The 72,089-nt window shown below is 41.3% G+C and overlaps 1 protein-coding gene across 1 annotated transcript; it reads right to left on the minus strand.

Annotated features, from left to right (window-relative positions):
- Window positions 1–968: 968 nt before the first annotated feature.
- SGMS2 (sphingomyelin synthase 2) lies at window positions 969–40,900 on the minus strand. Its single transcript, XM_060246949.1, has 6 exons — window positions 40,435–40,900; window positions 10,619–11,261; window positions 8,634–8,751; window positions 8,345–8,498; window positions 4,344–4,510; window positions 969–3,064 (listed from the first exon to the last, which is right to left on the minus strand). The coding sequence occupies exons 2-6, from the start codon at window positions 11,071–11,073 to the stop codon at window positions 2,861–2,863; spliced, it is 1,098 nt and encodes a 365-aa protein (XP_060102932.1). The 5' UTR covers window positions 11,074–11,261; window positions 40,435–40,900; the 3' UTR covers window positions 969–2,860.
- Between the last annotated feature and the right edge of the window lie 31,189 nt (window positions 40,901–72,089).

Consider the following 72,089-nt stretch of genomic DNA (forward strand, 5'->3'; position numbering starts at 1 on the left):
TATCAGCTCAACAGAGCTCAAGCCAACACATCCTACTTCAAAGGCAGGGCCAGTAAGACTGGGAAACCAGGGGATAAGCCCCTCCCCACCAGGATCAACTTTGAACTGGCCTTATCCTGGAAGAGGAGGAGCTACATTCCAGTAGTAAGGACTGACCCACTACCAGGACCACCGGAGAGTTCCTGTATGAACAGTCTTCTGTTCATAGTTCTCTGGAATGAAGTCCATGTTCCCTATGAATAAACCCCCCTTTTCTAAACAGGCTTATTTTCTAAATCTGAATTTGTCATTATATTAGACATAACTCATTGTGAACTAAGAAGTCTGGCTACTTATCAGCATACACAAAATTGCCAAAATAATCTTCTGACCTGAAAACTACAATTAACATTGTTTAGATCAAGATGAATAGTTATGTTAGTCTGACTGTTGCAGTAGAAAAGAGCAAGAGTCCAGTTGCACCTTAAAGACTAAACATTTTTGTGGCAGGGTACGAGCTTTCATATTCTGCCACAATTTTTTGCTAGTCATTAAGGTGCAACTGACCTCTTGCTCCTTTTATTGTTATTTAATATAACTTGCCCCTAGACATTTAGACACATTCTGAATTATAAAAGGAAGCAAAATTTTCAAACAGCTCGCTCCGCCCCCCCCCCCACCCCTTGACACAAATAATTATGTATTATTTGACATCCAGTTGGATTGCAGGTGAATTGAATTATTTATTCTGGATATCACTTTCACTGAGGATTTTTTTAAAAAATTAACAATTGGCAACAAGGAAAAATCATAGCATTGTTAACTTCTGGATATTGTCATGCTAGAGGTACTGTTGGATTGCTGTACAAAATAGAAACTAAATGAATTGGGCCATGTTAGCTGTCCTTTGCATTTGCCTAAAAAAGCTAGGATGGTTCTACAAAGACATTACATTATATAGACACATCAAAGAAAGCCTGACAGCAAGAAAGTAGTAGACTGGCCACCTGACCATTTAATGATAGTGAAATAAACAAACCAATTGCAGTGAACAGTCTTGGCATTTGTATCTGAACAACCAGAATTCATGCCAACAGAAAACAAAGTGATGCTCATCTGTAAATATATCACATCCGGTTCTCAAGCTCAACATTACATAGTTTTTGCAAAAATGGCAACAGTCTTACTTAAGCATTCAAAAAATCCTTTTTGAAAGGCTGTCAATACAAAATCAAAGCCAGTGAACAGGAATCAGTGGGAATTTTGCCTCCCACAGCCATTACGTGGTATACAAGCCAAAATAATTGTCTAATGTTTATGTGTGGCAGACTTACACCCGCAGTGTATCAGTGGCAACAAGTGGCCACAAGACCAATATTTAGGGATGGGAAACTCATCCATGGTGGTGAGTTCTGGGCAGGGCTGGTAAGGAACCAGAGTGGCCAAGGCTACCAGCATGGCACAGCTGGAAAAGAAGGAGCCCCAGGATCTCATGAGCAAGATGTTCAAATGCCTGTGGGATCTTGAATATGAGAAGGCTGCTCCAGTGTATTTAAGGCAGACCCCAAGTAACAGCTGGGGAAGAGAGGCCTGGAGGTAAGTCTCTGCATGTGTGGCTTGTTACAAGGAAAGCAAAGGAAGCCAGGGATGAGTAAGAACCTCTTCCACATCTCAGGCCTGGAAGGGCTTCCCTAGACAGGAGAGCAGCTAGAGGTTTTGAAAGGCTGGATGAAGAAAGAATGAGCTAGGTCCTCACAGTGGGTAAATGGATGGTCATGGGCATATGTGTTACAGTGACAATTGCAAAGAGATGTAGGCAATCCCACAGGGATCCGATAAAAATTTCAAAATTGTACAATTACACTTGTAAATGCAGCAAATGTCCAGTAGGCAACTGGCCACACTCAATGGTATATTGGTTGTTTTAGTCACTATACAAGGGATTGCCAGCACTCTTTTGCAACTACAGTCTAATTTTGTGCATTCAGTGTAACATATATGCACACAAACACACTCCAGTACACTTATGCAAGCTAAGTGACAAGCAGAAACTTAAAGGGTTCTCGTCTGACATCTACATATTTTAAAAAATAAATATTTTTTTCCTTGTAGAAGCCAGACGATGTTAGTTGACATTATTTCTAACTTACAGTATCATCAGGTAATATAGCTTTTTATTTTCAATATAAAAATTACTACTTATTTAAAAAAAATGTAAAAGTCAGTAGAGGATAGACAAAATAATTGGAAGTTGTGGTGCTATTAACAGGGTCATAATATATTCATTCCCATAAACAATATAAAAATATCAAGGCTCACTTCTGGTTTCCATCAGTCACATGCACAAAGTCTTGCCTTCACTAGTGAAAACAGTAAAAACTGTTGCCTGCCAGTTTAGGTTTTTCTCCCTATACAGGATAGAGACAGACCAGTATTATGCCTTTAGCATTCACTATGGTTTTGCTTGTCAAGCTTCAGGACCCTGAAGCTGTTATTTTGTTTCAGTGCTTCTGTGGATAAGTGATATTTAACAACAGATGGCGTGATGTGTTCTTTGGCACCTCTTAATCTCATTAAGAAACCAAAGTCCTGGCTCTTTTTCTCCTCAGGAAGTATTCTGTTGGCACCAAAGTGCTACATAGTGCCAATATCTACTAGCACTGAAGAGTGGGATGGAACTGTACAATATGACTAGAAAAAATACCAAGGGGACTTTTTAAAGTCTACAGTTGTCTCTTTCTCCAATCAAATTGCACAACATTTGGTCCACTTCTTCAGTTAACAATATAGTCCCCTTAGAACTTTGGTTATAGCACAAATGTTTTGGTAAGAAGGTAAAAGCAGGTCCTTGTTTTTTTGTTTTTTGCCTTCTTCATTTCATTTAGGTGGATTTTTCATTGTCCTCTCCCGTCTTCTGAACCCGGGAGTATTTCTTGCATGAAGACTTGAAGCAGCTAGGGGGCCAAGATATTGGCCATGAGAAACAACAAGGAACTGAGCCTTGTATATTCTTCTCAAAAAAACTGAATACTGGATACCACCATGCTCGAGACAGAAAGTTTGTTTGTGAAGAGACCTTCAAGTTCTGTAAGAAGGAAGAAACATACATAATATCATGTTTGCATTCTTTAACAAAATTATATCTGGGGCCACTAGAAGTAGTAGAGTATTTTTCACAGAAACTATTTCTACGTAGCCAGAAACGTAAAAATCACAGATACAACCAGTCATCAAACAGATGATCAGTATGCATTAATCTTATGTATTTCTACTCCAAAACTGGCTTCTGCACAACATTTTTATGAAAACTCAGAAGCTGCTCTCATTTGCAACAGAGAGCAATAAAATAAAAGGTAGAATCCCACCCAACCTCCAAAGAACTTCACATGGTGCACCTAGGGTTCCAGGCACTACCTCATCCAGGTAATGGCTAGACTCAGGCCTGTTGAGGCTGTTTTACCCCTTTGGATCCCAGGGAATCGATGGAAGGCATACAACGGAGCCACCTTGCTGCAGTTAAGCACATCCGTGCCAGCATGGGAACCCTCCCAACCCAGTGTAGACTACCATGAGTTCTACAAGAGGGGAAAGGCAGAAAGGATATGAATATAACAAACAAATATATAGTGCCACATGGGACACTTTCAAATTGTTTTCTGCACCACACTGTGCTTATTGCTTTTGTGAAAGATGCTCCACATATTTGAGGACAATGCCTGCCTTTTTGCCTTTGGTAGAGGAGAGTCAGAAGTCAAATTTAACGGAGGAAGATTAGGTAGACTTGGAGGGTATTCATCATGAGCCCAATCTGACATATAAGATAGTATATTGAGAGCTTCTATCACTTCCAGACATACCCTAGCAATGATCTAAGATAAAAACAAAATCTCTTGGAGATGTTTTATAGCATTTTGTCCTTTCAAGCCTGTTTCTTCCAACACAGTCTATAGAGACACTATAGATACAATTCAGCTAATGTTAACTGCTATTTAAGACCTTTTCAAGACAATGCTATTTTTAAAGTACACTTTACATGCATATGGTTGCTCTTTTGTGCACATTTACTTGCAACTATGGTCCACTGAACTCAGCAATACCTACTCCTCAACATACATGCAAGGGATCAGGCTGTTCGTTCCTGAGAGTTTAAATTAATTCGTTGTGATTTATTTTTCAAGATTATGTCCTATAATTTCCCAGATGTGGAACCCTATAACTGTCAAGTAGATTTATGTCTTCCAAAAGGAAAACAAGAGGTGTCCCAAAGCCTCTCTTAACTATGACATCTCTCATTTTAGTATTATACGCTTTGCAGAGATCAAAATTAACACTGGAGACTAGAACCTGATGTGACAACTACTCACCTTTTCGTTAGCCATCGAGTGGTACCACCAGAAAAGCCTTGTGGTGATATAGTAAGCTATGATGACATCCACAGTGTAGTGTTCATGCCCTACTAGAATGCAGATTATCCCTGCAGCACTCATCAACCAGCAGATCAAGTGATACCACCAAAAGTGACGAGGAGAATCTATCAAAAAAATATGTACAAGAAAGAAAATGGTATTTGTAACAGCAAACCCGATGTTTCTTAATGTGAAATCATCAAATTTACAAATACATAAAGTCTCCAAATTCAGTGCTTAGGTCAATACAACACAATGCCTAGAGGCCTAATTATAGGCAAAGCAAGGAGAGATTTTTCCTGGCTCTGTATGGAAGTAAATAGGCTCATACAGCTGAACAGCACATATTTTGCACTATGTTGCCAATTGGCTTCAAAGCAGATACACAGCTGACCTCTGTACCATAGTACATGGTGGCAAAATACATCTTCAGCATGCAGAATGTCACAGGTTCACATCTTTGGCACCGAAATTTAAAATAATTTCCTGTAGGGAAAGATCTTGGAAAACAATGGCCAGTTGAAGCAGATAGCACTGGGCTAGATGGAGCACTGATCTGATAGCATAAAGCAGTTTCCTATGTTCATGTGCAGCTTCAAAATCAGCATTAAATGACCATGCAATCTGATATCTTTCTGATGGAGATTACCATCACTTAGTGACCCAGCCTCCTAACTAGATCAGTCGCCAGTTACCACCATTTCCCCATATTGTTGCTTCTGTTCCACTCAACTCTCCTCGCTCATCTACTGTCATTTCCTTCCTCCTTAGCTTGCCAGATAACAACAGCAATAGGAAAAAGTGAGGAGTGTGCAAGGGTGAGAATATAGGAAGCATATTTTATACTGGCAAAATACCTGTTCCGAGAAAACAGCATTCCCTCATCTGAGGTCATAAGTAACATTTGAATCTCTCAGGAAACAAACAGTTTGCACTGCTAAGTGCAAATTCAAATAATTGTATCCAAGTAGTGAGCATGCTCACCAAAGGCAGTTTATGATAACCAACATTCCATATTACTGGCTTTCCACCACAATCCATGTCTCTGACTTAAAAGTCAGTCCTTCATGCATGGTAGAATACGAATTAGAATCATGTTTGAGGAAGGAGCGGAACAGCAAAATTAGATCAGATAATCATTAATATTCCTCTGCCTTTTTGAAAGATATCAGAACCACCGGCAATTTAAAATTATTTCATCTAGCCTGTATAATTAACTTCAAAATTAAGCAGTGCACTCCTGTCTTCTACTGCTTAATCCAAAAATAAAGGGCAAGGAGGGGAAAAGGAAGCTTGTACAGCATCTCTTGCCAGGGGAATTAAATATATTGATAAACAGGGCTGAGAACACAGGAAGCATTTTTATACTGGCAAAATGCCTGTTTGAAGAGATCACTGGAGCATATTGCACTCAGCTTTGGCATGAAGAAACAGAACTTGATCTTGCTTCAGAAACTGCATTTTCCCCAACCACACAAAAATCAAAAATTGGTAGATGTCCTCCTGATGTACAGCCTACTCTGATGACAAAGGGACATAAGAACCTAAGAGAAACCATGTTGGATCAGGCCAATGGCCCATCCAGTCCGACACTCCATCACACAGCGGCCAGAAAACCAGGTGCCATCAGGAGGTCCACCAGCGGGCCAGGACACTCAAAGCCCTCCCACTGTTGCCCCCCCCCCCAAGCACCAAGAATAAAGAGCATCATTTGCCTCAGACATAGAGTTCCATCTACACCTTGTGGCTAATAGCACTGAAGGACCTCTGCTCTATATGTTTATCCAATCCCCTCTTGAAGCCATCTATGCATGTAGCTGCCACCATCTCCTGCGGCAGTGAATTCCATGTGTTAATCACTCTTTTGGTGAAGTACTTCCATCTGTTCTAACCCAACTGCTCAACAATTTCATTGAATGCCCACAAGTTCTTGTATCGTGAGAAAGGGAGAAAAGTACTTCTTTCTCTACCTTCTCTATCCCATGGATAGTCTTGTAAACCTCTATCATATCGCCCCTCAGTCATTGTTTCTCCAAGCTAGAGAGTCCCAAGTGCTTTAATCATCTAGTTGCCCTTTTCTGCACTTTTTCCAATGCTATATCTTTTTTGAGGTGTGGAGACCAGAAGTGTTCCACCGGGAAACTATTTTTACGTTATTTGACTGATTGCATGGGATAGTCTAAATAAGACTTATAATACTGCTCTTAATATTGAAAGACACAAAAGCTATATATTTCCCTCCTTTAAAAAACAAACAAACATATTTTGCCAGAGATATATATTAAGTAGGTAAATTACTAATCATTAGTGTCATCATAAAAATATCTGATAACATCCCCATAAAATATTGCAGACACAGGAATACCATTTGCCAATGTAGTTATGGAATATAAAGGTTCCAGCATCCATCCTTTTAGCACCTCTGATTTTAGGGATCCATGCTGCAAGTGCTTTTTATATATAAACCTCTTAAAGAATGCAGAGAGTCAAGCAATTAATATAGTTCTGAAAGGCAAGATGAGCTAATTCATAGTCATCAAGTTGGACTTAAAAAAAAGTTTGCAAAAAACAGGGTTAACAGCATTCAAGACTGCGACTGAAAGTAATCTATAACCCCCAAGTGCTGGCTTAAATATTACAGCTGTCTTACAGAGGCCATTCATGAAATCATATATATGAAGTTGCCTTATGTAGACAGAGACTGATTCCTCTTTGGCGTTTACTCTGCCCCTGCGCAAGCGATGCCAGCTCAAGCGATGGATTCCCCACTAGTTGCTCTGTGGGAGCCTTTTATGTCACAGCTACTTCCTATTACCGTCGCAGCAACAGGATTCTGTTTTTCTGGAGTTTCAGTTGCCGCAACGGGAATGGGAAGGAGTCCCAAAGCAAGAGCCAATGCGGAGCAACTGGTCGGGAATCAATGGCTTGTGCTGATGCAAGGAGAAGCACAGGGGCGGAGCAAATGCCGGTGAGGAATCAGTCAGATTATGGGTCTATAGAGGCAAGTCATGTTTCAGTCTTGCAACCCAAGGGTTTATTCTTAGGATAACCCATATATATCATCATCTGCCAGTGTGTGTGCGTGTGTTGGGGGGGAACAGCATAGTATGCATGTGTGCAATTTTGAACAGACAGCATTCGGGAAAGCAGGGGTTAAGCATTCCCCTGTTCTCAACTCCACCTGAAGCCTGCATTACATGGTAAAAGGTATGAGGGTAAGACGTACCTGTCATCTGTGCATCCCATTGACTTGGGAGCCCAGAACAGACATAGCAGGCACTCTCCTTGACAGTGGGCAATTCTACTAGGTCTCTGCTTCAGGAATAATTACATGGCCAATAATTACATGCAGGGCAAGCCTACAGCTGTGAAGACAGAGTGGACAGACTCATCTGTGGATGGATACTGCAAGTCTTAGAGCCCTAGTATGTAGTGCAGGAATTCCTGGTCTAAGTCCATGGGTAACAGCTTACCAAGGCCCCAGGCAAAGGTCTCACCTAATCATGGTTTATGACATCTTCTTAAAGAACATGCCAGAGTAGATGAACCTGAGCTTCTGCCTGCAGAATGTACTTTATCACTGTGCTATGCCCTATATCCATGTTGTAGCTGTTATCGTTTGATAAATTTCTTGAGCAGATCCAAAGAAATTTATCAAATGGGGGATGGATTTTCCCCCATTTGGTTTTCTCCATGTGGTAGGACAACAAACTTCTTTGTGTTGCACACAATGCAATGGAGAAAAATTGCTCAGAGTGGTATGATGCTCCACACAAATGATAAAAAGCTTTCACATGGCATTTCATAATACCTGAATTTGTTCCTGTTACTACAAAAATCAGAAGCATCTGCTTACAGTATTAAAGTATATTCAGGAACGTGTTGGTTAAAAAAATCACTAGACAAGCGCCCATGAAGTACTTTTTTAACTGTTAAATTTGTAGATATTATAGACTTACATTCCTTGATAAATAGGTAAGTGAGTGTGAGCACTACAGTATGACCACTGAACAGGAAGTCTCCGCATAAGATGTGCGAGCCTGTTATGGATAGTCCACCACCGGAAATTAGTCGCAGGATCCGCTGAATTTTAGCTTGAGAATCTCCATTTAGCTACAAGAAAAGCCGGAGGGGGGTGGGGTGGAGGGGAGGGGAGAGAAATACAAGCTGAGGAAGGCAATTGATTGCACAAAGTATTCCAAGCTCCCACACTCAACAATAAAAATCATTTAAGTATTCTCTTTTTACCTTTGGAGCACACTGAAAATGCATTCCAGGCACTGGCAAGGTGGTGACATACATGGTAATACAGCGGTAAAGGTACAAAGTTCCCAATATAAAAAAGAACCTTCGTCCCACTATTGATCTGTGAATAATATTGAGAGATCAGTTTTAACATTTTGCTTACAAGTATGTTAATGAAAAAGGCCATTTCAGAAGTAGCCATAATGTTCTAGTGGCACCTGGGAAAACTTGACATTTACTCTTGCCTAGTCTTAATTTGTACTCCATATGCATGTAATGATGATAAGCTTAAAGTAATTATGATCTTATTAAGGAGCTCAAACAGCAGTTCCTGTTCAAAAAAAGGAAGTATGAATCAAGTGCTTGGTTATTCCTATCAGAAGGGATACAACAAGACAGATTGCTCCTATATTTTATGGAGGAACTCTGAATTCTGCAAAGTTTGAAAATCCATCCCCCATCATAGGTCCAGTCTACATGTGCTAAAACCTCCATACAGAGCAGTTCTAAGATGGCAGTTGCAAGCATGTGTGGAAGGGGATCATGCAGCTTCTCAGCTGCAATTCCTGCAGTGCAGAGAAATCAAACAATGAATGTGCAAATTACTGCTGAGAAGCTTCATGGTCCTCTAAGTCAGTTTCTATGCATCTATGATAGATTTTCTCTATGCATGGCAGTTTCAGCATGTGCAAATCAGGTCATAGATAATAGCCAAAGTTTTGGATAACACCAAAACATGTCATTGCCTGCCTCATTAACATCTTATCTATGCTGACCGGCAACAGTTCTCCAGAGTCTCCACAGGAGAAGGTATTTGCCAACAGAGATGCAAGGGACAATCTCTGTTTACAGCATGTGCTCTACTAATGCTCTACGGCCCCTCAATAGTCTCTTTTTCATATTAAAACAGTTTTCCTTAGTATTTAAAGAAAGAAATTTGATTTTGTTCTGAAGTTACAAACCTTTTAAAATACAACTACCCCAGCTTCTTCTATTAGCAGCTAGAAAGAAGTAGAAATCTAATCATCCAAGATTAACAATAGCTCTTCCTATAACTAATGGGTGAAGAAATTTCCCCAGTAACATCTCTAGTCACTTACTTCAAGGCTGTTTGTTGCAGTTAAAGTACTGGGATATGCTAAGGTTGCCATCCCCTCGCATTCAATTCCCCCCATATTCAGGGTCTCCAATCTGCTGCCACGGAGCTGGCTGGTAGGGGGAGCCCCAAAGAGCTCTGGTGGGTCTGATGTGCCCGGTGCGATGACATCACCTGGAGATGATGACCTGGCAACCCTAGGATATGCATGATCTTGGATGAAATCCCCACTGTACCATGGAAGGTTGAGGGTGGCTTTAGACCAGTCACTGTCTCAGCCTAACCTACCTCAAAAGGTTGTTGTGACGATAAAACATAGAAAGAGAGAACCAAATATACCACCCTGAACTCCTCAGGGGACCGGCATCACAAAAACCTTTATAGTTTATGGCTTGTTCACACATCACTAATTGATGTGCCATACTCAGGGCTTTTTTTCCCTTGGGGAACACAGTGGAATCGAGTTCCAGAACCTCTTTGTGGAAACAAAATTCTCCAAAAAATCTTTAAAAGTTCCTGAGGAGCACCTGTAGGTTTCTGTTTCATTTTGTTCTTGAGAGTTCAGACCTCTCTTTTTCCAGAAAAAAAGCCCTGGCCATAATATTTACCTACTTCATTTATGCCCTGCCTTTCTCCCCAGTGGGGTAGCCCAGAGCAGCATATACTGTTCTCGTCTCCATTTTATCATCATAACAGGATGAGGATGAAAGGTGAGGTAGGTTAGGCTGAGAGTGTGTGACTGTCCCAAGGTCACCCAGCAAGCCTCCATGGCAGAGTTCTGGGATCTGAACCTGGAATCTCTCATATTCTAGTCAAGCACTCCACTACACCATGCTGGCTCTCAATTCTGAGTCTTATTTTAAAAAAGAAGAAAATAGGTAGGAATACTTACTTGTATCTAAGAAACAGCCACTGGATTATCCATAATCCAACTAGTATCATTCCATTTATTTCTGATACAGAAAATGCCCATTCCACGCGATCAATGTAATCAAAAAACTTATCTGGCAATGGAGGACTAAGCTCCTTGGGAGGTACCCTCTCATGTACCACTGTGATCATAACAGTCGTTAGAATTAAATTGAAGACAGCATACACAAAGGCAATGCCAGTTTTCCACCACTCCAAAGGAAATTTGTTTCTAGATTCAGCAGGCATAGAAATCTGAATATAGTCTGGGTACTTCTTGGTGCCTTTCCGCAAGCCATTGGGTAATCCCTTTGGTTTGCTGCTGCCATTTTTGCTCTCCTCACTGACTGTGAGAGCAGGTCGAGCATAACCATTTGAAGTTTCATTGTTCTGGCCTTCCATGTGCTCTTCAAGCTTTGCTGTCTCTATGGTATCCATCAGGCCTAGCAAGTGTGGCAAAACCAACTAATTCCTGCCTTACTTCTGAAAATATTTTCTGGCTCTTCACAGCCAATTTGTTCGTTTGTTTTTAAATAAAACCTACTGAAACTGGTGATTCCAACTTTCTTTTTCAATTTTTTCTAATATGTCTCACATTTTCTTTCCAAGTACCAGCAACATGCTCTCTGTAATCAAAATCAAGAAAGACATAAAATTCACAAACATTCACATAGCTGGTACACCTCCAACTGTCCTGTTTAAAAATCAAGACAGCCCCCTCCCCATTAAGAGTTCTGTCCTAGGGAAAAAACAGTTTTGTCCCAGGGAAAAGCTCCCATCTTCAAACCATCTTAACTTTAAAGCAACAGCTGTTTCTTATCTCTTTTTTCACGCATTATACTTGACAGGGCAACCAAAGCAGAGACCCAAGAGAGGCTTCACAAAACAAAAAGTCTCCTAAAGCTGTACTTAGAGGTACTTTGGCTATGATGACTGGGGGCCCACCTCAGCTCACTCTCCATACCAACCCCATATCTTGCATTGCCTGTTGGTGATTGTTTTTTCCTATATTGGTAAGCATGTTTAAATATTTTGTTTGACCAAAACAATTATATTTTTTAAAAAACCAATTAGAGTACATGGACTTGAAACCTTACATCATTCAAATTTTAATTAGCTTTAGAACATGTTAACTATTATGCATTTTTGGTACATAATATTGTACGTTTATATAACAGCCATTATATATCCAACCATTTTAACCTATGTATATACTGTAAAGAATTATAGCTAATAAAGTAATTAAATTACAAATATTGGAAATTACAAATATGTGGAAAAAAGCAAAAATATGGAAATAAAAGAGCAAAAATAGTTATTTATGGTAGTAAATATATACTTCACTGATATTTGCCTGCAACTGACATACCCTTTTATTATATCAGACAATACCTAAAAGCTATCATTATTGATCTCATAACCTTGAACAGTTCTGAGACAAGAAGAAGACTTGGATACATTTACTGACTTTTTAATGATAATTTTGGTTTTCAGAGTAAAATTGGATTCTTTTCCTCTTGATCAATTCCTTCTCTCAGTCTTCTGAAACACCAGCCTGAGCTACAATGACTACATGATTAGGAGAATGTTCCCATGAGCCTCACCTTTATTGTACTGTTTTACATCAAGACCAATTTCTAAAAAGTGAACAGTGCTTTCTTCCTCTCTGCTGGTAGTTATTTTTAAAAGATATCTTTGGTGTTTGCAGGAAGAGGAAATCAGGAGTAGATTATTTTGGTGGAGGAAAGAAGTTTGTGAAGTTAGCCTTTATGTTTCATGATCCTGCCTAAACGTGTGTTTTTGCTTTTGGCATTTTTCAACCTTGATTAAATTAACTCTGCCACTTGCAGGAGGTAACCAGGTGCTGAATTCTAAGAATTCTGCAGTTATTCACTGTGGAGGCAAAGGCATTCTGCAGGTGCTCTCCTCCTTGTATTATGCGCCTCATCCTTGCTACTAAAAACCATACAAGGCTACATCCTGGTGAAGTCTTAGCACAAAATCCGGATGAGCGGGAGAACGAGGGAAAGCACTATGGAAAAGAAGCTTTTTTTGGTGGAGATAGATGGAAAATGAGGAGAGGATTTTGTTTGAAGGGTACAGAATTGATATTGTCTTTGGTTGTAGCCTCCTGTGGCTATGTCTGGTGTAGTGGTTAAGTGCACGGACTCTAATCTGGGCGAATCAGGTTTGATTTCCCACTCCTCTATATGCAGCTGCTGGGTGACCATGGGTCAGCCACAAGTTAATGCAGAGCTGTTTTCTCAAGAGCAGCTCTCCGGGAGCTCTCTCAGCTGCACCTAGCTCATAGGGTGTCTGCTGTGGGGGAGAGGAAAGGAAAGGAGATTGTAAGCGACTGAGTGAAGGGCAGGGTATAAATCCAATCTCCTCCTCTTCACTCTTCTATGTATCACTTCTTAATTTCTAAACAGAATAATATGAAGCTTTAATCTGTGCAGGAATTATGGTATTCTTAAACCTTATTTAGAAGTATGTAGGATTTGAGAGGTTGTAGTTGTTAAGTTGTGAAGTCAATACTCAGAAGTACTTTAAAGTTTAATAATCCTTACTTAAACATTTGGGGCCTGGAATGCACTGCCCAGTATTGTGCAAGGTATATAGCTTTGGCTCACAAAATATACTACCTATAATGTTATATAGGCTATGGATTTGACTCTCCTTACTTCTGTCATCTGGGACCTTCAGCCTGCATTCTTCTTTAATGGCAGTGGCACATTTCAATCTGGACTGTATTAGCTACTAGTTCATGTTGCCAGAGTCCACCCAAATCCCCCACCCATTTTAATTTGTAAAACATTTGTAGGTATGTGGCTGGTTCCACATGTATTATGCATATCATATTTTATGTTTTTAACTTGTAAATCAACTTGAGCATCTTGAGCATCTTTTATGGAAAGTGCATCCCAAAAGATTTTAAATAAACATACAAGATAAAAATGAATGTTGGACAACAGAGGAAAATGGTATATAGTAAGAGAAGGATCAAGATGCATAGCCATGTTATCTGTCTGTAGCCGCAGAAAACAGCAAGGGTCCAGCAGCATCTTAAAGACTAATAAAATCAGCGGCAGAGTATGGGCTTTTGTGAGTCACTGGTTCACAAAAGATCATGCCCTGACGCTAATTTTGTTAGTTTCTAAGGTGCTACTGGACTCTTGCTCTTTTCTGCCATTACAGACAAATGCAACTATCCATCTTGATCTATCTCCATGGAAGATAGCAAAGAGAGTCCACAATCATATTGGATTGACGTAACTATAATATAGGGAACTTAAGGATATAGGTTTAAGGATATAGATAATATAGGGAACTTAAGTATGAGTCTTGGGGAATGGGGGCAGGAAGTAATTCTTACGGCTAGGCATGGCTTGTTCTGAACTGTGGCATTATCTCTGCAGCTTCCATTTTCTAAAGAAGGCAGATACTCACATTTAGTTATGTAGCAACAGCAATAAGCACAGAAAGTAAACTAATTTGGTGGCAAGCCAGGCTTTTGAGTCAGGAGAACTATTACCATTGTGCTAAGAATAGTTCTTATAAAATTGCAGAATTGTCACAAAACAAACATTTGTAACTATCTAGAAGAGTACTGGATATGTTTTATTGATATCTACTAAATTTTACAGAACAAATTTACTGAAAATTAAATGCTAGGGCCACAATATAAACTATGTTATGCAAAGTAGACTTTCTGGGTCATGATGCATTTGACCAAACTGTACTTGCTGTCCAATAAGTTGTTTGCTATGCCAGGTCTACCTTGAAAGTTACTATCAGAACTTAACCTAGGTTCCTCTGGTTACCTGCTGAGCCTTCAGAAATGCATAAGTTCATATAAGAAACCACATGGTACACTGAGAACACCTCCCAATACCATGTACCAGAAGGTTTCAGGCGTCTCCACAATTAAGTCTTTACAGGTGCTGGCTCAAGGTAACACCAAACAGTATCATCTATGTTGTAGTAAAATAAGCGAAAACAAACTGTCAATTTGCTGCTCTTCTACAGCATTCTAAAACCTGACCAGGGTGGCCCAGGCTAGCCTGATATCATCAGATCTCAGAAACTAATCAGGGCCAGCCTTGGCTAGCATCTGGATGGGAGACTTCCAAGGAATACTAGAGTCCTGACATGGAGGCAGGCAATGGCAAACCACCTATGAAAGTCTCTTGCTTGGAAAATCCCATGAGCCAGTCAGCTGTGACGATAGCACTTCCCACCCTGCTTGATGACAGATCTACCCCAAATCATTATCATGATATACCAATTCTAGAGGAACTTCAAGAAATACAATGCCATAGCACCACAAACTGCAACAGAGTTGTGAAATACTGATATAATCAATGTTTTTTTTTTTTTTTTAAAAAAGTTGACTGGTGATTTTCTTATAAAATAGGGTGGACTAAAAATTCTACCTAATTAAAATAAAAGAGCTGTTTCAACCACAAGAAAGGACATACAGAATATCTCTGTGAACATTTTTAACCTTTGGGGCATATATACATACAGTAGATGAATAAATAACATTGTTCTCAAATAAGGATCATTTGAAAGGGCACCTTTTAAAACATTGCTACAGATACAACACAGAACGTCAACTATTCTGGGAGCAGCACAACAGATTGCCAACAGAAAGCCAACTGTTTAACAAAGCATGTAAATCCTCTTCAGTAAATTAAACAAACTCATGCAAGAGTTAGCTTTCAGTTAAACAAGGCAGTGACAGAAAGCAGATATTGTATTCCTGTATACATGTTAGTCACCATGGTCTGCAATCCTTTTAGAAAAACATTGGAGAAAGGCCCATTAACAATAATGATTATTATACAACAATTGGCACTTTTCCCCTTCCATGTTTTAGTGTTAAAAATGAGAGGTACCATGAAGGGTAGAGCTCAGGAAATATTCTCTTTTGCACACCAATTTATGGTTCTGCAATCTCTCAAAGAAACATATCAAACTAATTCTCTCAGTAGCTACTTTCAACATGTAATTTCTGAAACATGAGATGCTAGATCAAAATCTCCAACTCTGAGAAGCCATTCCTTCTGATCATGATGTAGAATGTTTGATTTCCCATAACACAGTTTGTCAGTCATGTATTGTGACTTGGCAGAGGCATGACCCCTCCCCCTTTAAAATAGGAACTAGGGGAGGGGCTTGTGGCTCACTGGGCAAGCTTCTGCTTAGCATGCAGAAGGTCCCAGGTTCAATCCCTGGCATTTCCAGTAAAACAAGGGATCAGGTAGAAGGTGTGATGTCAAAGACCTTAGTCTGAGTCTCTGGAGAGCTGCTGCCAGTCTGAGTAGTAGACTTTGATGGACCAAGGGTCTGATTCAGTATCAGCTTTGTATATTCCTGCGTACCAGAAATTAGCAAAGAAGCATATAATCTTTACATTTTTTTCTTTCTCAGGATTTGGGGGTTTCATTGCACTTCCTAGACAAAGAGGGGTTTGGTTTTGTTTTTTTTTAGCTAGGCGTGTTGAAGTCTCACTCTATTCTACTCAGTGTTCAAGATTCAGTGTGGCTTGTCAGATCTACAGAACTTGGGGAATGTTAAAAAACAGTGAAGTGGATGTCACCTCATCTGGACAGATCTGACATCAGTTTTATTTTGGCATCCTTCTTTGGAATGAAAAAAATCCAGTTGTTTATTGATTTGTGGTGGATAAAAATAGGCTTATTAAAACCCTTTAACAGTTTGGTTTCTTGGGGACACATGAACAGGAAAAAGTTTGCCCTATTGAAAGGGCTGAACACTCCTTCTGCTTGTTGTCCTCTTGTCTGATGTTGGTAGAATAGTATTTTCTATCAATACTAAAGATATTCCACTGAAAAGAGGGAAAAAACCAAATCAGCCTTCAAATTTGAGCCTACAATCCATGACTTTAACCATAAATTACATCTGGCCACAGTGGCCAGCATCACTGAAGCTACTAACTTTTAAGAACAGCCTGGCATCTGCTGTGAATGCAGCAGTTCTAGTTTGTCTTTGCCACCCATCTCCAAGCCTCCTATTCCCCTCAGTAACAGATTCAAACAGCTTCTGGACCATAAGGAATATATTGCGAAGAGAGAGGCAGATGCTGAGATCCTGATGGTCCAAGTAGAGGTCTCATGTTAATGAAAATTCTCACTGTTCTTCTTTTTGAGCACTCATATGGATAAACAGATAAAAGAATAAAGAGTTCAAAAGAAAGGTTAGGAGTCCTGGTTAAGACAGGACAATGATGCCCAGTAGGGGCACAAACAGAAGAAGCAAACTGACTGAGTGGAGTTTCTCCCACTATGAGATAGGAAGCTGGTCCTGCCTACAAATACAGTGAGAAGAACCAGCCATCAATCAGGGCATATTCTGCCTCCCAGAGAAAATATGGATTTTAGGAAATGGTCCCTATTTTCAATACTAAAATGTTGGAAGGTATGCAAATCCAATAGGTGGATGAAATCAAAACTGTTTGTTATTCTCGCAGGTCACTCAATTCATGGGTAGCTTCAGCTACATTAGTCTCTTTCTTTCAGATGGACGAGATGGGGCTTCAGCCTTCTAAGTAAATCCATTTACAAGGGGGAACAGAATGTCCCCAATAAAAAGGATGGAAATAAAAATGTGTGTCTGTTTCTATGCCCAGCTCTTAATGTCATCCTGAGAAACAAGACAGAAGGGAATATGCTGTACTTTGTAATAGCTACATGAAAAAGGTAAGATAACTCTGTGCAGTGAGCTGTTCAGCAAAGGAATACTCATGTAGCTAAAAAATTGAATTGTATTGTGAAAGCCCTCCCTGTTCCTTTAGGGTGCTCTCTGCAAGGGCAACCCCCCCACAGTTGTCCCAAGTCCCTGTTTGGCAACACCACCCCCTTCCCCTCACACTCTGGGATACCAAAAACAAACGGTCAATCACTGCCATCAGCAACGCTGGAAGTACCTCCTGCTAGATGGAGTTACACATCTAGCACTCTGACCCTGTTTAGAGGCTCAATTTAGTTGCTGCATCTCCTGCTTTGTTCATAGCTTGAGATTGCAAAATTGCAATATTGTGCTCTGAGGACAGCAAGCTTATTCGCTGCCTTTCCCTGTTGCTATACTTCAGAGGTCAGGCTTGTTCAAAATACAAGGAAGTTTTAAAAATTAATAAAACCAGAATACATGGCCGATTGAAGCATTGAGGCTGAGCATAGGTACAAAGAAAAGGTGAAAACATCCAGCATCCTTTCCCTACACTTGGAACTTACCCTAAACGATGTTTAATTAGGATAGGATAGGATTACTTGCAGTTGTAGTAGTTTAAAGATCAGCACTACCTTAGCTCTATGGCTGGGCCTTCTCCCCATTGCCCCTTGCCACGTGGATAAGATGGAGTCCCTAAGTAAAACCTTACTTTCCCCAAATCTACATTTGGAAATAAATTCAAGTTGAATATGTTGCAGATCACTCAGTTCTTGGGTTCCTTCAGATGAAGAAATGAGTCTGCTTCGGATGAACTAGATCTGTCTTTGACCTATTGCCCCCTGATCATGCCCATTCTCTTTCAATCAAATGTTCCCAGTCAAATTATGAATCCTGGCTTGATTGAGAAACTGGGGAGGGGTCATGGTTCAGTGGGACAGCATCTGCTTGACGTGCAGAAGGTCTCATGTTTTATCCCCAGTATCTCTAGTTTTAAAAACAGTCTGAAAGTGGGTGATGTGAAAGACCTCCATCTAAGACTCTGGAGAGCTGCAACCAGTTACAAAATGAATGACTTTCATGTGAGACATCTGCAGGTGAAAGTCTACAGGTATGAGTCAAACAAACCTCCTTCCAATCAATTTCCCCTTAATATTATCCCCAACACCTGCTTTTCTCCTTCAAAAAAGCTCCATAAACCCACACACTGGTTGTTAGGGAAACACTGCAATAGGAACTTTGCAACTGTCCCGCACAAAGATGACGCTCCCCTTAACAACACTTGCTACTGCTCTGGAGCTCCCCCCACCCCACCCCAAGCCATGAAGCTTAGAAAGAAGGCACCCAGCCTCCTGACTTAAGTTCTTATCAATCTCATCCCTTGATTGGAATGAACTTCACACTGAATACAGCAAGAATTTTGGTGTTGTGGTTAAGTGTGCAGACTTTTATCTGGGAGAATCAGGTTTGATTCCCCACTTCTCCACATGCTCCTGCTGATACAACCTTAAGTCAGTCATAAATTCTTGCAAAGCTGTTCCTCTCAAGTGCAGCTTGCAAAGCTGTTCCTCTCTCAGCTCCACCTACCTCACAGGGTGTCTGTTGTGGTGAGGGGAGGGGAGGGGAAGGGAAAGGAGATTGTAAACTGCTCTGAAACTCCTTTGGGTAGTGAAGGACAAGGTATAAATCCAATCTCCTCCTCTTCTCTCTTCTGCAACAAAGGATAAAATATGTAGGGGGGAGTATGTGGACATGTTCACCTTTCTATTTCAGAAGCTGGAAAAGAGGGACAAGGAGAAGCTGAAAAGGCATAGGGTGGATAGGATGTGGGCTAATAGGTTGCCAAAGTTCTTAATATACATCGGTGCCAGTATTTAGTATAGTATTTAGTATTTAGACATAATATATCGGGGATATACAGATTTTATGGGGCCTGCATAGTTCCTATATGATGACAAGTTCTGTATGTGGGCAGCCATGAATCCCTCACTATGTTGGGATCAGATTCATTGCAATTGTGGATGCAGGGTATGTCACTGGCAAGGCCCACAGGTGAGGAGCTGTCCAACAGCAGACATGTAGTGCACAGGATCGCCAGTAGTTCAGGCCCCCGCACCCAGGCAGGGCAGGGGGTTCAACGATACCTGCTTTGCTGGGAGTTCAGCTCTCAAGGGGACTGTGTCTGGTGGATCTGCAAGTTTCAACATGAGTGCCCCTCTTTGTTGGAACCAGTACAAATTCACAGCATGCCAAAGAGCAAAACCTTGGGCAAAGTTCAAGGAGCAGCATGGATGTAAGCAATCTGGGACCGGGGCTGCCAATCACCCTGCTGAGAAAGGGGCCCAGTCCAATTAAGCTGCAGGAGCTGCAGCACTGACTGGGGTTCTTTCCCAAGCAGGGTGATTGCTTGTTTTTAGTGGGTGGTTTCACTCAGTTTTTGCATCCCATGTCATGGCCCGAGAGGGCAGTTATTGGCTGACAACCTTGGATTACCCAAGGGGTTAGAATACGTAGTTAGGGCAAAGATTTGGAAGAAATGTAGGGAAGAGAGAGTGTTCAGCCACCACCAACTCACTAACATGGAATGCTCCCCAAAATGCCCCCAAGTGCCACAGTGTGGAAAAGACAAACCTCATAGCCATCCGTACAGATTGCTCCCCAGGCCCCCTGCAGTCCCCTCAGGACAGGGGGGGAAATGGTTTCCCTCCTGTCTGCTTGCAATCCATGTTGGGGTCAAGGGGTCCATTAGGCTCAGCCCTCAGGTTTTGCAGCCCAGGGCCAGGAATGTGGACTGCCTTGGGGGCAAACATGGCTAGGCGCCTTTTTTCTAAGCTTCATGGCTTGCAGGAGGGAGCTCCAGGGTAACACCCTGTTGGCCAAGCCAGCTGGTGGCAACCCAAAGGAATGGCTCACACTCAAGGCAAACATGGCTCATCCAACATATGGCAAGGAGGTCATCTGAGGCAACCCGTGGCCTTTTCCTCTTTCTGCATTCAAAGCTTGCCTTTGTCACAAAGTGTAAATACTAGCCCTAGTTAAAACCCAGTCTGTTGTCAGTCTTCCTTCTGACTGGGGGGGGGTGTGTGTGTGGAGGCAAAGTATTCAGGTCAAGATCACCAGGACCAGTACATGACTCACCCAGTGGTCAAAGGAATACAATTGGAATGTTTTAATCATTGCAGTTTATTCTGGCTTACCTTTGTTTTCACACACACCAGTGTACACAACAGAATATGCTAACAGGATATCGCTCATATAGGAACAGTGTAATAAGTATGACCATAAATCTAAATGAAACAAAACCAGTAACTAGAAGTGAAACAAGGCATTATGCTAACTAGTCTACATTACGTAACTGAAGCGAACAAAATTTTAGATCTTTATCTCTACTGAGCCAAAACCTAAACTCTTGTTTACTGGATTTTTTAAACAGATCAGAATATCTAATGTTATGTTTATAAAGTGCAGCCAACTCTGCTCAGAGTAGTAGTTTCCAGACTTGTGTACCAGAAGAGGGGTTTAAAGTATAACTTGAAAAATGAAGCCTCCATATCAAATCAATCTGCCACCCTGTGCCTATAAGACTAAAGAAACCAATTTTCCCACAACATACGTGCAACAGTTTCTCCGCTTGGGCTACACAGCTGCTTTTGTGAGGGAAGTGCTGCTTTAGACTGCAACAGGCAGATTTGTATGAGACAAGTCTGCCTATTTGTTTTGTAAATAGTTCCTCCTCCTATTTTTGCTAGAAATAGTATGCTTACACCTGAGAGATGCTAATTAACAATGCCAACAATGTGGCGGTATGAATAAATGAGAAATTTTAGGCTTGGAGAAAATCTGCTATGGTAAGAATCATTAATATGTGCTCCTTAAAATAAAAATGGTTCCATTTTCTCCTTCCAGAATTCAATTAAATACCAGTGGAATGCTGTAGTGATCACTTATTTTTCCATTTCCTATAATTCGATTTTAATTTGCTATTCACATTTCAAAAGATTAATCCTTACAAATAGTGATTCTCACATAAGGAGACTGCTCTTTAATGAGTGGTTTCCTAGTTTTGCTAATAAAGTAAAAGATGCTTCTGCTGGAAAGAATGGTCCCTATCACACATCTGCTTTATAGTGGCAGCCTGAGAAGCAGCGAAAGTAGGCACCTGGATATCTCACTGGTGTGTGTGTGTGGGGGGGGGGGGGGGAAATACCCAACCAAAAAGGTAAAGGTAGTCCCCTGTGCAAGCACCAGTCATTTCCGACTCTGGGGTGACGTTGCTTTCACAACGTTTTCACAGCAGACTTTTTACGGGATGGTTTGCCATTGCCTTCCCCAGTCATCTACACTTTTCCCCCAGCAAGCTGGGTACTTATTTTACCGACCTCGGAAGGATGGAAGGCTGAGTCAACCTGGAGCTGGCTACTTGAACCAGCTTCTGCTGGAATCGAACTCAGGTCATGAGCAGAGGGCTCCGACTGTAGTACTGCAGCTTTACCACTCTGCGCCACAGGACTCTTATACCCTACCAAACAGCCCTCTAATACTTCCAGGCAAGAACACTGTCAGTATTAGCAATGCAAGTTAGCCCACATTCCTAGGCATAGCTGCCCAGGGAACCCAACCTCACCTTTCATCTTCAATATCACTATTGGAACAAGAATCAACAAGATTGACTAGCAATGTATTTAAGTAGCAACAAACTCCAGACATGTGCCAAAGAAAACTTCCTTTTAAGTAGTACAAATTAAAGCCCTTACCACCTGCAGCCATCATACCCTTTTATTATTTGTATATGTTCTACATGATCTGGTTACAGAGGGTGGCTGATCCTAAAGGGCCACAACTCAAAAAGTCCTGACCCAAGTTTTTATCAGAATCATCCCTTGACTGAAATAAACTTCACACTGAATACAGCAAGGAGCTTATCTGTTAATAATTTCTAGCCACAGGCCAACCTGACAGGGTGGAACAGAACCTGGAAAAGCCTTCAGAGCAGCACATAAAAACGGAAAGAAACAAGTGCCACATAAAACCTGAACTTCCAGTATTCAACTGAATATTGCTGTGACAGAAGTGTCATCATACTATATCCATAGCTTGGGACAATTGGAAAATGACTATTCAAAAACAGAAGTTAGCCTGGGGGGAGAGGTGGTTAGTAGGTAGGATTTTATTGCATGAGGCCAAAGTCTATAACAATATTATGATAGCTGAACCAGCAGTAATAAATATGACAGTAAAAACACAAGATTAAAAACCAATGTTAAAATTGTCAAGAGCAGGGCACAGTGGAGAATATAGCATGCTGAACATCAGGGCAGAAGATTTATACAAATCTTCTTGGCAGCCACTGCATATAGTGACATCATAATAGATGACATAGTAATGGGCTTAAATGCTAAGGTTTTTATTGATCTCCTCAGACTGATAGACAAAGGGAAGACAGTTACTTTGTGTTCAACTGAATCCGTTCATCTCAGTGCTTAAGTTGTGAATATTATGTTTACTGTATCTGGACATATGCAGCTCAATTCACCCTATGCAGGTCAAAAGCATGCCAGTTTAAGGGGATAGAGTAGGCTTTATTCCATAAAGTCCTACTGGCTAAGAAAGAGACATAAGCTGTCAAAATAAGATATAAGCTTCTAGGAACCCTTCCCAGTACGTCATAACTGTCCATGGTTATGGATACAGCATAGCATCTTCCAATCTCTCTCTCTGTACTGAAGTCCTTCACACTGGAAAACATATTGGTACAAACTAGGAGTCAATTGCACCTTTAAGACCAACTTAGTTTTATTCAGAACGTAAGCTTTCGTGTGCATTTGACTCCTATTTTGTTCTACTACTTCAGACCAACACGGCTGCCTATTGGTACAAAATAAGCTGTGTGGGAAAACAGCAAAAGGAAATAAACATGTTGGAATTGAAGAATGATGGTGAGAATGGCAGTAAATGCAGAGTCTAATTAACAGACTCCGCATTTACTGCCATTCTCACCATCATTCTCCAATTCCAACATGTTTATTACCTTTTGCTGTTTTCCCACACAGCTTATACTATCCAGACCAAATTGCTTTTCTTGCAATTTGTTAATTTTACTATTTTGCCACTGGATTCCAACTTTGTACCATTTTCCATGTTTAACCCTACCCACAAGCTATATGTGGCAGTCTAACTATATCCCATTTCATTGTCTGATGAAGTGTGTTTCTAGCACACAAAAGCTTACATTCTCAAGAAAACCTTGTTGCTCTTAAAGGTGCTACAGTTTTATGTATAACAGCATAACAGTTTCAGTAAAATTCATACACTTAAAGATTTTAGAAAGGTACAGTTCTTCTTTTCTCTTCAGTTTGTTAAATATATATAGCCACAAAGGCTTATTTTCTCAGTTTCCACTTAGGCTATTAACTTCCATGAAGTTTAATTTCCTAACTTGCCACACAGGCTAATAAATTCCACAAAGAATACAGAGCTCACCCTCTCCACAGCACCTCACCTGTCCACACACATGCTCCACAAACAAGTCAATTCTGCTCCACAGGGTATAGCTACCATCCCATCATAACTAGGGATGGACAAATCACAAACCCAGTTGGCTCACATATGAACTGAACCAGGTTTGTGCCTGAAACAGCTGAGCCATGGGGGCAGCCTGCTCCTACAGCTCAAGGGGATTCAAAGGGGATTTCTTGGGCAGCCAGTCCCAGGTTCATTTTAACACAGCCATTTTAACACCTGCTTTCTGGTCTTCATGAAAAACAAGTGGGGAGTTCCCTGCTGCTCAGCTTTTGTGTGATGCTTTCTGCTCTTTACAAACAGCCACAAACTCTATCAAAATTCATGAAAGTTCAGGGGCAAGTTCTTCAGTTTGTGGACACTGCTTCATGAACTACGAACTGGACAAAATTTGTGACAAACTTTAGTTTGTCTGCCAGCTGGTGCCCATCCCTAATAATAACACACTTTAATCACCCATCCAGGCAATTCAGTGATTTAGAGCAGTGAACTCTAATCTGGGAAAACCAGGTTTGTTTCACTACTCCTCCACATGCCAGGGCTAGGTGACCTTGGTCAGTTGCAGTTCTCTGAGAGCTCTGTCAGCCTCACCTACCTCACAAGGCATCTGTTGTAGGGAGAGGAAGGGGAAGGAGATTGTAAACTGCTCTGAAACTCTGAGTGAAGGGTGTGGTGTAACTCCAATCTCTTCCACCTCCTCCTCTTTCTCACCTGCAATTTTAAACTACAGCAACATACACATAAAACCCCGCATTAAATTAATCACAGAAATAAAACATAGACAATATCAATATACCAAAGCATCACAGTCACTAAGGGAAAAAATTGGAACATATCTTATTCCATGGGGGATATAGGTACAATGCTTACTCTGCCACCATCACCCAGCTACAGGCAGAAAGGGGTGATGTTCAAGGAAAGGACTGCTGTGACTCCAAGGGGTCAGGGGAAAAAAGTTTCCTGGCATCATATACAGGGGAGCTACAGGGTCAGATTATCTGGAATAGGACTGAGGAATATAAAAAGAATGAAGAAATTAATTACCTGGAATCAGATAGCTGGCTAAGAACTTATGGTTTTTAAGTCATGTTCAATTCAGATATTCATTTGCAGTTTTAGTTTGGCTGTTTTCTTAAGTTTATATAGAAAGATACAGGATCTATCACATTTAGTACAAGTTTTAGTATTTTAATTACTGTTAAAATGGCTATGGCATAAAAGCATGAGAGATGTCCCTAAGTGCCTGAACAAGCTAGAAGAACATGTCCATATGAAAGCCCTTCTCCCATACTACTTCCTGCTTAGACAGTCATACTTGGCAATATTTTGGGATAAAGCACAAGTTATAGGGTTTCCAGGTCTGTATTGGAAAATACTTGGAGACTTTGGGAATTGGTCTGGGAGAGGTTTGGGGAGGGGAGGGGCCTCAGCATGGTACAATGCCATAGAGTCCACCCTTCAAAGCAGCCATTTTCTCCAGGGGAACTGATCTCTGCCAGCTAGAGATCAGTTGTAAAACCAGGAAGTCTCCAAGCCCCACCTGGAGGCTGGCAACCCTGTGACAAATAAAATATATTCAGGCATACCCTATTTCAAATGTACCTGGGGCATTGATAAATTCAGTAAAGCTTAAAAATTGTGAAAAAATACTTTCTGGACCCAACTTGGCTTGCTACCCATTAAAAGGCTTTCTTACACATCATAAAAATGTATACTTCATTTTTTTTTCTACTAGAAAGAAGTTCATAGATTAAGAGAGATACAAAGAGTGCTTTATTACTTCTCAGCTACAGTGAGGCCTTGCAACTGCACCCAATTCAAAAATGGAAAAAGTTTAATCACACATATTAACTAAAAGGGAGGCGAGAGTGCTGAGTAATTTCCACTTTCATTTACCTCAGCTAGAAAGTGTGAGTCAGCCAGCAAGCAAACGAAATAAAGGAGTCATTAGTCACATGCTCACACCATTAGAAGTGACAACTGTTTTTAACATGTGTCATTTATATTTATTATCACTTCCATAAGAAGCCTTCAAGTAACATGGCAAACTGGCACATGTGTGCATTTACAGCTGCTACGTCAGAGCTGACACCCAACTGTAAGATCATATCTTCCTTTATGAAAAATGTTATTATATAGATCGCCTTAAATGAGGCACAAAGAAAAAAAATTCCATTTCAGGTTTTTAAAAGTCACAGCTTCAGCTATTTTATCCATTTCATATTATAATAGCTGTCCAATGTGGCAATGGAGACATGTATCCAAGGTTAGCTTGAGCTCTAAAAGTTGTCATTTATGACCCAAGCTGCATGCATGCACTGGTATGGCAGAACACAACTAGCTAAGAATCAAATTCTATAAAGGATAGCTAGGCTTACTCACTACTCCTGCCACAAGATTTACTACTCCTATTTGACATGGAATAACTGCAAACTAAACTAAGAAATTCTCATTATTAATTTGGATTAAGGAGTTGAGTTAAATGCCCTGACCTGGATGGCCCAAGCTAGACTGATCTTTCAGATCTCAAAAACGAAGCAGAGTCAGCCCTGATTAGTATTTGAAATGGAGACTACTAAGGAACTCCAGAGTTGCTATGCAGAGGCAGGCAATGGCAAACCATATCTGAATGTCTCTTGCCTTGAAAGTCATGTGATCTGATGGCGCTTTATACTACTACCACCAGTTAAATATTTCCCCTAAGATCCATAGTACTGCATCTCTGATTTACAGACACTGGCATCAAACCACTGAAGATGAAAATGTAGCTTACAGCACTCTTTCTTCAGGAAGCTCAGGGTAGCATATATGTTCCTTTTGACTTCTTTTTGCTGTATCTACAATTACCCAGGTACAGCTTTTACTTCCTAACTGATCTATAACTTGTGTCTATGGGTTTTTTATTGCATAGAAAAACTTGCAAAGTTCACATGTGCCTGACAGAAGTCACTCATCCAATTCTCTCAAAAATATTTTAGATGCTTAAATCTGCCCCCAAGAAGAGACTTCAGCTCTAAGAAGTTGTGAATACCACAAGGAGGACTAATTGGTCATGCAGAAATTAATGTTTACAAAGCAATGATTTTAACTCTGAATATTGGAATATATGCCAGCACCTTGAGCCACGGAACTAAAACCAGGAGAGTTCACAACTCTGAAATCCTGACAGTGAGGCTATAAACATATAGGTTTGTTCATCTGTGGGGGAAGCATTTGCCTCAGTTAGGACCAGCATAGAGTGCCTTACTTTATCAGAATTAAGAACAGCATAGAGTGCATTGCTTTATTTTGCTTTGATAAAAATACAGCATTCATCTTTAGAAAGTGTCATAAGTGAACAGAAGGGCTGGATCTAGGGGGGGGGAGAGGGGTGCTTGCCCCGGGTGCCGACAGGGGGGGACGCCAAATTGGGTATGGAGTCCATTGTATTCTATGGGACCAAAAGATAGAATGGCTCATAAGGAGGCATTTTTTAATTTTGCCCCCCCTCAAAAAACATGTAGATCAGGTCCTGGCGAACAGTTGAGTAAAATATATACCTCTGGCTCTGGTGTTAGCTCCAGGGCTTAGCGTGTAAATCACTGATCCAGGTACTAGTTTCTCTACAGTTTTAGAGGAATTCAAAACAGCCAACAGAGAAGCTTTAAATCCTGCATTGCTAGTAGTCACTATTTCTCAGCTAAACTTATTTCATACAAGGCCAAAACTCCACTTAGTTCCTTAGAAGAATGGTGACAAGCAATGTAATATATTATTATCAATATGTTCTTCAATGAAAGTATCCCCCACTATTTTTGTGTTGTCCATTTTGTTTAATATCCAAGACTCAATTTACTTAACATACTTTTAGTAAAAATGGGGAAGGAGAAGGAAAGCTTTCACAGAAACTTTTTGCAATTTTTGCAATTTAAAATCTGGGGGTTTGTGCTGATGATGCAGCAACTGTAATTCCACTCACTCCAGAGTCATCCAGACATCCATTAAACTGATGATAGCTTCTTGTGAAAGTTTTCAAAATGCTTTTACTATAGGCATTGGCAAGAAGCCTTTTAGGAAATTCTGTACATGCAACTGAATTGGATGTACTTTTGGAGACAGCTTTGTCTGGATTTCTACTTGATGGTGCTTTAAAAACAATGCATGTTTGCACATTTTAAATATACAGTATCTCCAACTCTTCCTTTCACTTGCAAATTTTACAGTGGTGAATAACATAATTACTCTTTACCTTAAGCAGTAAATTCACTTGGTGGAGAAAAATCACTGCAAGATTATCACAACATGCATGGTATATTACTTCTTGAGATAGTAACGGGGAGGGGGGGGAATGGGTCCCACTCTGGCAGCAGCGGCAGTGAATGGGGCATGGAGAAGGCAGGACTGGCATCCACAGTCCGCTTTGGGCTCTGCTCACTGCCGCCACTAATCCTCATTCCGCTCCTTCCCCCAGGTTATTTCTTTGTAGGCTTGGAATCAATTGTGGAAGGGGGGGTGCTCCCTGGCCTGGAGCCCCATTTAAATTTTCCTCCTAAACTATGTAACACTACAGCACAGCTAAAGGTGGAGCCTTTTAAAGAGGTAAAATGAGGAGGAAATAGTTACCTAATGTCATTTTGGAAGTGGAGAGCCAGCATGGTGTAGTGATTAAGAGTGGCAGTCTCTAATCTAAAGAAACTGGTTTGATTCCCCGCTCTTCCACATGAAGCCTGCTCAGTGACCTTGGGCTAGTCACAGTTCTCTCAAAACTCACTCTCAGCCCCACTTACCTCACAAGATGTCTGTTGCAGGGAGACAAAAGGAAGGTGATTGTAAACCACTTTGAGACTCCCCATGGTAGAGAAAAGTGGGTATAAAAACCAACTCTTCTTCTCTGCCCTTCTTCCTCACAGTGCTATGGGTGGAGCATTCAGATGATTGCTCCACCTGCAGTCACCCTGCAGTTCCCCCTTAACTGGAATTAAATAAGCAAGCCCCAGGAGCAAGTCATGCTCAATATGAGCATTAAGTCAAGTGGAAAATTTAGGGTTGCCAGCCTCCAGGTGAGGCATGGAGATCTCCCGCTTTTACAACTGATCTCCAGCTGGCAGAAACCAGCTGCCCTGGAGAAAATGGCTGCTTTGAAGGGTGAGGCTTATACCATACTGAGGCCCCTCCCCTCCCCAAACCTACTCTTTCCTAGATCCACCCCCAAAGTCTTCAGGCATTTTCCAACACAGACCTGGCAACTTTAACATTCCCCAAGGCCATCCAGTGTCCTATGTTGGGAAAAATCTCTACATGAAAGTAGACTATTTCATGTCACAGTTCTCACTAATAAAATATTACAGAAGTAGCCTTAAAAAAATGATAGAGAAATTCAAGTTGCATTAATTCTCATTAATTTTGAAGCTTCCCCAGGTGTGCTGAAAAATTATGAGTGAAGAGGTAGTTATCACATTTATTGTTTGTATACCACCAAATCAGGGCTTATTTTCTGGGGGAAAAGTGCAGGAACTCTCGAGGGAAATGAATGAGAAACACACAGGTTTCCCTCATGAACTTTTGAACATTTGTTGAGAATTTTGTTTCCATGAAGAGGTTCTGGAACTCCATTCCACCATGTTCCCCCAGGGAAAAAAGCCCTGACCAAGGTATTTCTGACTTCTGTGGCCAAAGCCCTGAAAATACCAGCACAAATAAGATGTGCATGCTGCTCCTTTGATAACCTACCATCACTAAGCGTCTAGATTAAGAGTTTCAATTTACACAGTTACAAACTGTCTCAAAGAGATATGTTATTATATTATGCATCTTGGCAACCTGCAACACAGCCCAATTACTCAGTGGTAATCTAATTGTATCACAAATCATTGAACTTCCCATTACTCAGAAACAACATTCGGATAAACTAAAACAGTTGTTTCCTAAATTGAGAATCACCATTACTTACTTGATAAAAATACAAATAACTGCAATCTGGCACTTTCCAAGAGTTATCACCTACAGCTGTAAAACATAGTAAATACCACTGTCTTCAATGTCATGAAAGGCTATCTCAAATTGGATTTAGTATATTAGCAAAACGATTACATTTCCTATAGAGATTGTCATGAATGCATAACTTTTCCAGAACTGCTACTGACAAGAGTTTATAATGGATTCTAAATTTTACGTATACAAAAAGAATTTACTAATACAATTGGCTGAAAACTTTATTCTCTAAGGGGAAGTTCTGGCACTACTGTATGGCTCAGTGCAAATTTAATACTGTCCAGTCTCCAGCATTATTAGAAGATCAAGAGTGTCTCTGACTCATGTGCTCATCCCTCCCCTACAATAGTATGCCTCAGTCTCATAAAGAGTCTGACAGATTAAATGAAGGACATGTTAGCCATGTTAAATCCAAATATTATTTTCTTCCACATAAAAAGACCTATACAGTGATTACCAAGTAACATTTAACACAATAAACTCAGTTCACTGTGGGATCTGACAAGATTGCAAACTTAGAAAAAATGGCAGCTAAACAAAAAAATAATCCAGTGGCACCTTAAAGATTTAATTATTTAAAGATTTATTACAGTACAAACTTGTGTGGATTGGGACCTAATTTTCCAGGTACATCTTATCAAGTTGGTTCTAGTCCAAAAACGTCTTACCGTAACAACTTATTACTGCATCCTCTAGCAAAGGGTGAATAAAACATTTCTTTTATGCATGCAACTTCTGAAACTCTTGGAAGGCAGGGCTTTTTTTGAGCAGGAACACATAAGAACATAGGCTTAGTGTCAGGGGTGTGTGGCCTAATATGCAAATAAGTTTCTGCTGAGCTTTTTCTACAAAAAAGGCCCTGTGAGAAACAATGGTGACATCAGGGGTGTGGCCTAATATGCAAATAAGTTCCTGCTTGGAGGTGTATTCTTCAGCCATTGTCACACAAGTTATTCGCCAGAATCCCGTGGTGTCAGGAAGTGGGGTGATGGTTCTTGCTGCTGCCTTGCAGCATTGCAGTGCATTTCCCCCAGCTTTTTTTCTGATCAAATCTGCTTTGATGTGAATTTATTTTGGGAGAATCACAATAAAGTCTGGATGGCTCTATATGGGTGGGAATGTTTGGGTTTTCACAGCCACATGGCAGCCATTTTCTTGCCTCTGTGCCCTTGGTAGCTGTTTCCTCCTGAGATTTTTACTTTTCAAATGGCTGCTGAATATCATAAATTATAACACTGCAACCACCTGTGTATCAGACTCTCTGAATTCCCACACTTTATTATAAAAAGAAAGCAAGTCTCTAGCCCCTTTCATTATGAACTAGATACACCAATGGTTATATTATTTATGAGCTTGGGGCACTGGGGCAGGAAAACCAGCCACATAGAAGCTCTGTTGCTTCTGTACTGTACTGACATTTGCAGCAGTAATAAGGAAAGCACACAAGCCTTTCTCATGTTGAAATCACATTAAGATACCACTATTGAGTTAAAAACTTAATTTCTCATTCCCATTTAACCTTTTTTTTAGTGGGCTTCAAAAAACCAGACAGGAAGTGATTTTATTGGGCCAGCTAGTTTTGATCTGTCTTGCTCTCCAAAACCAGCACATACTCTGATTGAGTAGCCTTCCTGGAATTGAGAGGATGGAAAAGAGTGTACACAAGTAGTCTATCCAGGGCTTTTTTGGTAGAAAAAGCCCAGCAGGAACTCATTTGCATATTAGACCACACCCCTGGTGTCACCATTGTTTTCACACACAGGTTTTTTTTTAGAATAAGTCCAGCAGTAACTTATTTGCATATTAGGCCACACACCCCTGGTGCCAAGCCAACTGGAACTGCGTTCTTGTGTGTTCCTGCTTTAAAAAAAAAAAAAACTCTTATATGTTATGTTGCTCTGGAAGGGGTGAGAAATACATATATTTACTGAGTAATGCTACTTGATGGAACTTGAAGCAATGGACTGCTTCCCTCTGGAAGACCTCCAGCAATAAACTCAAAGAATACTAATGCTTTGTACAACCAACAGACCTAACTCCAACCAGCAGCACTGTGAAGGAATGTTAACTATATGGACTTCATTACAATGAAATATTTCAAATAGCTAACAGCTATACATGGTGGAAAGAGCTGTAACAGAAGGATGAGATATTGTCATTTACTGATGACATTCCTGGAGAGCAGAGTTAATGATTTGAGAAATACAGAGAAACAGCAGGAGAAATCAATATAGTCTCCCTTCAGCCAATAACACTTGCTTTTCTTTAGACTAAACCCAAGGGATTACTTAAATTGCAGTTCAGTACTGATTAAGCCTATTTTTATGATCATGACTGACATAAAAGAACAGCCACTAAGAATAAAGATAGTACAAGTTTTACTAAGTTAAAGCCTAATCAGAACCATTTCCTCACTATCGCATCCAACAAGATGAGTAATACTGACTTCATGCAAGTGGGGGGGGGCATACATAACAACTATAGCTTCAAGAAGGCATTTTGCCATCCAAGTTTTTGTTACTTGGGGCAGAAAGAAGAGGACAGCAATTTTTAAAAATGCATTCATTTATTTAATTTATGCCCTACCCCAAAAATAAACTCAGGGCAACTTACATCATAAAACCAACAAGATAAAAACAGTAAACAATAATTAAGATCAACAATCAATCATAAAAAAACTCCATGCCTTCTGTCAGAAACACATACATAAAAGCAGGGCTTTCTTCTGGCAGGAACTCCTTTGCATATTAGGCCACACACCCCTGATGTAGCCAATCCTCCTGGAGCTTACGGTAGGTCCTGTACTAAGAGCCCTGTAAGCTCCAGGAGGACTGACTACCTCAGGGGTGTGTGGCCTAATATGCAAAGGAGTTCCTGCCACAAAAAAAGCCCTGCATAAGTAACCCCAAAAGCTCCAGTGTCCAAAAATATCAAAAGGCAGCAAGGCACTGGGAAGGGGTGGCCAATGTTTTATTTCAGCTTTTTCATTTTCCCATCTTATTACATCTTCTGATTTTCAAGCAATCCAGATTACTTCCTCCCAGGGCTTTTTTTGTAGCAGGAACTCCTTTGCATATTAGGTCACACCCCTTTTGTGTAGCCAATTCTCCAAGAGTTTACAGGGCTCTTATTACAGGACCTACTGTAAGCTCTTGGAGGACTGGCTACATCAGGGGTGTGTGGCCTAATATGCAAAGGAGCTCCTGCTAACCCCCCCCCCCCTGCTTCCTCACACATTCTTTCCTAACCCCCTCCCCATACTGTATCCCTAATCTTAGTTTCAGGTGGATAGCTGTGTTGGTCCGCAGTAGAAGAGCAAGTTTTGAGTCCAGTAACACCTTAAAGACCAACAAGACTTTCAGGACATAAGCTTTCAAGACTCAAAGCTCCCAATATCTGGCAAAGGGAGCTTTGACTCTCAAAAGGCTCTACCCTGGATATCTTGTTAGTCTTTAAGAATCCACTGGACTCAACTTTGGCCATGCTAACCTTTAAAGGCCTAATCATACATGCAAACCATGCAAGTAAAAATGTATTTACATTTCCCCACATGAACAAAAAAATAGCTTTAGATATACTAAACTGGCTACTGAACCTTTACAGACCAAAACGGATCATCAAGAGCTAATCAAACGCCAAAAAGGGAGATGAAGAATAAGGATTTCTCTCCGTATGCAATACCCAAGATTTTCTCAGTCATCTTTTGGTGAGAACAACTTTTTACTTGCATGCACCAGAACAGTACACCTAGCACTGCTGTTTTAGAATACATACCTGAATGGAGAATAAATAAAAGAGCTACTACTGCTGCATGGCTATTCTTGTTTAAAACATATCCCTAATATTAAATGACACTCAATGTTGTCATTAACTGCAGGGGTAAAAGGCTCTTATTTAGAAGCTATTCCACAGTGAAAATGATCACATAAACAGCAGGTTCGGTACACTTCCCTTCAAAGTTTGTGTGTCACAGCAGCTGCTGGCTATGCTGCAAGATAGCCCAAATATTTCCATGCCAAAAAGAACAGCATGGAATGGGACCCAAATGCTAACTTTGCAATGCCCTGTTAACTGTCCTGTGTATCCATCACATCATTTACTGTGGGTCCAGGGGAAGAATCTTACATTCACTTTTAAATGGCGTGAAAATCAAAACTGGCCTATAAGCAAACTCTGAAAAAGAGTTTAAGGTATTTGGCTATCCTCAATGATAAACTGAAAGGTGTTAACAGTTAACATTCCTAGTAGATTGTCCTGAGTATGCAGTCTTACCCTGAGAGGTCCCAAGATAAATACCACACCATATATTAACTAGCAACAGTATGAAGCATACATTTTAACATCATAGCCCAGACTCCCAAGATCTCAGAAGCTAAGCATTATCTGCCCAGGCTAGTATTTGAATGGGGGACCTCCAAGGAATACCAGGGTCGTGATGCAGAGGCACTGAGACAATGGCAAACCACCTCTGAATGTCTTTTATTGTGAAAACCCTCTAGGGTTGCTATAAGTCAGCTGTGCCTTGATGGCAAAAAACGGATTTTGTAAATATGTAAGATTAATCAAACACTTCTTCTCTTTCATTCAGTTTTATAGTTTAAAAATATCAATAAATAAAAGGAAGAAGAAAATACACTCCTTGGTTTCTCCAGAAAGCAAGAGGATTCTATGGGTGGCTTTGCCCTTGATAGTTGATTGTGTTCTTGTCTGGAGGTGCTGCAGGTATTTGTAGCAGGTTACCAAAAGAGGTAGCTTTGCAATGCTGGCTACTGCCCAGCAGGGGCAGCAAGTAACTCTCATTTTTGGCCTTGCTAACAAATGACACTATAATTAAGCAAAACATTAAAGATTCCAACATAGCAGCATTGCTGAATTCATGGGGATGTTTGTCAATATGCTACTGCAGTTAAACCACCTAGGAATACCAGGGTTGTGACACAGAGGTAGGCAATGGCAAACCACTTCTGAATGTCTCTTGCCTTGAAATCCCTACAGTAGGGGTGGGGAACCTTTCTTCTGCCAAGGGCCTTATGGATATTTATAACATCATTCAAGGGAGAATGATTCGGGCCAGCAAAATTAATGCAAATAATTGTTTTTCTATTTGAAGTCACGTGGGGAGAGCCTAATCCGGCGCACGCGCACACACACACACAGCCTGTTGCCCTAGGCAAATGCATAGGTCCAGGGCTTTTTTGTAGAAAAAGCCCAGCAGGAACTCAGTAGCATATTAGACAACATCCTCTAACATAAGCATATTAGGTCACACACTCATTAGCATATTAGGCCACACCATTTGGGATAATCAAGTGCAAACTGAACTGTGACAGTAACTTTTCCAGGCCCTGCAGCAATTCTGGCCAGCCAGCCAGGCCCCAGGGAGGCTGCCACACAGTACATCTGGGCCCTGTGATCCCTGCCTGGCCCTGGGGAGGCTGCTGCACAGCACAACTGGGCCCCACGATTCTCGTTGGCCAGCCAGGCCCCAGAGAGGCTGCCATATAGCTCGGTTCAGCCCAGCAATCCCCGAGGGCTACACCAAGTGACCTTGAGGGCCACATACGGCCCTCGGGATGGTGGTTCCCCACCCCTGCCCTACAGGATCACCAAAGTCTGCTGTGACTTGATGGCATTTTCCACTTTTAATGAAGTTTACTTTTGAGCAAGTTTGCTTTGGATTCATCAAAACAGGTCAAGCTTATTCATACTTCTATAGATTCATACTTGTATAGAAATAATTAGAAACATCTGTATGCTGCTTTCTCCATTAAAGCTAAAATGACACTGAATTAAATGGAACTCCCAAGCCATATCAGCCTAAGCCTCAGCTCACATTTGACCACCAATAGCCAGTACAGCTAAGGAGTTCTCTGAACAGATGCAGATCTGAGGAAACAGTAGTTGTCTGTCTCATAGAAACTTTCCTATGAATGCTTGTTTTAGCTCCTAAATAAATCTCATAGCATTGGCTGGGACAGTACTGTCTGTGATTCTTAATGCCCTTTGGAATAGACTGGGACAGTAGTGTCCATGGTACAATAACTCTCCTAACAGGCAGAGATCTGAAAAGACAGCAATGCCTCTGTTAAGAGTCGGCTTCCCAGCATCTGTTTGGCATATAGCAGTACTGTATCCATATTAAAATGAAGTGTCATAGTTCCCATATTTATAAAGTGATAAAAATATTATTGAAGACTACCCGGACCCAGATTAGGTACAGTACACCTTATCTATAGAGAAACTTGAGTAAAATCCATTAAATGAAAAGCACTCTTTAGAAAGCTGCTGTGGAAACTAAAGTAGATCATTTAGAAAAAAAGAAAGAAAAGGAACATTCAGGCCAGTCTACAACCCAAACTGATTGAACTTTAACCAGTAGCAGCTCTGTTTCAAATCTTAATATTACTGTATTTATTAGTGGCTATAATAAAAAAGAAATGAAGTTATCTTTGTATCTGAATAAATCATGAACTGTGATATTTTGGCATACATGCTTTGCTCCAACAGGTCCATGAAACTTAACTAGTTCCAACTTAAGTAGTTTATGAATGCTTCCCACGCGTTCATAGTAAACTATGGATATAGGATCTTTAAAAATGTCTGTAAAAACTGATACTATTGCTAAATATCACGATCACCTTGATCTCAATAGTCTTTTCTTTTAAATAAGTTGAGGAATCCCATTAAAATATTTAAATGAAAACAATTACATGGGTGGGCTGACTGTTTCTTATTTTGTCAGCACTGATCCCAAACAGAGCAGCAAGCCCTCAGACAACATACTGCCCCCCTTGATGTGTATTTCCAAATGAAAATAGGCACACACATAAGGTCAGAGTGGGTAACTTTAAACTTCAATTCTTATTGAGCAGTTGGTGCTGGCAACCCTAGAACATTAAAGTGTCCGCTTGGCTGCAGTCTCCAAACCACTTATTCCAAGTACTCTCATTTTTGTACTACAAATGCTCTCAGTGCTTGCAGCCATTAAGGGCTGCTTCTCATGTTACAATTTCATACCCAAACCCAAGCATTACAAAATACACTACTTTTTTTTAAATGAATGTATGCATGTCCATTGCTGGCCTGATACAGGGAGTGACAAAGAACATCAATATGTGGATTAGCATTCCATAATATCATCATCACACAGAGAGTGGAAAGATACTTGCATAGTAATTCTTATATTATAAAACGTTTACTTTTCTATAAACCAAAAGTGGGCACTTATCGCGATGATTTACAGAATAAGAGGCCTCAAACCCAGCTGCTATTGATTGCAGCCATACTCAAGAGAGCCTGTCTGATGTAGTGGTTAAGTGTGCGGACTCTTATCTGGGAGAACTGGGTTTGATTCCCCACTCCTCCACTTGCACCTGCTGGAATTGCCTTGGGTTAGTCATACCTCTCATAAGAGTTGTCCTTGGAAATGGCTTCATGGTTATAGATATATAAAGGATTTTCAAGTGTTTATGTTATTTGCCTTGCTTAAAGAATTACATGAATTACCAAAAGTATTATGGTTTATAAAATTCATTGTAGACATGGGTGGACAAACTACAGCTTTTCATGCAGGCCCCATGAACTGCTTAACAATCTATTGGGAATAGCAGGCCAATTCTACTGAACAGCTATTGAGCAGCTCAAGGGTAGAGCATAATTAAGAACAGCAGAATGGGAGAGAAAATTACATCTGGATCTAGGCAACAGTCTCTTGCTGCAACAGGGGCTCTACCAAGCATAAACATGGACAATCTAAAAGTGATGACAGAGTGCTAGTTCCAGAAGCAGGAAGAACTAGCATCCCACCTGGAGCGCCTGAAAGCAGGCAAGGGCTTAACTGCTTCAGGCCAAAAGATTTGCCCACCCTTGCCATACAAAAAGGCATTTGATTAACAGCAAAATTAGTTGCATTACTGAACAATCATTTTAAAAACAATGAAAGTATACCCATCCCCCCCCAAAGTTTTTTAAATGTCCTCAAGTTACAACTGATGTAGGGTTTTCAAGACAAAAGATGTCCAGAGGTGGTTTGCCATTGTCTGCCTCTCTATCACAACTCTGGTATTCCTTGGAGGTTTCCCTTCCAAATACTAGCCAGGGCCCATTGTCCTTAGCTTTTGAGATCTAATGAGACATGGGTAGTTTGGGCTGACCAGGTCAGGACAAAAATAAAATTACCATGTTTTCATTTGACTGAAATTAATATCGTCACAACTCTTTAAATTGCTGTCAGATTTCTACTGCAAACTTCACCAATTCAGTTTTGTGCTACAGTATTCAGAATTTGTCGGATCTCCTCCATTTGCAAAGTGTCTTCTGATCATGAGAGGGCTGCTTTAAACCTTACTGTGGAATCTAATGAGAGAAAGTGAAACTACATTCAAAGATTATATTCTGTTTGTGTAAGCATAAGAATAGTTATAAAGAACCTACCTATTATAGAAGAATGCAAATCCACAAACATTTTGGGGAATAACATCAGCAACTAGTTTACTTATGCTCATGGTTCTTTTGATCTAACCCAATGGCCTCAACAATGTCACCCAATTTAAACAATAAATGTTCAGTCAATATTTAAGGACCTGAAGTATTAATAATTCTGAATCTTTATGAATCTTGCTGAATGGCTGTTCTCAGAACAGAGAATATAAAGCAGATAATAATCAAAACACAACTAGGAGTCTCATTCTCATACATTTAAATAAGTCTGTAGGTTCATTTAAACAATGGGCATAGAAGGGTGCAACTCTGTTAGGATCACACTGTCACAAGGGCTCTTATGGCCTGAAAGAGGCAAATACAAGACCAATGTTTCAGCCAAGGTTAAGTCAGAAATACCTGACCAATGTTTGAAAGAAAAACATATTGTAAATACAAACAACATGATGTGTGTCATCAATGTATAAGATCTCTCTTTTGCCTCCTTGGACATTTTGTTGCTTCTTCCCGCCATATTTAATAATCCTTATCCGCATTCTGGAGCAGTGTTTCAAAACTGGTCCCATCATAACAGTCAGCAATCCTGCACAACCTTTTACTGAAGTACAGCCTAAAGGATTAATTAGTGATTTCAGGCTGCAGTCACAAAGGATGAACTACTTGTATCTCAAGTAGTAATACACCTCAGTACAACAGACTAACTAATTTCAAAAATAAGTTGCCACTGGACTCAAAAGGCATAAGCTTTTGTGTGCACACACACTTCTTCAGATGCAATGAAACTGAAATTACCAGTCCATACATATATAGGGTGAGCAGTAAATTAGAATACAGCACCATGAAGACGTTTAACAGATTCAAAGGACCAAACAGGGATAACCAGCTTAGTTTATATGATTACCATTTTGACATATTTATTTCCTTCATTATGTTTCCCCTCTGGAATTAAACCCAAACAAATGGTAACCTTATAAACTAAACTTGTTATTCCTGTTTGGTCTTTGAATATGGTAAGCACCCTCTACCTATATGTATGGACTGGTAATTTCCATTTCATTGTATCTGAAGAAGTGTGCGTGCACACACAAGGATGTATACTTTGAATAAAACTCTGTTGATCTTGAAGGTGTCACTGGACTCAAACTTCATTCTGCTGCTTCAGACCAACACAGCTACCCACCTGCATCTAATTTCAAAACTTTATTTTTAAGAAACTAGACTGGATTCCAAGCTTCTGAGTAAAATCTACTATCTCTAGATGTTCACAAACTGAAACATTAAAGAATGGAAGTAACTTGGAAATCATAGAGGCAAACATCAGTGTGTAACCACTACACACGAAATAGTTATAATGAATATAAAGCCACTTCTTTCTTGGTATTTTAAGGACCCTTGCTCTCCATTAAGAAGCCTTGCACCAGAAGTAATTAGTTCCATAAAGTATCTCATATAGAATTTTCAAATGCAAAATAATAGGAACATAGCAAAGTCACAGTAGATTCTAACAGACTGATCATTTAAATGAATTTGTCTTTTAAAACAGACCTGTTCAATCCATTGAGTATATAAAAGTCAATATTGGTTAGCCAAGTGTCCAGTGGAAGGATGATGGGTACCAATCAAGTGTCTGAGTACTTTTAATTTGTTGTACAGTCTGCAAATAGAATTTTTTTTAGACCTTAATTTTAGAGTTCTTAAGCTTCAACAGTTCTACTGAAGATCAAGTGGAAACCAGGAGGAACTCCTCTAAGGACAAGAGTTGTCATTACAGGGCCTTCTAAACGAAAGTTTGTTTAGTTAAGTTCTGATAATATATTATACCAGCAACATTGGACTAGAGATACAACCAATGCCATTTTATAGTAATTTTTGAGAACTTCTTTGAGCAAGTACGACATCATTCCATGCTGTAACTTTTAAGCAGATCCCTGGCAGTCTTCACTTACCGAATCAATGAACAGCCTTTTACAGCTTTAAACTGGGAGGGAGGGAGGGAGGGAGGGGGAGAAGAAACATTTTTTTTTTTGGGGGGGGGGAATCTGAACCACAAGCCAAGAAAAAGGATTATGTTAACTCAATTCACACTTCGTAGCATAAGAATCTTTTGCCAAGTACTGACTTCAACATACGTCAGAGTGTCCTTCCAGAAAAGTGTAAAAAGCAACGTATTTTGAGTACCTGAAACTTGATCTTCTCCCGCAGAGCGACTGACAGATCATTTCTTGCCCACTTATTTTGCAAGGGGGAAAGCCTCAAAAGCGAGGTCTGTCTTCCAGCGCCCAGCAGGGCAGCGTCTCCTTTCCAGCGTCCAGGTTCTTTGGCACTTGCATTTCCTTCTGGCCAGCAACAGAAGCACTCCCGCCCCAAGGCTCACACAGCCGCAAGGAGAAATAGCTAGAAGAAAGTTTGCTCGCGCCTCACCCCGCTCGCTCTCCGCCTCGCACCTCTTTAAGTGCCTGCCAGATGCACCGTTACCTCGGCACTGCAACAGCTGGAGAGGCTTCCTCTACTGGAAGGCGGCTCCTGGGAGAGCGAGAGACAGCCTCTCTTGGCTGCCCTGGACGCTGTTTCTGGAGCCGCCGCTGTGTTTACAGCCAGTTTCATGCTCTTTGCTTGTCCCCTCCCTCCCCCTGTCTGCCACAGCCTTGCCTGACATCATAATGAAGATGCTTACATTCACACACACACGCCCACTCCATTTCCAAACAGTGACTCACCCCAGCCCTACTGCTATTCAAAGGCTGGGCTAGAAAAACCGGTTAAGACCTCTAGAGGAAGGAACATTTTAAAAATAATAATAATAAATCCAAGGAGTGGAAAGCCTCGCTCCAGAAACTAAAGATGGGAGAGGAAAACCATAGTAGGCATTAACCCACGGTCCTTGCAATATATACATTAAATTACGTTTCAACCAGCCTTTCGAGTTGCAAAGCTTAACGCAGATACTGAAGGGAACGGGGGAGGGGGGGAGTCTACTCAGAAAACTCTGTGAAAGCTTTTAAGGCTATCTTAGCCAAAAGAAAGAAACTCATTAGAGAGTGAAATATTGGCAAAACCCTGGGATTCTAATGCCCCTTCCTAGTTGACTTTCCTCCTTTCTTTGTGTGTATATGGTATTGTTTTTGCTCCATATTTGCATAGTTTTAGATTGCGATAGAGTTGCCAACTCTGGGTTGGAAAATACTGGGAACTTTTGGGGGTGGAGCCTGAGAAAGGTGAAGGACTTAAGCATTTTCTCCATGTGAATGGATTTCTGTTGCCTGGAGATGAATTGTAATAGCAGGAAATCTCCAGCTACCACCTGGAGTTTGGCAACCCTGGGGACCATGACCTTTTTTTGAGCCTGTGGGCATCTTTGGAATTTTGAGACCGTGGTGAGTGCAACTACAAAATGGCTGCCACCGGAGGTGAAGCCAGCCACAAAATCATGCCACAGGAGGTGGAGCCACAAACACAAAGGAAGCCCAAGTGCAAGGAAAATAGAATAAAAATACACAAGGAAAGAGGAGTGAAAGAAAAGAAAACCAACACTGTGGTGGCAGCTGCCACTGAAACAATATTTTAATTTGCATATACAGTCAGTGGCCAGTCAAAATTCCTGCTGAGTAAGTGCCTCACCTGGCCCCACCTATTTTCTAAAAACTGTTGGTGGATGCCAAGAAAGGTGCTGGGGACCCCTGTTTTAGATAATATACATTCATTTAAATCTACTATTTCAGAAAGTGTGTTTGTGAGATCAAACTCAAGACTAAGCTGTAGAAGGGGATACTAAAAGGCCATTGAGCTCATGCTTGCTGCAAGAAAACTATTACAAACACACCTACTAAATTAGTTTCTCTCTCAACAGGTGTCATCAGAGTGCAAGGTGCTTAACAGAGAGATGCCCAGAGGGCATAAATCTTAAAATTGGCAAGCAGTGGTGATGGTCCTTAAGAAGAAACCCAAAAAGCAACAGTAGAAAAATGCATTTAATAGAATCAATTAGAAGATATTTATATATTTTCCACTCTCCCCACACATGGGGCCCCAAAATGGCTTACAAAATTGTTCTCCCTCCTCACAACAACACTGTGAGGTAGATTAGTCTGAGAGAGTAACTAGCCCAAAGTCACTGTGTAAACTTTCACCATGGGAGCAGGGATTCAAATTAAGGACTAAGCTCTATACCATACTGTGTTTATAAAACCATATTGTATTGTTTATGTAGAAAAGTTATGGTACCTCTCCAGAGACCTGTGAGCAAGATTTTGAGTTCTCCAGAATTCTCCAGCAGGCTTACAGCTAAATCATGAAGAAGAAAATAGGATCAGTTTACCAGGGCTAAATGGAGACTCTGCTTTAGCTGCAAGTCTGTAGTATTTATTTATATAACTAATATTATAATTATAATTATTTATATATTTTCAAAAACTAAATGTTTTTGTTGTTTTCAGGGGTTGTGAGATTGTATGTGTAGAATAGCATGTGGGTGGGTGGAGGGAGACATGTTACAAGTTTATACCAGCCTCAGCCTCTCCCAAGAAACAATATTTGGGCCTTGATTAGGCTGGATGTTAAACAAAGAAAAAAAGTAGGGGGTTACAGAGATTGCTGTTGGATGCGGGAAACTGCAAATGATTTTGCTGGGTAACCATTTTCTTATCTTTTGCACTGATTGATTTAAAAGTATGGAAACTCTTATTCAGGAACTTGAAAACTTGGTCACTTGATTCCAGTGAACCCAATAAAGGCATTATTCTACTACTGGCTTTGGACTTTTTAGGAACAGCTAAGGCTGCACTTCTAGGCAAACTAACCTGGAAACACCACTGAGCGCAGGAGTTCTTACTTCAAAATAAGCAGGCAAAAGATCAGCTACACTGTGTGCATTAAACTCTATGATAAGTTTTCTGCCATGCAAGTAGCTTGTAAGAGAACATCACACCTTGAAGATTCAGCATGAGAAATAACAAGGATGCCAGCTTTTTAAACTGGCCCTGCTCTTGTGCCGTCAACAGTAGTGTGAATTGTTGCCAGCCTCTAACTGGTGGCTGGAGGTCTCCTGCTATTACAACTTATCTCCAGGTGACAGAGATCACTTCACCTGGAGAAAATGGCTGCTTTGGAAGGTAGACTCTACTATGGCATTGAAATTCCTCCCTTCCCCAAACCCTGTGCCATCCCCAAAATCTCCAGGTGTTTCCCATCCTAGATCTGGCAACACTAGTAATTCACATCCAGAAATGTAGCTGTTGTGAGAATGATTCAGGCATAAGGCTGCTATTAAAAAAAACCAAAAACTTGAGCCTGAGGAGATGGAACTGAAATGTTTTGAATGGATAACTAAGTAAAACAAATTCTGGCCCTGTTCCTGTGCCTTTAGTCATAGTCTGACACAGGCATTTTGGCAAATCATACCACTCCCATTGCTTTATTTTCACAGGAGAAAAAAAGCTTCATCTCATATACATTTATGTCAGTATGTTGTTAAAGGCACAAGTTCAGAGCTGATTATTAAAAAAAAATGGCAACTGTGCACTGACAGGGGAAGTGATTGCACCCTAAAAACATGAAGGTAGGGTTAATACAGAGGGTTAGTTGAGAAGAAATCGTAGACTTGAGGACCAACTGTATCTTGTTACCTGTTAACCAAAATAAATATGCTAAAAACAATATAGAAATTAAAAACTTTTCAGATCACAAAATTGAACAGAAAACTTCATTGACTCAGCAGTTCTACGTAGTTTATACTTATAAAGTACTTCCCCTGTTATTAGGAGCCTAAGCCTGAAAATGGTATAGTACTTAGACTGTAAGCTTTTAGTCAGAGGAATATCTTTTTGGCCGTGAGGTAAATTTTACCTTTAAAGTGTGGCAAAATGAATGTAGGGCTTCCTCTTCCGTGAAAGGCCCCACAGTTGTCTGGTTGGTAGGCCTGACCTTGAACCAGCAGCCTGAGGGGCTTTAGGAAGAGAGTCTTGTGGTTGCTTAGCAACTGGGAGTAATTTAAGCTGTGGCAATTTAACTTCTCTCCAGTTGAGCCATTTTGTCTGTGGTAGATGAACAGTTAGATCTAGTCCTGGGGCAGTGGTAGAAAAGGAGCAAAACAGGCTGAAGAGAGCCTTGATTTAGGATACACCAGTAGGGCAGTGTCATTTAATGAATAGTCTGAAAATGCAGATTCAAATGCCTGCTCCACCATGAAGAAGCTCAACTAGGGTTGCCAGCCTCCAGGTGGTAGCTGGAGATCTCCTGGGATTATAACTGATCTCCAGGCAACAGAGATCAGTTCACCTGGAGAAAATGGTTGCTTTGGAAGGTGGACTCTATGGCATTAGACTCCACTGAACCCTTCTCCTCCCCAAAGCCTGCCGTTTTCAGGCTCTACCCCTAAAATCTCCACGTGTTCCCCAACCCAGAGCTGGCAATCCTATCACTGGCTAGCCCAGAGCACACTGTGAACTTGGGCCTAGCTTACATCACAGAGCTCTTGTGAGGCTGCATGAGATCATCAAGATAATTTGTATCCCATCCTAAAATCTGGGGACTAGTTGGGAAAGAAATGTAAAGAAATAGGTCACAATGTTTTTGAAAACAAGTTCCAGTAAATCCTGTGGATTACTAATATCTGTTCCTTATGTATGTAACACAGCGTGGTCTTGTTATTCCCTCTTCTCAGCATTAGGCCATGGCAATATTTTGTTGGAATGTTTTTAAATATTGACTAATATATGTGTAAAATAGTTATATACTATTCTAAGACTTTTATTGTGCTCAGCTTGGCTTTTTATTCTTATTTAAGAGAAATTGTCATTTTAAAAAGAATCTCATTTTTTGACCTACCTAGGCCTATAAGCGACCAACAACATAAAAAGCACAAGCTATAAACAATTAGAACAGCTAATAATAGCCCTAAATAATTAAAATATATTGACAATACTAGCACACCATAAACGGAAGAATACTAGAAGAAACTAAAAAGAATTCAAAATCAGTTTGCCACAAATACCTGCTGAAAGAAATATATTTTGAGTAATCATGTAAACCCAAAAGAGATGGTGCACAGCACAACTCTGAAGGATAGTGGTTCTCAAAATTTCTGAAGTGGCTTCTGCTTCTAAGTGTACTGCACTTTTCAGGATCCTTTTCTAACCACATGTAATTTTGGGGACTGCAAAGTAACATCTTGCTACTTTTTTCTTCCCCAACATAAAATACAGGAGTCGCATATGGAAGAAGAATTGGTTTTTATACCCTGCTTTTCTCTACCCTAAGGACACCCAAAGTGGCTTACAATCGTCTTCCCTTGTTCTCCCCACAACACGCACCTTGTGAGGCAGGTAGGGCTAAGAGGGTTCTGAGAGAACTGTGATTGGCCCAAGATTGACCTGCACCTGCTTTTCCAGAATAGTTTCCACTGCTCTTATCCACGACAGCACACTGTCTCTCACACATTTTGTAGCAGCAAATCCAAATTTGCCATTGAGCCTCCTTTCCCAGCTCATGTTATTTTTCCTTCTTCCTCCAGGTATTGTGATCCAAGATAGTCATGGGTTCCAATCCATTGTTTGAAAACCATGGCACTTGGAATGTTTCAAAACTTTACAGCAAGATCAAGATAATTTTTTTTAAAATAAAACCACTGGTTAAATAATACATTAAATTATGGTCTTCTATAGTCAGATTCTTTCCCTAGCTGAACATGTATATTTCAAAATAGGTACTAGCAAGTTTAATTGTCTGTTGTGCATTTTATCCCACAATTAGCTAGCAAGCAGTACTTGTGATAGCTGGCGTGGGGCTGGGAGTTTTGTGGAGATTTGGGAACAGAGCCTGGGAAGAGTGAAATTTGAGGATAGGGTTGCCAGCTCTGGGTTGGCAAATACCTGGAGATTTTGGGGGGTGGAGCCTGGGGAAGGTAGAGTTTGGGGAAGGGGGGAAGCTCAGCAGGGCTGAGTATACAGTCATATATAGTAAACCATACAGTCTATCCTCTAAAGCAGCTGTTTTCTCCAAGGGAACTGATCTTGGTCTGGAGATCAGTTGTGATAGCTGGAGATTTCCAGGTGCCACCTGAAGGTTGGCAACCCTATTTGGGGAAGGCAGAGATCTCAGCAAGGTATAATGTCATATAGTCTGTTCTCCAAAGCTTCCATTTTGTCCAGAGGAACTGATCTCTATGGGCTGGAGATTAGTCGTAATTCCATGAGATCCCCACCTGGATTTTGGCAATCCTAAAAGTGATTAGGAAGTTTCCCCTTAAATAGCAGGCACCATTCATTGTTTTATTTTATTCTTACAAATTCCAGAGAAATACTTTTAGAAAACCTCCATGTTATATGCTTCAATTCAACAAGAAAGAAAAAAAATATGATGATGGAGGAGAGGAGGAGATTGGATTTGTACCCCGCCCTTCACTCAGAGTCTCAGAGCAATTTATAATCTCCTTCCCTTCTTCTCCCCTCAACAGACATCCTGTGAGGTAGGTTGGCCTGAGAGCTTTTTCAAGAACTGCTCTTGAGAGAACAGCTCTGAGAGAACTGTGGCTGACCCAATATCACCCAGCAGCTGCCTGTGGAGGAGTGGGGAATCAAACCTGGTTCTCCAGATTAGAATCCACCATTCTTAACCACTACACCATAGCTGGCTCTGTTCACTACACCAAGCTGGCTCTGTTAAATTGTTCACCTCATCAGGAATCATAGCACTACTGGTCTGCATCTAATAACACTTTCATATTATTACAACTACTGACACAGTATCCAACTCTTGCAATAAATTAAGAGTAAAACACACTCTATATAACACAGGTTGTTCTTTCTAAAGAGTTGTACTATAATAGTGCATTCAAAAGTTTCATAATTCATGGAAAATTTCTATTCTTAGTAGAAGCATATCAATACAGTGCTAGGCTTACAAGGGGGCAGATTCAAGGACAGTTTCTTTGTTAACCTCAGTATTTTTCTTTTTTACCAAGAGGGTATTCCAGAGAGAACTTTCTGTTCATCTGAGCAGAAACAAACGCAATTTATTTCTTTTTCCATTGTGGTGTTTCTTTCATGACACCAGTAATGATATTATTGGAGATCATATTACTATAAATGGACACAGCCATGCTTGTACATTAAAGCTGTGATGATTTCCAGAAAGATGCCGGGCAGTCTTTCAGTAAGGACTGTGGCTAAAATGAAGCCAGAGCACCAACGGCTTTTTTTTTGGGGGGGGGGGGGGACTAAAAACAGCATTTTTTAGACTACACTATTAGAAACTTAGCAGTTTGAAATAGTACTCTTTAGACCATACACTTCTTTCGTGTACTAACATTTGTAGTTTTCGGTATTTAGTAGTGGAATGTGACCTCTGAGCCCAACCTCTGCTACACCTCTACCATTTCTATTGAACAATTAAACCTTCATTTGAGCCCTTAAACCATCAGCGGACTTTGTCATAATATTCTGTGGTGATATAACATCTTTGTTTGCAGACTGAGAAATGAGTCAGCAAGCACAAATAAAGAATATTCAAGACCACACCGGAAGTCTACAGTTCAATCATCCAATAATCCAGTTCCCATAAAGCATGCAACACTAATCCATGGTGTCATGCATATGTTCTAGTGGTCTACACTGCAGAATCATGCTATGGACATAGGTAGGGTTTCTGCTATTCAGAGGTTTATGAAGCTATCTCATAATTTCATCTCTATGCTGGGAAATACCGTCCCTAGTAAATTTCTGCCTGTTGTTAAGATTGACTGTAATCATACAGGCAAACTGGGCAACACAGTTCACAATTCTTACTATGCGTTCAGTTTTTCAGGCTCCATAAACAAGCAGTGAACTCGCCCTGGAATTCTTTGTGAAGTTACCGGCGCTTTCACACATGCTAAAGAATGCAGTTTCAATCCACTTCAGTGACAGTTTGCATCTGGGTTTTCACACAGTAAGATCCAGTTGCAAATTGAAAGTGTGTTATTTACTGTGTGTGAAAGTGTGACAGTTCTGGGTGGAAATTAGGGTTGCCAAGTCCAATTCAAGAAATATCTGGGGACTTTGGGGGTGGAGCCAGGAGACTTTGGGGGGGGGGGAGCCAGGAGGCAGGTTGTGACAAGCATAATTGAATTCCAAAGGGAGTTCTGGCCATCACATTTAAAGGGACTGCACACCTTTTAAATGCCTTCCTTCCAATGGAAATAATACAGGATGGGGGCACCTTCTTTGGGGGCTCATAGAATTGAACCCCTGGTTCAAACTTTTTGAAACTTGGAGGGTATTTTGGGGAGAGGCACTGGATGCTAAGCTGAAAATTTGGTGCCTCTACCTCAAAAAACAGATCCTCCAGAGCTCCAGATATCTGCAGATCAATTATCTATCATACCCTATGGCAGGGCTGGCCAAAGGTAGCTCTTCAGATGTTTTTTGCCTACAATTCCCATCACCCCCAGCCAGCATGGCCAATGGCTGAGGCTGATGGGAGTTGTAGGCAAAAAAATCTGGAGAGCTACCATTGGCCACCCCTGCCCTATGGGAATCGGTCTACATAGGGAATAATGGAGTGCCCAGCAGATATTTCCACACACCCCTCCCCCCTCCCTGCTTTCTGATAACCCTGAAGCAGGGGGAGGGCCTCCAAACTGGGGGATCCCCTGCCCCCACCTAGGGATTGAACAACACAGATTGCTGGTGAAAAAGTCTTAAAGACCACTTAAATCCTTTGCAAACCAATTTCTATTATGTTCAAAGAACACATCAAAAGAGCATGTTATGCTTCTCATATATTACATACATTTTTCATATCATTGCATTTAGAACATAAGCCCTTATCAAAGTTCTTAAAGTTACAGTCCCATGCACTTGCAATTAGTGTGTCCTGCAGTCATCACTCCACAATTTAAATATCTGACCAGCACAAAATCCAGTTGCCAACTTTTCTTCTCTGATGGGTGATGTTGTCAGGTAGCACTTGTAGACTGTAAAGTAGCTGTATTTCTTTCAAAAAAAGGTGGCAACATGAATCCTAGGTTGACTTCATGTTTATGGAGCCTGTAATCCATCTGGGCCGCAACTAAGATGGCAACCAGTGCTTCTTAAAGTCCTTACTCCAGCTTTACACAGCTCTCAGTCTCTCATCATAGCACTATAGTTCACATGATACAGTGAGATCTAGTGTTAATTAAGTGCATAAAATTTATTTATTTTTATTTATTTATTTATTCGGGATTTGTATCCCGCCCTTCCCAGGAGTGGCTCAGGGCGGCTTCCAACAATAACAATTTAACAATTTAAATATAAACAATTAAATACTTCACATTTAAACATTAAAACCAATACATTTCAATTCATAAAAACAATGCAGCCTAAAACCAATATGATGTCTAAGGTTCAGATCTACAGCTTATTCACAATTTTATCAGGTGGCCTGTCAGAGTTTCAGATCTTTCCCTCCCCTCTTCTATCATTAGCAATATTTTTATTTATGTATTTCCCCAATGGGGACTCAGAACAGCTTACAACATTGTTCTCAACTCCTATAAAATAGGTTATGCTGAGAGTATGTACCTGGCCTTTGTTCACCCACTGAGGTTCAACTGCAGATTGAGGATTCAAACCTGGGTCTTCCAGATCCTAGTCTGACACTCAAACCACTTAGGGATGCCAGCCCCCAGGGGGAACCTGGGGATCCCCCAGAATTACAGATAATCTCCAGACTGCAGAGATCAGTTCCCCTGGAGAAAATGAATGCTCTGGAGGGTGGACTCTATGGCATTGTAAGCAATTGAGGTCCCTGTCCTCCCCAGGCTCTAACCCCAAATCTCCAGGAGCTTCTCAGCCTGGGTCTGGCAACCCTATGCCCCATCTCCCAGGGGAGACCTGCCAACCCAATAACCTCAAGTACACTATACCAGCAGTATGGACAGAAGAATGTTGGCTTACTGAAAGGATATCTTTGAAGACTTTTGAGAAAATAGTATTACGCAGTATTGAAATCATGGGTTTGTGAATACTTGCAGCTTACTTATGAACAGCTCTTGATTTTTAATGTCTCTCATTCACTTTTCATTTAGTACACTGAAGCTGCCTATTTCCCCCACATTCACTGAATACATGAAAGTTGGTGAGATCTGTATCTTGGATGCCTTTCACTATAGCTACAACTACAAAGGTATGTGATAGGATAATTCTCAGAAATGGTCATACTATCTTTCAGATCCCTTGCTGATAAAGTTTTTGTACCTTTACAGCTGCATGATAGGGCAAAATTATGAGGCATAGCATTTCACATCGCTACAGTTCTGTAGTAGGAAATGTGAGTTCAGAGTTGAAAAATTCCCAGAACTAATACTCATCTGTCTTGCTTGGTCAGATGTTTCCTGCTCAGCTCCATTCCTACTGGTTGGATACAGGTCACAGCTAAGTAAACCTTACATCACTCACTGATCAGAACAGTCCAGATCCCCTTATCTAAATAGCATTGCTCATAGTATACTTTTCATTTCAGAGAAACCCAGAAATGTTAACAAGGTCTTTATGAATAAGTTGTTCAGCTGAGGTCCATGGATTTTAAATGCTTATAGAGCAGTTTTTAAATGGTACTGAAGATGCAAAGTAGTTAAGCTAGAAGTGAATGGGAGCTGTACCTGGTTAAGACGCTCTATTCTTTTATCCCAGGATATCTTCTAGAATGACACCTTTGCTTCACTGAAATCACTAAACAAATGCATGCATTCTCAATGCAGCTACCTCCTCATTCAGCCACTATTCCTTTCTTTGTGTGTAAGGTTTGTTCAATTAATTCAAATATATAGTATTATGCCAGCAGTGCCCTGATCTTGATAGCCCAGATCTTGTCAGATCTTAAAAGCTAAGCAGAGTCTGCCCTGGTTAGTATTTGGATGGGAGACAACCAAGGAATACCAGGGTCACAGACGCAAGTAAACCACCTCTGAATGTCTCTTGCCTTGAAAATCCTATGAAAAGTCACCATAAGTTAGCTATGACGACAGCAAAGTATGCGTGAAGAGCAGCTCTTTTAGGTATATTGTCAGAAAGTGGAAAATTAATGCTATCAGACTATTCTGAAGGCAGTACATCTGTTGACAACTAAATGGTTTGGATTTTATCATTATCTGTGGCAGATGGCCACAAAACTTCATGAATGTCCAGTAATTTGAGGTATCTTCTGATTGCTATACAGATGTGTCCTGAAATTGTAAGCATTCTGTATCATGACTGTCACAGTGAGCTGAACACATTATAACTTTTAAAGAGCTGGGTCCAGGACCCAGCTTGTGTTCTCTAGCCACACAGCAGCTACAGGGACAGCTATAGGGAACAGCTTCTTTTAAAAAGGCAAAAAAAGAAAAAAGAGCCCAAATGGGCTTAGAATGGGACTCTAGGAGGAAGAAGGGCTCCTGCCTCCCCCCAGCCATTTTCCAATGAGAAAATTGTGCTGTCGGGAAGTTATTTCCCCGATTTTGCTGCTTCAGGCCTTTTCCGCATTCCCTTTTCCTTGATTGTAAGTTCATTTTTCTTCTGATTTTCCCCCTGTTCTGCATGTTTTTTAGGGGTCTATTTTACACCAGTTTATGTCCAGTATAAAACCTGCAGTTTAAATCTGCAGAAATATGCTGGTCATAAACTGGTGTAATAACAAAATGACCACTAGAGGGAGCAAAACACGTGTAACAGAAAAGAAAGAAAAGAAAGAACTCTAAAGGAACAGAGAATTACAAGCAAGGAAAAAAAGGTGGAAAAGTCCTAGGATTTGGGAGTTGTGGTTTTAGGTCCCTGCTCAGCCATGAAGCTCACTGGGGCTGCAGTTCTAAGAGCACCTACCAGTGAGTCACTCCCACTGAATAAAATGGGACCTACTTCTAAGTAAATATGAATAGGATTGCTCTATGGGTGATCTTGGACATTATTTTAGCTTAATCTGATGACAAAATCAGTGGGAGGATAAGTCACATATACCACTTTGAACTCTGTTGTATTGTCACTATATTCATCATACTGTGATGGAATGCCTTCCTTGTTGGAACTTACTTTTGAAAAGGGCTGTTTTTTTACCCTGGGAAAGAGTCAGTTTACAGCTAAGCTACAGCAAATTGTGCGCGCTCTCTCTCCCCCTTCCCCTTCTTAACCACAGAGGAGGGAGTTATTTGCTAGAGAGGCAGGATGTTCCAGACGGTGGAGCTTTTCTTCCCAGAGTGCTGTAGGAAAAGGTGACCAGTTCCTGGGTGGGAAGGAGAGTTGAGAGATATTCCTCATTGAGGGAGAAAGAAGGGTGCAGAGTGCTGAGCCATTGAAGGAGAGCAGACCTTGGGCTGGGCTGCATGGCTGCTATTTTGAGAGGCCGGAGGTAGCCTGTTGGGAAGTTGCAGATCTCCCTGGTGATGTGAAGGGCTATTGAAGGAATCGCAGAACTACCAGAAGCAGTACCAACCCCATTAGGTGCGGCAGATCCCCAAGACCCCCAGGGCCACACAGCCCCCATATAGGGCAAAGGACCATTCCCTGACTTACCAGGAGGTACAGCAGGCACCACTGCTGATCCTGCACCAACCACACTGGAGGAAGGCCCCGATCCAGCATCCGAACCGACCAGCCCAACAGCTCCTCCACTAACAGATGCAGCAGACCTGCCCTCCAAAATAGACAAACGGGTCAGTATATCTGCCTGCAAAACCCACTTAGGAACCCGCTCCTTCCTTGGCATCTGAGAAGGTGGAAACCCAGATGCCCTTTCCAGGGCCTGCAGCCTCTGAAAAATGACTGCGTTCACAACATCCTCACCCTTCTCATCAGAAGACGAGGGGGGTGGAGGACACTTCTGGGGCGGTTTAGGAGCCTTACGTGCAGGCTGTTTTCCCTTTGATTTTACGCCACACTTACGCCCCAACATGCTCACCACCTTAAGAGGATCACAGCACAATACAAGATTAAAAAGAGTATGAACTGCCGTAAAGCAGCTTAGTACTCTGTGCCAGGGGAAGATGCACACAAACCCGTTTAAAACCCCTCAATTCTACTTACCAGAACAAAGGGGGGAAACCCACCTAAAATGGCCGCCACCTTACTGCCTCTTAAAATGGCCGCCCTGAACAATGAGTGAGGAAGAAGAACCAACCTAAAATGGCCACCAAGCACCCAAGGCAAGAAGAACAACCACCCCAGTGCCTACAAAATGGCCACACCTCACCACCCCATTGACTGCCACCTCAGCAACCCCTAAAAAAAGGCCACCAAGGCCAAAGCTCTAAAAGAGGCATTGGGAAATGATGTCTTTAGCACGAGGCAGCCTCTCACTGCCCTTATCAAGCGCCCTTCTCCTCCCCCCCTTAAGGCACCCACAATAAGGCAAACCCCAGGCAACCCCAGCCCTTATGCCCAACCAAGCACAATAAACAGGGGCCACAGTAGAGAATAAAGGAAAATGCCAGCCTAAACAGGTCCCATGATGCGCTCAACAAACTTTCTGACGCTGTGACACTACCCGATGAGAACGGCCTCTACAGGCCTAATCCCCTGTAGTACCAGCCAGGAGTGTGACAGCACACTCCTTCAAGACCGAGCACCGCAGGAGGACTGACTCAGGAGGGAGCGGAGGCTTCAGAAGGTATGCTGAAGCCCCGCCCCCTGAAGATGCGCCTAAAGCACGCTGAATCGCCCGCTCTTTTTGCCGAGAGGGGCAAAATCTCCCCAGCAGCCATGCTGCGATGTGGCAGGCTGCCGGAGGCTCTGAACTCCCTGGTGATGTGAAGGGCTACTGGCCAAACTTGCAACTTTCTAAGAGTTATTGTGCCTGCTCTGCTCACAACATCTAGCAGAGTATGTGTTAGAGGAGAGAAAGGAGGAATGTGTTTATTACAATTTGCTTTTGTTTCTATTTTGCTGCTCTGGTGCTGGATTAAGGGTGTATATGTAGACTTTTTCTTTTCTATAAATATTCTTACCTTTTGATTCTGGCAGTGTTCTCTGGGCATCTAGTTCTCCAACCACTTGTACATGCTATTCATTTGCCAAAGAAGGTCCCAGGTTTGGTGGGAAGTGGTCAAGGCGCCTATTGCCAACCCTCCAGAGGAGAACCCCAAAGAAGGAATTTGGTCCCTCTTTTAACCAGGTGCTGGATAACAGGAGACCAGAGGAGAAGCCTCAGGCTGAGAAGAGAGTCGGGAGTCTGTCCCTCTTGGCAGGAAAACCCTGAAAGGACAGTAGTGGCAGTGATAGCTTAAGTGGCAGGAAGTGGAATAGCTCCCTTGTCAACCCAACTGAGGGAATGGGCAGAACTGGGTCTGCAAGGAAAAGTAAGCAGCTTCTGCCACACATACCAAAGAATAATTTTGCAGAATCAGGGCCTGTGTTTCATTACTGCATCCTAAATCAGGTGTTCCCATTGTGGCACCCACCAACACCTTTTTTTTTGCAGCCCATCAAGTTTTTTAGGAATTGGACAGGGCCAGCAGGGCTTCTGATTGGCCTCTAGAAATCTGATTTGCTGTGCATATTTCCAAGCAATTACGTTGGCAGCAGCTGACACCACAATCCAAGTATCTTCACTGCATGACTGAAGGTAAGTTGTGCATGTAAGAAAAGGGGGCTGTAGCCTGGAGGCTCAGATGCCAACCAGTCAGGCCTCAGAAAAGAGACATACAGCACCAAGGGGAAAAGAGGCAGCAGCAGAGGAGCAGGAGCTGGTGTGGATCTTAGAAACTGATGTGGCTTTGAAGGAATTGGAGGGAGCAAGAAACTCCGCCACTGAACCCAGGGTGCATCCATGCTTGGAAGCAGAGGTGCAGAGATAGAGCCAGTGACTGGGTGAATGCAGCTCAGCCAGCATGGCCAACAAGCTCCTTGCCCTTAGTAGCCTGGAGTGTGACTAGAGTGGACTGGGGGTTGAAAGGACATGAGGGTTGGTGGACTATCACATGACTACTGTGGAGTAGACTGAGCACGAAGGTTTGGAGAGGATGGTATCGGTATAGAAATGGGGTTGTAAAGGGAGAGTGGCTTGTGGTCTTTGGCCAATGAGGTTGTAGGGAGGGGAAGTCCAGACAAATTAACCAAAAGACCCCTGGTCCAAGGCCCTTGGACCTGTGACACTTGGCTTTACAGCAAGGTTTCTTAAACTTTTGGAATTTATCATGCTAGCAATAAACCCACTTCTAACCTTATTATATTGTCTGGACCCACTCAATCCAACACCAGTAGTTTAGTCCACAGGCAAATGCATGCCATGGGCCCTTTCACACATGCTAAATAATGTAGTTTCAATCCACTTAAGCGACTGTTTGCAAGTGGATTTTGCCATTTCACACAGTAAAATCCAGTTGCAAAGTGCCTTGGAAGTGGATTAAAGTGTGTTATCTAGTGTATGTGTGTATGTGTGTGTGTGAAAGTGCCCATGGAGATAGTTGAATGTATGTGGCTGAGGACAGTATCCAATCTCTCCAAAGCACCAGAAGTAGCTTCAGCACTAAACTTAGCTGGGATAAGGAAGAGAGGTTGAGTTGGGGTGGGATTTAAAGATCTTTGTCCTGTCTGAAATCACTACCATTAACCCCCAAACATGCACCTTTCCCCCCTAGGGTTACCATTACCAGCCTCCTGATGGGACCTGGAAATCTCCTGGAATTACAACCGATCTCCAGACAACAGAGATTAGTTCCCTTGGAGAAAATGGCTGCTTTGGAGAGTGAAATGGAGTCTATGGCATTATACCCTTCTGAAGTTCCTTACCTCACTAAACCCCACCTTCCGGAGTTCACTCCTCAAATCTCAATGAATTTCTCTATCTGGAGTTGGCAACCTCATGATGCAGTAGTAGGGTTGCCAGACCCTGCCCCCCATGTGGAGGTGGGGTCCCTTACTGCCAGGCCCTGCCCCTCAGCTGCCAATCAGTTGGCCAGCAAGGGAACTTACCTGGAGAAGGAGAAAGACCCAGGCCTTGTGGCCAGTGTCACACAACACACCTGCCAAGTCCAGGCAACGTTCTGGTATTTGGGTGAAAACCCTATTGCAGAAGCTGGTTTTACCTTAGAGTTTTTGCCCAAACCTGATCATTTGGGAAACTAGGTATTATAGAGCTGTTTATACTGTATCATGAGAACAGGACAACAAAAATAAGTCTCTTGTACTTAACAAGATTTATATACCAAAACTAACCAGAAGGTATATGAAACCTTAAGATTGTGCAAACAAATTACAAAACACTCATCTGTTTCCTGATTGCCCTTTTTTCAAACCTTGCTTCCTGCTTGCCCTTTTGATGTAAATAGTAACTAGCTAGATGAGGGTTGGCCAGACTTACTTAACATAAGAGCCACAAGACATGAACAAATATTACAAAAACATCTTTATTAAAACTCTGAATACTTTCTTTGCGCAGAAAGAGGAAATAAATATGTATGCAGTTTACAACATGGCCATACTAGAAGGAGACTTTTTTAAAAACAAAAATTGGGAATAACAGTGTCCATAAGACCAGCATAGGGAAAAGTTAAGGAATTATTTTTTGGCACCAGTGGGAGAAGGAAACACACATGTACTATATAAATCTCTAATTACTGCTTGCATCATTATGGATCTGTCTTTGCCTTGACACCAAGGTTAGCAAATATAGCTCCAACAAGAGCTATGAACTGAAGGGGGAATTGGGCTGGAACAGAAGAGTAACAGCTGGGCTTTTTGGGATGCAGGTAGTCTTTGAAAGAGAATTGTATGAATTTTGTAGTTGCCTGTTGGGCTTTTAGGGCATGCTCCTTGGTTAAGAAACTGATGCTGCTATTCAAACTACAACATCTGGCACTTGCCTGCTCATCCATTTTTCATTTCTTGTGCTTATGAGCAGACATCATTACAAGGACACAAAAATTTAACTGACTCTTTCAAAGTCTGGAAGAAGTACTTCAGATAGTCTGGAAAAGTTGTACTTTTAAAACATCTAGTAACTGTCCAGTTTTCAGCCTGTAAACTTTAGAAACTACATTTAAATTACAAAAATGCTACCCAGCCATAAACTAGTTCCCAGGACATTATTCCAAAGTGTGAGTAATCAGCTCATTTTGTACTCTGTTGCCCCAATCAGCCCTACCCTGTCTCCCATCTAAACCCTGGATTATCCCCACCCAAATGGAATTACCTCTCTCTCCTCCCACACTTCCGTTGGAGGTCAGACCTCCCATCTGTGCTCAGCTTTTTTAATTCTCTGCAGCTGGCCCACCTGCATTGCAGTGTAACGTTGATAATCCCCCCAAAGATTTTCGGCATTAGTGTTTTCTAAAAGCATATCTTCAAGGACTTCAAAGCTCCTGTTATCAACTGCTTTCACAAGTCCTGTATTTTTTCATTTTGATTCGTACTATTGTCCTGTTTACAGGAGGGGAATCTACATTTTAGCAAGCGGTGATAACTGTGATGCAATAACCAATTAAGTGTGTGTGTGTGGGGGAGCAATTGAAATTCTTAGTTTTCTCATAAAATAAATCATCTGGTTTTCTTCACTTGGTTCAATTGAAACCGATTCAGGATTTATTTAAACTATAACATTTGAAGGTCCACTGTGGCTTACAGGATCAATTGGCTGTCTTAATAGCTCAGCTACAAACTCTCTCCCATTGTAGGGAGTGTTGTTCCTAATAAATTGGTTTTTAAAATCCTGAATTACATAGACCTTCACTAATCTCACTGGAATCAGCATTAAATCTGTTTTCTTTCCTAGCTTTATGAATGCTTAGCAAAGCAGCAGCAGCTTCTAGATCAAAGAAAATGGAACCAGTAGGCTGTACAGCTTGCAAGAACTCTCCCCCCCGCCCTGCTTTGCACACACAGTATGTCTTCAGTATGCAAGACTGCACATTCAGTCAATACACAGAGAGGTCATATGTACAGGAGTTAAGTTCCCATGCTGGTGTCACTTGGATAGAAGCCATTGTGATGCCAGTAGCACACCATATTTCAACACTATACCATAGCTACACTTGTCTGCACCACTGCTATGTTTCAAAGTATGATTTCTGCAGATGTTTCTTCTGTCTCTTCCCTTCAAAATGCAATTGCTGTGTATTGACTTACCGGTTGCTAGCAACGTCTCCCAGTGTTGACAGACGTAATGATCTGACTTGCCTGAAAGTTATTCAGTGAATGTTTGCATAGTTTCACAATAGGGTTTTGTTGATAGGAACATGCCTCCACTCCCTGCTCATTGCTAACCTTGGTTTTCTTCAAAATGGACTGTCATTCGAAGGGGACTCTCAGAGTACTCCATTGCTTGGATAGTGATGCTTTATCAATAGGAAAGGGCAGGTTCTTTCAGGATCACAGTCTGCTTGATCACTGCAGATCAAGGATTGCTAGGATGATTAGCGGCAGGAATTAACCTAATAAAATGGGAGTTATGGTTAGATGGAATGATGTTTAGGAAAATGAATGTAATCTGGGGCAGCCAGTCAGCATAACAGGCTAATCCCCAAAGACAGCACAGATCCTCAATTTTGCCTATGGAATTTCTTCCAGGTCTGTCTGGTAGATACATACCTACATGGATAGAATTTAGGGAGTCCAAGTCTACCACTTTGACAGGAGACCTCTTGTCCACTCTTGTTCTGCTCATTGCCACTCAGCTGGGCAGCAGGGGAAAAGTGGTTGGGAAATTGGAAGGCTATTAGTGTTGCACTGATGACATGATGTCATTTCTGGCACAACCTGGAAGTGACATAATCATGTCAGGTGAGGCTCTAGCATTCACCCCAAACTCTATGGTTAAAGCAGGTTGTGTCAGAAGTGACATCACGATGTCCAGAACATCATGATGTTGCCGGTGAGCCCCTCCATCCAAATAAGTCTCCTGGTTGCCAGCACTGAGCCTCTGGTGTGTTAACACCTGTGCTGTTTCACTAGTGGTGATGACTTTTTTGTTTAGTTTTGTTTGGCATTCTCTCTATCACCCCTCCTTCCTACCCTATTTAATTGCAGTTCCCTGCTTTTATATGTGTATTTTTAATTCTAGTTTTAGTTGATTTTATGATGTGCTTTTATCATGCTTTTTTAACAGGGGCCTTGGTGGCCCTGATGAGAGCAGAAAAGTGGGGTATAAAGTTTGTAAATAAACATAAATATTACTTTCTTTATTTTCTTTCCTGTCCTAGTAAGAACATAAGAACATAAGAGAAGCCATGCTGGATCAGGCCAACGGCCCATCAAGTCCAACACTCTGTGTCACACAGTGGCAAAAATTTTTTTATATACACACATACACTGTGGCTAATAGCCACTGATGGACCTGTGCTCCATATTTTTATCTAAACCCCTCTTGAAGGTGGCTATACTTGTGGCCGCCACCACCTCCTGTGGCAGTGAATTCCACATGTTAATCACCCTTTGGGTGAAGAAGTACTTCCTTTTATCCGTTTTAACCTTCCTGCTCAGCAATTTCATCGAATGCCCACGAGTTCTTGTATTGTGAGAAAGGGAGAAAAGTACTTCTTTCTCTACTTTCTCCATCCCATGCATTATCTTGTAAACCTCTATCATGTCACCCCCCAGTCGACGTTTCTCCAAGCTAAAGAGTCCCAAGCGTTTCAACCTTTCTTCATAGGGAAAGTGCTCCAGCCCTTTAATCATTCTAGTTGCCCTTCTCTGGACTTTCTCCAATGCTATAATATCCTTTTTGAGGTGCGGCGACCAGAATTTATGTATTTATGACTGGTTCAGCAGCAAAGCCTATTGATTAGTCTAAATACCCCATGATGTCCCTTTTGCCCAGGTGGCCTGATGGCTGAGTGTAGAATTGCCAGCAGGCCTGGACAATAATGTTTAACAGACACCATGTGTAAATGGACAGCTGAAGCTTTTTATGGCATGGAGATAACTAATGTCTTCTAATAATTAACTGCCCTGACCTGAATGACCAAGGCTAGCTGGATCTTGTCATATCTCAGAAGCTAAGCAGGGTCTGCTTTGATTAGTACTCAGATGGGAGACCATAAAGAAAACTCTAGGTTCATTATGCACAAGCAGGCAATGGCAAACCACCCCCAGTGGGCGCATAGCTGTAACAATACTTCAATTGCTAATTTGTAAAAAGAACCCTCTCAGGTCATGGCTGTGGCTCAGTGAAAGAGCTCTGCTTGGCATGCAGAAGATCCTAGGTTCAATCCTGGGCATTTGCCATTAAAAGGACCAGGTAGGGGGTGGTATGAAAGACCTCTACCTGAGATCCTGGAGACCCACTGCCAGTCTGAGTGGACAGTACTGACCTTGATGGACTAAGGATCTGATTCAGGTTAAGGCAGCTTCATGTGTGACAGTAACAAAATGGCAGGCATGGGAACCTTGGGCAAAGAATGCATGGGAAAACTGCCTGTGGATGCCTTGCAGATGCTTTTGAATTCACTGTGGCAACAGAAGGAACATGGAAGCTTGTAATGGTGTGGATGCAGCCTCTGTTTCTTTAAGAACAGGATGCAATCTCTTTCAAAAGTCAATTGGAACCTATTCTAGGGCTTGAAAATTTGAAAGTGCTGAAGATCTGTTTAATGTAACCACATGCTGAAGCAGCTGCAAAAGTGAAATAGGTTGTACCATATAAGCCTAGGATGCTGAGCTAAACTTTGAAAGCCTGCCAAAATGAAATTTTTGTGCTTTCCTAATCCATTAGTATTTATTATGGCAGTGTTTGTCTGGAGACTAGGTTTTGTTCCCAGAATGAGCTTGCTTTGTGATCTGCTATAATTGTCCTGTTTTTTATATGCACGATTCAACATTTAAAACCTTGATTTCCTGCAGCTCTCTCCCCAAGTCAAATGGGTGGGTGAGTGCACAATATCATTGAAAGCACCGTACTCTGAAATTGAATAATAAGGCATCCACAAGCAGTGGACAAATGTGAATATAATTACCCCACTGGATGGATGTGACAGACAAAACTATGAAAGGTGTGACCTTCCAGCTGTCTCCATCCTTTCAAAGGTAGAAAGGGGGAAATCTGTTTGGAATTCTTTAGTGATATGCACTTGGTACAAACAAAAACAGGACAAACTTCCCAGACTTCTGTAGTTGCTAAGTGGCAGGAAGGTAGTCATGTTAATATGTTGTGGAAAAACTCAAGAATCTTAGGGCAACTTAAAACCAACAAAAGTATTGGAATACAAGCTTTTGCAGGCAACTGCCTACTTTGTCTGATGCACATTATGAAAAATTCAACTTCTTAAAAATGTGCATCTGACAAGCTAAAGATGAGAAAAAATATTGGAAATATTTATACCCCAATTATCTCTCTGTTGGGGACCCAACAGCTTTCTCCCCTCCATTTTTCCTCACAACAGCCCTGTGAGGTAGGTTAGGGTGAGAGAGTAACTGGCACAAGGTTACTCTGTGACATTCCATGGAAGAATGGGAGATTTGAACTTTGTTTTTCTGGATCCTAGTCCAACCTTCTAATCACTATACTGTATGGGAATGGAAGGAGGGAGCTTTATCACAGTAGTATTTGCTTGTACTTCTAAAATACTGTGCTGGTGGATGAGGATGAGCATTTAAGTGTTGATAAGAACTGCTTTTAAAATAAGCCTTCGGCAATCAGGGTAATTATCTAGTTGGTGTTTTTCAATAAGGATAAAACTGGAAATATACTACATACCTAATCTTTTTGTGAGATTACTTTCATCTTTCCCTGGAAACCTGAAGTCTGAGCCCATACTCAGCAGGCCAACAACTAGAGATTTAGCACTTAGCACTCAGTTCTCACTTATACATGGAATTAAACTTTGTTGGTCTTAAAGTACCACTGGACTCAAACTTAGTTCTCAAATCTCTTTTTTAACTCTTTTGTTTATTTGTATGCCAATTTGCTGCTATTCACAGGTCTTACCAACTTCATTAATCCAATCTTAGCTATACTTATCCCTCAGCTGCTTATGCATCTTGACTTCAATTAGCCCTTTCAGGCAAATAACCCCCAACACTACTTATATGTGATGTTTGAGGAAGTCTTGTTTCAATGTATCTGATGAAGTGTGCATGCGCAGGAAAGCTTATACCAGGAATGGCCAAACTGTGCTTGGGAGCCACATGTGGCTCTTTCACATATATTGTGTGGTTCTCGAAGTCCCCCACCCCACCCCACCCCATCAGCCAACTTGGAGAAGGTGTTTAAATCACTTTCCCAAGCCAGCGACTTGGATAATGCATTTAAAGTTGTTTTCTTTCCACATCTCTCTCCCCCATCTGTTTTCCCTCCTTCCTTCTCTCAAACATCTGATGTTTATTATATGTGGCTCTTATGTTAAACAAGTCTGGTCATCCTTGGCTTATACCCAGAGTCAGGGATTTTTTTGAGGAGAGATGCACAGGAATGCAGTTCTGGCTGGCTTGATGTCAGGGGGTATGCCCTAATATGCAAATAAGTTCCTGCTGGGGTTTTCTACAAAAAAGGCCCTGCCTAGAATTAAACTTTTTTGGCTTTTAAAGGTGCCACTAGACTCAAACTGTTATATTACCCAATTGACTACTTCAAACAAGTGATCACTATGACAAATACCTTTACTATTTAAGCTGTGATAATTGCTACTAACTAGAAATATTCCTAACCTTCCAAGCCAAAAAGAGGACATTTTCATCAGTTTGTGTGCACAGATACCTCCATGTGTGATGGATGGCCGGCCTGACTGCGTCCCAGTGAATTTAGACCGGGTACTGCAGGCCGTGGCAACTTGGCTTAGGCTGAGTGGGTTGAAGCTGAACCCGACGAAGACAGAGGTCCTTTGCGTGGGGCGCGGCGCTCTGGGAAGGGAAATACCTCTCCCGGTTTTTGACGGTGCGCCGCTGAAAGCGGCGGGCCGGGTCAAGAGCCTGGGAGTCCTACTGAAGCCTTCACTATCAATGGAGGCCCAGGTAGCGGCCACTGCCAAGTCGGCATTTTTCCACCTGAAGCGGGCAAGGCAGCTGGCTCCTTTCCTGGAGCGCCGGGACCTGGCAACAGTGATCCACGCGCCGGTCACCTCAAGACTAGACTACTGCAATGCCCTCTACATGGGGCTGCCTTTGTGTCGAACCCGGAAGCTGCAGCTAGTGCAGAACGCAGCGGCCAGGCTGTTATTAGGACTCCCGAAATGGGAGCATATACAGCCGGGGCTGCGTGAACTGCACTGGCTGCCAGTTACATACCGGGTCCGATACAAAGTGCTGGTTATCACCTTTAAAGCCCTATATGGCCGAGGACCTGCCTACCTGAGGGACCATCTCTCCCCATATGAGCCCCAAAGAGCACTGAGGTCAGCAGGGAAGAACACGCTGACTATCCCTGGGCCAAAGGAGGCAAAACTACAGAGTACACGGGCACGGGCCTTCTCTGTTATAGCCCCGTGCCTTTGGAATCAACTTCCGGAGGAGGTACGGGCCCTGCGGAATTTGGACCAATTCCGCAGGGCCTGTAAGACCATCCTTTTCAAGCAGGCTTTTGTAGACGTTGATAGGATGGCTGTTTAATCCACCAATGATTTATCTAGTGACCCCTGCCATAATATAAGTGTACAGAATAACATCAGGAAGATCACCGCCGTTTAAATTATGGAATGACCCAGACATTCGTACTGGTTTTAGATTGTTGTTTTAAATTAATGTATAATTTCAATGTTTTAAATCACCTTATATTGTATATTCTATATTGTATAATTTTATTGAACTGTTGTTAGCCGCCCTGAGCCTGCCTAGGCGGGGAGGGCGGGATATAAATAAAATTTATTATTATTATTATTATTATTATTATTATTATTATTATTATTATTATTATTATTATTATTATTATTATGTTAAAATCCTATAACAACGTTCTGAAGTAATACCCTGAAGAATTGAGACCTTCATCCAAGGGTACTATAAGAGCTTTCTGGGCCTCTGACTATTATTGTTGAGAATTCTTGGAGAACAGAAGAGGTGTGGGAAGATTGGAGGTGGGCAAATGTTGCCCCCATCTTCAAGAAGGGGGAAAAGGAGGATCCAGGTAACTACCGACCCATCAGCTTGACGTCTATACCTGGAAAAGTTTTAGAACCAATCATCAAACAGTCAGTCCTGGAACATTTAGAAAGGATGGCTGTGATTACTAAGAGCCAGCATGGGTTTCTTAAGAACAAGTCATGTCAGATTAACCTGATCTCTTTTATTGAGAAAGTTACTGCCTTGTTGGATCAAGGGAATTCTGTAGACATAGTTTATCTTGATTTCAGTAAGGCTTTTGATAAGGTTCCACATACTATCCTTGTTGACAAGTTGGTAAAATGTAGTTGGATCCTGATACCGTTAGGTGGATCTGTAACTGGTTGACAGATTGCACCCAAAGAGTGCTTGTGAATAGTTCCTCATCCTCTTGGAGAGGAGTGGCAAGTGGAGTACCCCAAGGATCTGTCCTAGGACATATTTTGTTTAACATCTTTATAAATGATTTGGATGAAGGAATAGAGGGAATGCTTATTAAATTTGCAGATAATACTAAATTGGGAGGGGTTGAAAATACAGTAGAAGACAGAAACAGGATACTGGATGATCTTGACAGGCTGGAAAACTGGGCTAAAATCAATAAAATGAATTTTAACAGGGATAAATGTAAAGTTTTGCATTTAGGTAGGAAAAATCCAATGCATAGTTATCGTTTGGGGAAGACTTGTCTTAGCAGTAGTATGTGCGAAAAGGATCTAGGATCTTAGTGGACCATATCCTGAACATGAGTCAACAGTGTGATGTGGTGGCTAAAAAGGCAAATGCAATTTTGGGCTGTATCAACGGAAGTATAGTGTCCAGAACACGTGAAGTGATGGTATCGCTTTACTCTGCTCTGGTTAAGACCTCACCTGGAGTATTGTGTTCAGTTTTGGGCACCGCATTTTAAGAAGGATATAGACTAGCTGGAATGGGTCCAGAGGAGGGCGACGAAGATGTTGAGGGGTCTGGAGACCAAGTCCTATGAGGAAAGGTTGAAGGAGCTGGGCATGTTTAGCCTGGAGAGGAGGCAGCTGAGAGGTGATACGATCACCAAGAAGGGAGAAAAGGAGGATCCAGGTTACTACCGACCCGTCAGCTTGACATCTATACCTGGAAATGTTTTAGAACAAATCATCAAACGATCAGTCCAGGAACATTTAGAAAGGATGGCTGTGATTACTAAGAGCCAGCATTGGTTTCTCAAGAACAAGTCATGTCAGACTAACCTTATCTCTTTTTTGAGAAAATGACTTCCTTGCTGGATCAAGGGAATGCTGGATATCGTTTATCTTGATTTCAGTAAGGCTTTTCATAAGGTTCCACATACTATCCTTGTTGACAAGTTGGTAAAATGTGGTTTGGATCCTGTTACCGTTAGGTGGATCTCAAACTGGTTGACAGATTGCACCCAGAGAGTGCTTGTGAATGGTTCCTCATCCTCTTGGAGAGGAGTGACAAGTGGAGTTCCTCAAGGATCTGTCCTAGGGCCTGTTTTGTTCAACATCTTTATAAATGATTTGGATGAAGGAATAGAGAGAATGCTTACTAATTTGCAGATGATACAAAATTGGGAGGGGTTGCAAATACAGTAGAAGACAGAAACAGAATACAACCTTGACAGGCTGGAAAACTGGGCTAAAACCAATAAAATGAATTTTAACAGGGATAAATGTAAAGTTCTGCATTTAGGTAGGAAAAATCCAATGCATAGTTATCGGATGGGGGAGACTTGTCTTCGCAGTAGTATGTGCGAATGCTGAACATGAGTCAACAGTGTGATGCGGTGGCTAAAAAGGCAAATGCAATTTTGGGCTGTATCAACAGAAGTATAGTGTCCAGATCACGTGAAGTGATGGTATCACTGTACTCTGCTCTGGTAACAACAACAACAACAATTTTTATTTATATCCCGCCCTCCCCGCCGAAGCAGGCTCAGGGCGGCTAGCAACACAATTCCATACATTAGTTATACAAAATGTTTACACAAAGACTACATTAACAATTTAATTAAAATCTATTAAAATTCTAAAATTGATAAAAATATGCTGGTGCTATTTACAAAGGCGAATTCCTTAGCAGTTTCCCTCTTGGTCGGTGAAGGCCAATTGAAAGAGGATAGTCTTGCAGGCCCTGCGGAACTGTTCAAGATCCCGCAGGGCCCACATTTCCTCTGGAAGTTGGTTCCATAGGCGTGGAGCCATAGTAGAGAAAGCCTGATCGCGGGTGCTTTGTAGCTTCACCTCTTTCGGCCCAGGATAGTCAGCAGGTTTTTCCCAGCTGACCTCAGTGCTCTCTGGGGTTCATATGGGGAGAGACGGTCCCTAAGGTAGGCAGGTCCTCGGCCATAAGACCTCACCTGGAGTATTGTGTTCAGTTTTGGGCACCGCATTTTCAGAAGGATATAGGCAAGTTAGAACAGATCCAGAGGAGGGTGATGAAGATGGTGAGGGGTCTGGAGATCAAGTCCTATGAAGAAAGGTTGAAGGAGCTGGGGATGTTTAGCCTGGAGAGGAGGCAGCTGAGAGGTGATATGATCACCATCTTCAAGTACTTGAAGGGCTGTCATATAGAGGATGGTGTGGAATTGTTTTTGTGACCTCAGAAGGTAGGACCAGAACCAATAGGTTGAAATTAAAACAAAAGAGTTTCCGGCTCAACATTAGGAAGACCTTTCTGACCATTAGAGCAATTCCTCAGTGGAACAGGCTTCCTCAGGAGGTGGTGGGCTCTCCTTACTTAGAGGTTTTTAAACAGAGGCTAGATTGCCATATGACAGCCATATGATTGCCATATGTGAATTTAGGGGGAGGTATTTGTGAATTTCCTGCATTGTGCAGGGGGCTGGACTAGATGACCCTGGAGGTCCCTTCCAGCTCTATGATTCTATGAGTAAATTCTACTAGTACTTTTACTGTAAAAGCAGACTAATCCACTAGTGTCCATGCTGTTTACTTTTCTGTGGCCAGAATAATAATATCCATAGGAGATGTAAATTGCAACCTTGGTGAAACTGGGCCAGAGACCAACAGGAAACAGTATGGAATAACATTTTAAACATTTTATCCACACCACTGAGTTTGAAGTATTGGCCAGTTGTTATAAAAGTTCCCGAAAAACATGCCTTCATCAGTGAATTACAGTTTGTTTTCTGAATATTAAATTGATTCATATTAGTGCCTGGAAGGAGCTTGCAAGTCAATTATAAATCATGTGATTTGGATATCCCGTGGAAGTACCCTGGCATGTGAAAATCAGGTCAGTTCCAAGTGCCTGTGCTTGCAATATGAGACTGCAGCTGAATCATCCTACAGGGCTGTGTAACAGTCCCTTTAATTCCGATTACTCATGCTGGCAAGAAGTTATTATTAGCTTCAATATCATCAGGGAACCATATAAAATATAACAGGAATCAGAAGGCTTTCTTTTGGGCAGAACAGTAATGAGATCTTAATGAAAACTTTGTCTCCTCTACCTGGCTAAGTGCATAGTTATTAAGATTCAATGAGCTGAGCCCATCATGACTTGGGCCTTACATAACTGATAGACTGCCTCTCTCTTCATGTTCCCTTGCTGCAGCTTTCTTATTCCCAACAGGATCTACTGTAAGTAACCCCCCAATCCAGGGCACCTTCAGGAGTGGTGGCTTCCCAATGCTTCTGAAAGTTGGAGCAGCTTCCGGGAAGAGGTGTGGGTTATTAGGTTTTCGCCTGAGACTGCAAAACATAGTTGTTCCAGAGATTTCATGAGGCAAGCTAAGCCTGGGCAGAATGGGAGAATCCGCTGGGATGGGGGAAGTGAGCAGGTGTTTTTAGACAGGTTTTAATGCTTTGCTATCTGTTGTTTTTCATGTTGGTTCTATACAGTTGTTCTTTACATTGCTGTTACCTGCCTTGTGTCCTGAGAAACTCGCGAGAAAGGCAGGTGTATCAGTATTCTAAATAAATAAATAAGATTTACTACTGTAAATCATCCTTAAGTACTAAAATCCTAAGGGTGGAGAATGTCCTCAAAGCAGCACAAAAATGGCAAATTGCAACATTTGCTGATGTCATCAGCCGGTACTTTGAAGTTTAATATGGGAACATTAGATTATAAAGGATCCTGATGCTTCTGTGCTCTGTGTAACATCAACCTATGTATAATTGAGATGAGTAGAAGTGACAGCAGCAGTAAATATGTAACTTAAATAAAAATGAATTGCCAAGCCATATTGGAAGGAGCAGTTTGGGGCAAAAGGCTTCCCATGCCACCAGTTCTAGTCCAAAAGATATAAATAACGTAGAAAGGGCGCGGTAGTTCTTTAACTTCTGAAGCTATTTGCATGTGTTCAGCAAAAATCAGACTTGGCTGGTGATTTGCTGGTTTGTTGCAAACAAGAAGGTGGCAAAATCAAACATTTGCCCCTTGCAGAGTAGAAAGGACTTTCAGAATTCTTCTGGTTTTTTTTTAACTGTTTAAACTGTAGCTACAAAATTAAAGAGCAGCTCGTGGGCAGCAGACTTGTGGGTGGCATACAGTAGTACCATCCAGAGTTTTCTGAGGCATTAAAACTCTGAATCCCAGAGCCAGGAGGCAACACTGGAGAAGGCCTTGGCCTCTGTGCCTTGTTCTTTGCCCTCCAGAGGAACAGGTTGGCTACTGTGCGAAACAGAATGCTGAATAAGATGGACCAGTGGTCTGATCCAGCAGGATTCTTCTTTTCTTAGAATTTATATTTATTAGCTTCTCTTTAAACCATAAATATTGGGTGTGGGATACACTTAATATATTTTCACAATATTTATGGACACTGGTAGTTTGTCTGCCATCCTTACTATATTTTGCTATTGAATAATTATATACTATTTAGTTAATATATTCAAGTTTGAGTCTTTCCTTTCACACTGGTGTGCCATATTGAAAATATTCTTCTTCTAGTTTTCAGAAAGGTGGATCCCCCATTTATTAATTTCTCACAGGAATGCTGGCAATGCCAGTATAAACCATCAGGCATGATCATGACAGTTAGAAGCATTTTCACATGTTATGGATTTAACTAGAGGTTTACAACGCCATCCAAATCAGTAGTTCTGGTAGACTTGTATAGTTCCTTCATTTGCATTTTTCAGTTGACACCATCAAACGATTCTAGATTAGAACATGGGGGATCACTAATTCAGCTATGGTATAAAAAGCTATGGTGCCTATACATTATGACTAAAATAACCGGCAGTCTCTCTGATGTAGAATCTCATACTCCCACTGTCGACTTTGAAGCTGTTTGGTTCCCTGTATTAGAATATTTGACTGTACAGGATGAAATTCCAAAAGAACTAGACACATGTTTGTGGTAAACTTACAACTAATATAGTTTCTATCTTCTTTTGATGGATCTTTTTGTTTGTTTATGCTCATCGTATTTTCAATTCTCTTTCAATAAAGATCTTTTAGTTTAAAAAAAAGAACATGGGAGATCTGGTTGGAGATCTAATAATTTTTAAACATAATTGTAGTTGGATTAACTGAGACTTTAGCATTTCTTATTTCTTTTTAGAGTGAACAAGTCCATGTGGATCCAGAGCATCTTTTAAGTCTCAGTGGAACACAGAAAAACCAATCATGTTGGATGCAGCCAGTTTTTTAGCTCAGTTTCATCAAATTCTCCTTGGTGTTGCCCCATTCCACATGGCTTTTGTCCATACAGGTCCCATGATCTGCTCCACCCTTTTTTCACTGTCTAAAAAGCTGATTGGATCCACCCCCCTAGCAAAAACAAAGGGGCTGTATTGGTCATCAGCGCTGTCAATGAAACAAACAGGCATACCTAGAAAGTGTTTTTAGGGCCGACAAATTTGTCACATGCAAACATGCGTTTTAATAGCCCAACAGCCCATTTTAACAGGAAAAGTTATATCTGGAGGGGTTGATTGAGATCAGGGAAAGGGGGTGAGCGAGGATGCTTAACTCTTTCCATGCCCACTGTTTTGTTGTTTTTAATTGCTTTCCCAAGCAGCTTTTTCTTTTGTGAGGTTTCAAGTGTGTTTACTGGTTTGTCTGAAAGACAGATGATTTTATATATATTTAAAATATATTTCAAATATATGTATATTTCAAATATATATATATATTTCTATATATTTGAAATAAATATATATTTGAATTTCAAATATATATATTTCTATATATTTGAAATATATATATTTCAAAAGGGAGAATAGGGAAAAGTTTCACAGAAATCTTTGCTCCAGCAACTTCCTGTTATTCCAACTCTTAAAAGCTGACCATCAACATGCCTCTGGGCAGATACTTTCCCCTAGACTGGACATTGATTTCTCAGTTGCCCCACTGAGTATTACAGCTATGAACCAGCGTCACAGCAGAGAATCCAGATGTCAGTGAAGTTTGATTGCTGTTGTTGGAAGCTCTTTGTGTCACAGGATATCCTAGGAGACATGATCTTGATTGATATCAGGTTCCTTCTCCTTTCTCTTCTGTTGAAACACTAGCAGCAGGAGATGCATTCATCCCTTAAAGAACATAATCTGTATTAAAAGCACACTGATGCCCACTGATTATGTGTGTACAGGCTAGTATTGCATTCTGCAGCAATAGTTTCTTACTTTTTAAAATCTCTATTGATTTTGAATGCTATTTGGCGTAAGAAGTCAATCAACCCTGAATGATAAAAGATATTTAAACTATAGAAAAGGCGCTTGTTGGAATCATAAGTACCAAAACTGCATATGGTGATATGTAGAACTACTCAGTGATTAAGATCATCCTTTCGACTCCATATACTAAAAGGTGACACTATTGAATCAGTATTGTGCCCATTTCATGCAACTAAGCAAGCCTTAAAGAGTGCCTGAGATTTTCTGACAATGTTACAATAATTCTGGTAGTTGATATGAGTTTTAAAGAGGTGGTTATTCTGTGGGGATAATGCAGTAAATACTGGAATGTATTGAGGATAATTCTTGTTTTTGCTCTTTTTCTCTCATTGAAGACCCTGCTGTCATGCTATCACCTGTTAAGGTTCAACTGGGGGCCAGGGAAGAACAACATCGCAAGGACATAAATGTTAGAATTAGAGATTGATGTGTCCTTGACTGTGAGAGTTTGTCATTAGGATTTTTTAATTGTAAAGAATAATAAATTTAGAGTCTGTTGTCATATATACTAATTTTCTGTTCAACCTCTGCCTTATATATATGGACAGGTAAGTTTGACTGAGGAAAGCTTATACCCTGAATAAAACTTTGTTGGTCTTAAAGATGCCATTGGACTCTAACTTTGTTCTTTTGCTTCAGACCAATACGGCTACCCACCTGGTTCCCTCTTTGAAGGTTTTTGGTGTTTGTTTAATATGGTGCTCTATGACTTTTTTCTTGTACCTTGGGGGCTCAGTGTTGAAGCAAAAATATACTATTGAGATTTTAAAAGAAGGTGTTTATGTGGAATGTGGCAGAATGTGCCCATTCTGACCTGCAAGCCCCATTCCGCTCTTCCCTTCTTGGAGATTTCCAACTCCCTGGAGGGTCTTTTCCTTTACTCTCAAGAAGCTGCTGCCACCACCACCTGATCAGTATAGGGATTCCCACCGAAGGGATCAGGATCCTCAGCTCCCCTTTCAAGCTCTGAGGCCTTGCCTCAGGATCTCCTGCTAGCCTAGTGCCTGGCTACCACAGGGACAGATTAATGCCTTGTGTGCCCCTGGGGGAATAACCAGTTGCCAACTGCTTGCCTTCCCCTCTCCTGGGGATCCCCTTTAAAACAGCATCTCTGAAATGCCTGTGTGTGTGTGTGGAGGGGGGGGGTCTATTGTTTTTCTTTTTTAACTAGCCTTCCTTAAGAGATGCGTCTGAAAGGTCATGGGCTAACTTCCTCCCCCTCCTGTTTGTT

Source organism: Heteronotia binoei, chromosome 9 (genome assembly GCF_032191835.1).
Source record: "Heteronotia binoei isolate CCM8104 ecotype False Entrance Well chromosome 9, APGP_CSIRO_Hbin_v1, whole genome shotgun sequence".
In the NCBI taxonomy this organism is placed as follows: domain Eukaryota; kingdom Metazoa; phylum Chordata; class Lepidosauria; order Squamata; family Gekkonidae; genus Heteronotia; species Heteronotia binoei.

What these genes read in the sequence shown, in the direction of transcription:
- SGMS2 (XM_060246949.1), bottom strand. Translation starts at nt 11,073, where the DNA reads ATGGATACCATAGAGACAGCAAAGCTTGAAGAGCACATGGAAGGCCAG. An exon ending in TGGCTGTTTCTTAGATACAA is followed by an intron (nt 8,752 to 10,618) that starts GTAAGTATTCCT and finishes TATTATTCACAG; the next exon opens with ATCAATAGTGGGACGAAGGT. An exon ending in ACTCGATGGCTAACGAAAAG is followed by an intron (nt 3,065 to 4,343) that starts GTGAGTAGTTGT and finishes TCCTTCTTACAG; the next exon opens with AACTTGAAGGTCTCTTCACA.